Below are 72089 nucleotides of genomic sequence, written 5' to 3' on the forward strand. Positions count from 1 at the left end.
GTATTTGCTCTGAGCAGCTGCAAAGTGATGTTTTAAAAAAAATATATAAATATAAAACTGAAAAATTGCAATAATTTGTTCTCATAATGAGGTCAGCTGATCACTTCCAGTTTACCATAGTGGCCATTGCTGGTACTAGAGGCGCTTCCACAGAAGTAGCCGCGTAAAACTAAGCTATTTCTATCAGATAGTCTCAAAAAAATCTGATTGGCGCAGCACTTCATTTTACCGCACAATTGGTTTGGATGATCTCCAAAAAAAGCATGAACAGCACTGCAGAGAGCAGCACTGCGAGGAAGCATAGGTAAGTAAAAGACCTTTTTTTCTTATTCCATGCAGTTGGAGGCTGGGGGCTTAAATGGCAACAAGTCCACTATTGCATTAATAATACACATTTGTCTTCCTTACCGCTATAGTGTTCTTTTAACCCCTTCCCGACCTCGGATGTACCAGGTACGCCCGACAAAATGGTAGTTTATAACCTTGGATGTACCTGGTTAGTAACCCGATAGTAAATCGCCACTTACTTGATCGTTGGCGATGCCTCGCTGGCGATCGCGATCCTGGGGTCTGCCTGGGAGCTTAGGCAGACTCCCACTGTCTGATCAGGCCCTCCTGTGCCAGGTGATCGAGGGGTCCTTGCGATCACATGGCCGGAATAGCTGACTTGTGCAGTGCCAGTAGGGGGCCTGCTTGAGCTCTCAGGCAGTCCCCCTAATGCCTGCAGAAAAGTTTTACAAAGTTTGGGAAAACAGTATAAAAAAGGAAACAGTATAAACCGTGGCGCTGAATAAAGCTGCTAGGACACACTAAGTGGGAATAATCACAAAAAAATCCCACAGGAAAGTGGATGCAAACAATAAAAGATAGTGTGCAGCGCAAGTGTTTAATACCACAGAATAAAATGTGATGCATGCACTGTGGTGGTATATATAACCAATAGATAACAGACAAAATACCCAAGATATATAAACAGAATCATATTATTAACCAGAGATCAACTGCTGGGGGCAGGTGCAGTCTGAGGAAGACGACCTTGTTCGTCGAAACGCGTTGTGCTACTGGGTACTTACCTATGAACAGCATCATTACAACTCTCATGTAAGAACTTTTATACTTTATGAATAAATGAAAATTCTTACCTTTGTAACTGGTGTGCCTGTTCTACATTATTCATTTTGAGGAACAAGCTTCACACAGAGGAACATCTCTTGGATTTTTCCTTGCTACAACACACCACCCCCGAAAAACAGACTGTCAGAAAAGGGTTATACTATTGGAACCCCCAGCAGTTGATCTCTGGTTAATTATCTGATTCTGTTTATATATCTTGGGTATTTTGTGTGTTATCTATTGGTTATATATACCACCACAGTGCATGCATCACATTTTATTCTGTGGTATTATACACTTGTGCTGCACACTATCTTTTATTGTTTAAATAAAAGTTTAAAAAGTAAATAAAAGTACTTAGATCATATATATATGTACATATATGATCTAAGCACTTTTATTTACACATACCCATACATAAATCATTATTAAAAGTGTAGCAGTTGGCAGCTCTAAGCCAGTCAGCGGCGCCATGCTCGCAGCAATCCGTGTAGAACAGGCACACCAGATTTCATTTTCAAGCTTTGCAGCAATCAGTGCTGGAGGAGCAGAGCTTTCCAGCACTGAAAAGACTTTGGTGTGAAACTGCTCGTGGATGGTTTACCTCTAAAGGACCTCATTCATTTTGATTAAGTTGTTTTTTGCCTGGAGTGTTCCTTTAAATATTTCAGTATTTGATGTCATCATATAATTTCTTAAATTTTTTTCTTTCCCAGTAATAAAGTAAGGATAAAAAATGACATGAAAAAAACTGTCAGTTGCCCTAATGCTTCTAGATATTCGCAAACAACAATCTATAGACAACATGTTCTGTCCTATGTTCATGTGCTAGTGTTGCAATTTGTTCCTATTTACTTTAAAGCATGACGAATGTGCTATAGAACACTTAGAATACACACATGTATTAGTAAGCAGAGTTGCTTCTTGTTCCAGTTATACATGATTTGCTCTTTAAATTAAACAATACTCGATATAATATATGCATTTCATTGGTTAACATACAAGGATATTAGAAATTATCTACCAAACTATTTCACAGATTGACTGCAGATGAGAAATCTGCAAAAAAAAAAAAAAAAAAAACTAAAAAACCCAACAAAATAATTCCGAAAACTGTGCATGGGGAAGCATATTGGACCTTGTAGTATGCAGAAATCTATATAATACAATCTAGCATAACGTGATATTAAGTGTAGCTATGTAGTGTTTTTCCACTACAAAGTTTCCAAATTAACGCAGCAGTCTGTGCACTATGATCACAATTTGTTTTTGTTAATATGATGCAAAGAGTCTTTGTTTCCAATTTCCCGAATTGCTTTGCACAATTTAAGATAATGCACCAAGGCATGTAAAGTGTTACTCCGACCATCATAACCGCTACAGTGATGTTATGATGCCAGGAGTACCATGGCGCCATTCTCCAGAATTGGGCAAACAGTTTGCCAACAACGGTTTACCCTCCTATCTGGATCCGCGCTTGGTCTCCTTTTCAGAAGAATTATGACATCTGGCTTATGCAGAACTGCAGAAACCGGATGCTAATCCTGATGCTCATTCATTAACTAAGAGCATCAGCTGACCAGTCTCAGCCACTGAATGGCATTCTGTGCATAGAAATATGCACAGAATTTACATTAGCTAGCCCAGAACTCTTTGTCTGGGCTGGCTGATGACAAACCAGATACAGTGGTTTCTCTGGTAGCAAAGGGGTTAAACTTTGTATGTGCAGCATTTCATAATGAAATGCTGCATAAACAGATTTCAGCAAAAAGGTATTCTATCATTAATCATCTGTTCTACACTTGCATGATTTCTGCAGCCTAAGTTTTTCCATTTTGCCTTAGCGATTCTATTTTTGTTTCCGAACATAACACTAATATTTTGTCTTTTGGAATGAACCTCTTTTGCCATCACAAGATATCATACTGGACATTTACTATATTCTTGTTTTCTTTATGATTGTGTTTAACTGAAAAGAGGAACCGACAGGGGTTGTTGATAGACGAAGGAGGGGTGCAATGGGCATGTGGTAAAAACGTGTGTGTATGTCTTTATTTATTTTTATATGAAGTAACCCAATTATAGTATACGAAAGATTAGTCCTCAATGGATGACAACCCATGGTCCAGAAAATATAATTGTCTGGAATTAATTTTATATTGCTGATGCGTGCAAATATGGGGGAAAAAAAACAGCAAATGTTTAGATGATAAGTTGATTTAGGAAGTGTTTTAAAAATCATGAGATATGACAAGGTCCAGCCTTCCTGGGCGATGCTTGTGGTTTATGTTGTACAATTGTCTGCAATGGACTGCCACTTACCATCATTTACAAACCTCCCCTCTGATCAAGGGTGTTTTTCTCTCTGTATTAAATACTCAATAAACATTTTATCAGAATCTCTGGTCTTGAAATGTTGTTGCGGTCTGTACAAACTTGTCAACATATCCAACTGTGAATAGCACTACAAGGCTCAGAGTGTTAATAGTGATTATCAGATTATCATTGACATCCAAATTTGGGCATGTAGTTCCGAAATGCTGAAATTCAGAGCTGCAGAAGGGGAGAGTCCGTTGTTTTGTTTTTTGTTATAGTATTTGGAAATGGTTTTGCACTAAGCAGGAAGATGGCATTAAACAACTATTTGCACCAAATCTACTAAAATGAGCTATAGTAGTTATGGTGTTTAAAATGTATCTTTTACAATAATGTATTCTAAAGGAAATTAAAATATGTTTCCTTTAGTGTATTGTTTTGTGTCCTGTTGCAACATCTGTGATATTGCTCTTCTCAAATCAGCATCAATTAAAACATGTGTCAATTTCCCAGCACAGAAGTCTATGTATTAAGACATGGATATACATTTATAACTCTGGTTCAATAGATTTCCGTTTCGATGTTGTGAGCTACTAACCACCACACTTTTGAAAGTCCCTTCATGATCCCACTCACTGAGGAATTTCTGAGTGAAAATATTTATTGTAACCAATGCCCTTGTGACAGTGTTGCCACTGTTAAAAAATCAGCTCCTTTGGAAATTCCCAAGAGAATTCATCCCTTCCAAAGTGGCCATAGCATGCAGTGTTTTGGTAGATTGGCCTTTTCAAGTCAAGGTCCCTGTATTGATATAAAAAAAGAAGTAAGATTGTAGGACAAGAAACAGTTTTCTTAACTTTAGGCAAGTGCTTTGTACATATTGGTGGGATTATGTTTTCATTACGATTATATGAATACCAATATTTCATTTGAAAGCCAAATAATAAAAGCAGGACTTTCCATTAAAGTCTGTATGTTCATGGATAAATAATTACTGGAGCATCAGCTCTTGGGTAGTTGTTACAAAGCTCTACTACTGTTCAACCCTACTGTACATTTATGTGGGCCTACGTTACACTGTTTTGAAAGCAAACACACAAAGAATTTTGGAGAAACTGCAGCAACCAAATACGAATGGGAATATATTGTAGGGAGAGGGTGGGGAAACAGAAGAAGGGAAACCAAATAAAGCAGGGGATGCACTGTGGAGAAGGGACAAATAAAGGATGGCCCACTATGGGAAAGGGAATAAAGTAATGGCTGTGAGGGCTAGGAGAGTCTCAGAGAAAGAGAGAGGAAAATAATTAAGTAATTTAGATTATGTTTGGACAAGCTTTTAAAAAAATCTGTTTTTACAATTCGGATATTATTTAGTAATAGTAAAAGGGATACTATAGGCACAAAAACTATTTTAGCTTAATGAAACATTTTGGCTGTGTAGAACATGTCCCTGAAATCTCACTGCCTAATTCTCTGACATTTAGGAGTTAAATCATAGTTACATAGGTGAAAAAAGAAATGTGTCCCTTAAGTTCAGACTTTCTCACATCTACTTTGCTGTTGATCCAAAAGAAGGACAAAAAAAAAAAAACCCAAAAAAACAGAAGCACTTCCAATTTTGCAACAAACTAAGAAAGAATGTATTATCTATGGCCATGTTAATTGACTACTACAGCCTTCAGAAGCCTCTTGTGTATGATTAAAGTTCCATGAACAAAGCAGGAGATACAAATTTATAAAGTAAACACACTGTGCTGTAAAAATAATTCATGAAGGCTGTATGATTCTCAGCCAGGAAAGCTGTGGCTAAGGTGGCATAAGCAAAATGAATCAACTCCTAAATAGCAGATGATTGATCAGTGAGACTACAGGAGCCTGATTTATACAGCAAACTGCTTTGTTACGCTAAAGTTGTTTTGGTACATCCATTTTCAATTTTACAAGTAAGTGTTTATAAATGTAACTGTATATCATCTCTGCAGACTATTATAGCAACTAGGGATATACCTTTAAAAAAGTAAAAGCGATTACATACAATGTACTATGGAATGTACCTAATTACTTATCAAAATTACCTCACAATGACTCCAGGTCGTAGATCAAAATTGTGATTCACAATATCTAGTAATTCCTTTTCAGTTTTTTCAGATGTTCCATACGTAAAAAGGGAAACGGACAATGGAGCTGCCACTCCGATAGCATAAGATACCTTGCAAAACAAGTCATATATACCTTCATGAATTTCATATAAAAATTTTTACACAGTTAACATTCTTCATGTCATTTTTTTTGGTACACTATCTAGCCCGAGCACTTACAATTCATTCTAAAGTGAAATGTGTAGATTTTTGCCTAACTGTGACATAAGAATAAAGTTAGGTTCCGAAAATATGCTTAAAGGAAAACTCTGGGAACGAACACATGTTCCATTGTTATTATCGATTTTAAGACCCTCCACTAGATTTGCTGCAGCCCCACTCTGCTCAGTAGGAGATCATGACTAGCGAGGATAACTACGGATGATCTCCCAGTCAGTCCATTGTGTCTCAGAGAATAACACATTCTGCAAGCACATCTGTCATCACAATCTGTAAGCAATGCTTTGAATTGAGAAGCATAGAATCTTTATCAAATCTATTTGAGGGAGTGAGTGAGTGAGTGAGTGAGTGAGGCAAAAGTTATAGCCTCATGTTGAATGCTTTCAAAAGCATAACTGGATTGCTGCCTTGACTACCCCCACTCACCAACAGGCAGTCACAAAGAACAGTGACTGGCTGTGGGCAGGTCTCAAGTCAGCAACTCAGCTCGCACTGAACTCTCATTGGCTGAGAACATGCCTAGAGTACATCTAATAAGAAATGTTTTTTGTGAAAAGAGGAGGCGTGGCTAAAGGGGTGGGCTTACACTGCAGAAAGCTGCAATATTTTTTTAAAGCAAAATTATAGTCTGTTAGTTGGCGTTTACTGAGAAAAATAGTATGTGCTATTTTTCTCATTGGGCATCCATTGATAGGATGCCTACCATCTCAAAAACAACTAAAGTGTTACTTTAAGCCAAAATAGCTGTTTTGGAAAAAGTATGCAACTCATTTTAGCTTAGCTATTTAGCCAAAATTTATGAATTTACTTTTCAATACACAAAACTGTTAAATTTATTTAGCAGTACTGTTTAAAGCTATCAGGAACATCTACAAATCCAATAATTGTCAGTAATAAACCAGTGAATTTTAAGTCAGCTCTGTTTTTAACTCGCTATTTTCGCATAGAATGACACTGATTGATTCCTCGTAATTCACCATGCTTGTTCCCTTGCAATAGGTTGCAATGTAGTACCTGCCTTATTTACATTGAAGCAGCATCCGAAATGTTTTAAAAAGTAGTTACAGGAACTACCCTCTCAGATTTCACCTTTACACAGGGCCGTCTTTAATATTGATTGGACCCTGGACATCATTTGCTTGGGCCCCCTGCCCCCCATCCCACTGGCATGGCATTTGAATGCAAGCATGTATTTATGCATATGCAGGGGTGTGTTTATATATAATTTTGGTGTTTTTAACACAGGGGTGTGTTTATATATAATTTTGGTTTTTTTTAACACAGAGGTGTGTTTGTATGTAGTGTTAATGTTTCAATGCAGGAGTGTGTTTGAATACTGAGATGTATGCACATATACACATTGTAGCGGATGACCCTGGGCTGTCCTACAAATTTCATGTGAATAACTGTATTCGTGTACATTGCCAGTTTCTATGTGTTTTAAAAGAAGTGTATTCCTCTGATTGTTCGGTAGAATCATTCAAATAAAGTAAGGGAATGAAACTACCAAACAACCAGACCTCCCTTGTGTGAAGTGTGCCTTCAATTACCCGTGGCAACAATGTTGCAAGCGGGTAATTAACGAGCTATGCGGTAGGTCCTTTGTCTCGGGGTGGCCGCCATTCGGGAAACAAACACGTGGTGGCGGCCATTTTACAATCTACCGAACAGCGGTGTTTTACAATCGAGGGTCTGGAACCCAAATCGGACACTCGACTAGGCGAACACCGCTGAGACCTTCACCAGCCCGGTCCGTACGGTTCCAAACTACCAAATGGCCCCTCGTTCGGTGGACAGGAACAACCGAACGAGGGGATTCCTGTGAACCCTACCTAATCGCTGTACCTTTAGCCATTCGTGTAAAGTGTTCCCTTATACGGTGACCGACCGCAGGGCCCCATCGCATGGAACCCAATTCGGCTGTTACATCCAGCGCGGTCGGACTTTTTATTACCTCCATAAAAGTCCCGAACCCCTGGTCTGATCTGGGTGATTTTTAGATATGTTACTCACCCAGATCAGGGCTATCAGGGGATGTCCCATTTAAAGGGGTACCCCTAGGTTTAGGGGTACATCTAGGAACTGGAGGAATCTGAGTACAGTGTAAAGGGGATTATGATGTAAGCTGAGGGGAGGAAATGTGTGGGAGGTTATTAATCCCAGATTGGATACTGTACTAATTGTTGAAAACTCATCCCTTGCATGGGAGCATGCTTTATAAGGCACTGTGGAATAAAGATTGTCAGTTCTGCTCCTGAAACTGTGTGTCGTCCAGTTATTGGAATTGCGGCTGGGATATTGCTGTATTACTTTACCTGCTGGAAACCTTGCTTGTGGATTTACAGTTGCCTTGTTCCTGAGTCTCCCTTGGATTATAAGCGGAGATAACCTGGAGAATATTGTACCTCCGCTACACACATACACTGCCACACACACTGATACACATGCAGATATACAGACACACAACCTGAAACACACATGCAGATACACAGACATACAGATACAAACAATAACACACACTGACACATATAGATACACAGATACACACACTGACACACATACATACATATACACAAACTAACACATGCAGATACACACTGACTACATATAGATACACAAAGTGAGAACATACAGAAACACACTGACACACATACAGATGCAAGCAATGATACACAGATACACACACTGACACATGCAAATACACAGATACACACTGACCACTTTAAGATACACACAATGAGAACGTACAGATACACACACTGACACACATGCCGAAACAAAGATACACACATTGACACACATGCCGAAACAAAGATACACACACTGACTACATATAGATACATTGATACACACAATGAGAACATACAGGTACACATACTGACACACATACAGATACACAGACACACATATACTATCACTGACACACATGCAGATACACAAACAGATACAAAACAATGGCACACAGATACACATAATGAACGCATATAGATACACACATATATAAAATGCATACAGATACACACACACACGCAGATACAAAGATACATACACTGACTACATATAGATTCACACAAACAGACACACAAATACACTACCTGACACACATGCATACACACATACACACAACAAGAACATATAGATACAAACAGACTACATATAGATACACTGACACACACGCTGACGCACACAGATACACAACCTGACACACATGCAGATACACAGATACAAACACTGACATACATGCAGATACAAAGGTACACACACTGACTACATATAGATACACCGACACACACACTGACACACATACAGACACACAGATACACAACCTGACACACATGCAGATATACAGATACAAACACTGACACATACAGACACACACACTGACTATATACAGATACACACACATATATACACACTGACACATAAACACAAACAGACAACATACAGATACAGACACATACTGACAGACGTGCTGACACAGAGACACACACAGACAGCCATACTGAAACACACATAAACACAGACAGACATACTGAAACACACATACACACAGATACTGACAAACATACAGACATACTGACACACTGACAGACATACTGGCACACATACACACATACGGACAGACATACTGAAACACACATACACAAAGATACTGACAAACATACAGACATACTGACACACTGACAGACATACGGGCACACATACACACAGACGGACAGACATACTGAAACACACATACACACAGACACTGACAGACATACATACACACATACAGACAGACATTTTGACACACACAGACAGCCATACTGAAATACACACATACATACTGAACCAAACAGACACTGACAGACTCACACCCACACACACAGACATACTGACAGACATACTGGCACACTTACACACAGACAGACATACTGGCACACAGACACACAGACACACAGACATACTGAAACACACATACACACAGACAATGACAGACATACACACATACAGACATTTTGACACACACAGACAGCCATACTGAAACACACATACACACATACATACTGAACCACACAGACACTGACAGACTCACACACACACACACACACAGACATACTGACACACAGACAGACATACTGACACACTTACACACAGACAAACATATTGAAACACACATACACACAGACACACATACACACATATTGACACACACAGACACACAGACATACTGAACCACACAGACACTGACAGACACACACACACACAGACATACTGACACACTGACAGACATACTGGCACACATACACACAGACAGACAGAGATACTGAAACACACATACACTAACAGACATACACACATAGACATATCGACACACACAGACATACTGAACCACACAGACACTGACAGACACACACACACAGACACACAGACATACTGACACACTGACAGACATACTGGCACACATACACACAGACAGACAGAGATACTGAAATACACATACACTGACAGACATACACACATACAGACATATTAACACACACATACACTCAGACTCTCATGCAAAATTTGATAACCACCCTCCAGTTTCTTACCTTTTCCTGGAGGGTGGCTTCCCTGGGGTCCAGTGGGCTCGCTGGGGTGGCTGGGAGTTAAGTTCTTGCTCTCTCCCAGCCTGGCCCCCTCCGGAACAGCTGGTCCTCCTTCCTCTCGGCTCCTGTTTCTGTGGGAGGAAGTGACGCGTGGCTGTCACTTCCTCCTAGCCGGCTGCTGAAAAGCAAGGGCCCGGCCGCGCTGTGAAAGCGCCTGAGTGCATGGGCCCCGTTTGCCCTGCGTTTAACGACGGTCCTTCCTTTAGATATATTTTTACTTTGTTTCTCACAAAAGTACTTTGGTTTATTCACATCTATGAGTTTTATTTCAGTTGCTCATTCTCTATTCTATAATGATTTAAAGGGACACTATAGTCACCAGAACAACTACTTAATGTAGTTGTTCTGGTGAGTACAAGGCAGTGTTTACATTGCCCCTAGGGACACCTCCAAGTGGCCACTCCTTAGATGGCCACTGGAGGTGCTTCCTGGCTCAGTGCTGCTCTGCATGGAGACGCTGAATTTTCCTCATAGAGATGCATTTCTATGAGGAGATGCTGACTGGCCAAAACAGTGTTTGGCCCTCCCCCTTGTCAATTTTAGCCATGGGAAAGCATTGGACTGGCTAAAAATCGGCAATTCTGATAATGTCACCAAGGGGATGGGGCAAGTGCCAGCAGACCCACACGGCGCTGTAAATAAGGTGAGTTTTTCATACTTGTAAAGGAGGTAAGGGGAGGAGGGGGGAGGGGGGGGGGGGAACTACCTAAATGGAGGGTTTTTGCGCTATAGGGTCAGGAATACAAGTTTGTGTTCCTGACCCTATAGTGTTCCTTTAATTGGAAGGTGAGTTTATTCTGGTAGCAGAACTATTTATGGTACAAAAGGAACATTGCAAGCACCATAACCACTACAACTCACTTTAGTGATTATGGTGTCAGAAGTGCGATGGAGCCCCCCACAGCCAGGCTTAGCTCAGTAGAGCTAAGCGAATTTCCTGTTTAGTGACTTCCAGCATTCCTAAATTAGTAGTGGAGGCTAGGACCATCAGCTAAAGTACACCAGGCAAGAAATCAAAAGCGAGCTGTAGTGGTTATGGAAGACAATTTACAACTTATACTTGGAGGGAAAAATATTTATTTACATTTTTTTTAATGTGTTAAAGAGGATTAATATGATTAAAGTGATGATCTAAAACCACAACTTACCTGAACTAGGACACGATGACAAAGCTTGGCGTGCACTAATGATTTTGCAACCCAACGTGCAGCATAAGCAGCTGATCGATCCACCTTAGTGTAGTCTTTTCCTGAAAATGCACCTCCCCCATGGGCACCCCATCCACCATAAGTGTCCACAATAATTTTTCGCCCAGTGACACCAGCATCACCCTGTCATACAGAGAGAAAAATCTTTTTTAAACTCAATTTTTTCTTAAAATGCAGTATAACTCAATAAAACATAAATAGCACACTCTAATATTAAAAATAAATATATTTATTTTTTACGTTCTAGTGTTCCTTTTGTTGCTTACATGACTGAGCTCCTCATGTCATGCAAAAATTTGAATAAATAACATCATAAAACTTACCTGTAATCCAGCGCTGGGCCAGTCTCTTCTCTGCGTTGCTTCTCCTCCGGTGAAGTCATCACTTATGATGACTTTTAACAAAATCCATTGCTTCTCATAGCGCTTTGGGAACATAACTGCTGGACTTCACCAATTTGACGCTTCTCATAGATTAGCACCGAATCTGATTGAATCATCTTGTGTGTGATGACGAAGGTGAAGACCTTTCGAAACTCAAAGGTCTTCAATGAGGATGAGGATGTCAGTCTTGAACTTATCTAGTAGTTTAGGCAAATGTAAACATTGCCAGACAAAATGGAACAGGACCAAAATGAACTTCAATAAGTTGAAAGTGTTTTGCTGTTGAGAGTGTCCTTTTCAATACAGCTAACTACTTTGTTATAGAATTAAATCTTGGCATTTCTATATGTCTGATGTTTCATCCGTAGTATATAAATATTGATCCCATTCATTATGATGAAACAATTCTGATGCTTAGGCTGTCCTTGTAATGGAACACTTACCCATAGTAATAGTTAAAGCATTTTTAGAATAATTTGACATCTTACGTGGGGTCGACCTCCACTACTCCAGCCAGAGAACTGGAAGCTCCCGCTCAGGTGCCTCTGTTACCTCTGCTGAGCTAATGCCTCTCTGGCTGAGGTTGTGGAGGTGGACAACGTTTCCCAGCAGACCCCAGGTAAGAAGTCAAACCTTTCAAAAGCATGTACTACTTGCACCATAACCACTACAGCATTATGTAGTGGTTGTTGTGCTTGGAGTATTCCTTTAAATATGTGTATACAAAGTAAACATAAAAATCGCCATTAGTAACCACTGAACTTTTAACATACTGGATATACAACCATGGATTCCAATAAGGCCACTAATTTTTGGATTAGTTTTTACTGATTACCTTACTGCAGAAAATATTGTTGTCTTAAAGTTGTTTCTCTTCCATGCCCACAATGTTATATTCTTTCCCTTCCCTATGCCATCCCAGTGTCCACTCTCCCTCATTACAATATTTCTTGAATTGGTACGTAATCCAAATATTGTTTACCAAAAGTCAAGGTTTGGAAATGCACGGGCCGCTGGTAAAGCTTTTTCTGTGCGTTGTGAACTTCTCTACGATAATGTTGAATGACTGCCTGTGCTATAGCAGAAACCATCTCTTGCCAGAACTGCATTAAAAAAGGCCCATGCAGAAAGAAGGCTGTGTTCACAAATATTAGTAGCTATCAAGTGGCAAACAGTAAAATTTTGGCAGAGGGGAGAATACTAGAATTATATCTAAAGAGAAACTCTACTGTTAGAAATGCTAACATGTATGTTAATGTCTTAGATTTAGGGGCCCAAATTTACAATTGTAATATAGAAATAAAAATTTAAATCCCTCACAGCGAACGCCTCGGTGCCCATAGCTGAGATCATCAGTAATACTGATCTCATCAGCCAATCCAATGCTTTTCCAAAGCAAAGCATTAGGAACCCACTCCGCATGCCCAGCAATCTCCACATTTTCTTATACAAATGCACTATACTAATGCATATCTATGGTGAGTGTTCAGCTTCTGCATATTGGGCATGAGGACTGGAAGGACAAAACACAACAGACTGCAAGGATATGCTCTTTTCACCATAACCACTAAATTAATTAAACTGTAGTCGTTCTGGTGCTTAGAGTGTCCCTTTAAAGGTGTAGCACACAATTATACCCCTAAATCAATCCAGTGAGTAAAACAATGCCCACTCTCAGCAATGAAAATGTTTCTTATACTAACAGCACTGCAAACAGTTATTTGCAACAAATAGAAATACAATTTAAAAAATGTGGTGATAGAAATGAAATAAAAAAATAAAACATACCTGTGGTCCTCCAATAACAAATCGGCCACTGGGTTGCAAGTGGTAAATGGTTTTCTCATCCAAATATTTAGATGGCACTACAGCCTTTATGACTTTATCCTTTAATGCCTCGCGCATGTCGGGCAGAGAGATAGTCTCATCATGCTGCACAGATATAACAATGGTGTGCACACGTACGGGGATCACTGCTCCATTCCTTTGGATGTACTTCACAGTTACCTGTGTTAGAAGTAGAAGTGTTAGCATTTTCTTCTAACATACCATATACCATTTATTGAAAGCCATCATTTTCACATTTGATAATATAATTAATATTTCAATCAACTGATGCATTCATATAAGTTGCACTTTACTAGTAAGGGCATTAATGGATATAACCATGACAAGGAATTTGCCAATCATATCCAGGAGGCTCTGGACTTCCAATGGTCCGCTATCACAAATCACCTTGCACTGGGCATTAGTGTTTAAACCAGCCACTTCCAGCTGAATTACCTTTCTTTTCTGTAACATTTTCTATCACTAGTACAGGACAAGATAAAACATTTCCAGATATGGTTATAGCAATTAGATAAATTTAGATAACATTGCTATAGTATATATCTTTGGAAAGCATGCTTGTTTTTGTTTTCTTTCCCCCTTTGTGAAATATATGACTTGATTAAAATATTCACTTGCTGGACTTTGAGTCTTTTTTTAAAACCAATGCAGCATAAGCTTAAAGGGACAATATAGGCTCACGGACCACTTAGGCTAATTGGTGTGGTCTGGGTGCAGTGTCCCAGGTCCCTTAACCTTACAAAGGTAATTATGGCAGTTTTTAAGAAACTGCAATAAATGAGTGTGGTGGGTTAACTCCACCTCTGTTGGCTGTCTAGCAGATAGCCACTAGAAGGACTTCCAGGGTATAATTTTTGGCCTGGTGGGCATTAGGTCTCCACTTCCGGCTGACAACATTGTTTTCCTGGCTCTATAGTTTCCCTTTAATAAAATATATATCTAAGAGACCCATGTTTTTCAAATGTTTTGATGCAAAGTGTTAGTAATCCCGGTATTAATTTCAATAGAGAGATTCAAATATTTTATCACGTATATATGAAATTATGACTCAGTATTTGTCACTATAACACGGATTTGAATAATTAATGCAAAAATAGGACAAAGTTGCATGACACAAAATTTTGTGGATTTCTAACATCCTAGCACATCCCACTCATTGTTTTAGTGGTCCCTCTACAAATTGGGAGGGGGGAAGCAGGGTGCACTTTGCTCAGAGTCATGTGGTTGCCCCAAACACGTTTTAGACTTGTTTAAAGTCATGTGTAAGTACATAAATATTTGAAGTAGAGAAACACCTTTATTGAAGCACGAGTGCTTTATAATCGCATAACAAAACATTTTGTCAACTCTGTTTAAAAATTAACTAAACCAAGGAAAACACTTGAATCAAATTCCAGTAATATTGAGAAATGTGGTTGTCAATAAGATAACAACTTCCAAGTAAAACACCAGTAGGGTGAAAATTGCGCAACTTCAAACCTCCCATCTACCGGAAAACACAGAAGAGCTTTAAAAAAAAAAAAAAAAAGTATGTAAACAGTAAATATACTAAAAAATATTTAGGTTAAAAAAACAAACAAAAAAAACTAGTACTTTACTGACCCATCGAATGGACATAAAGTCAAAGCACTGTTTTTTATGCTACATCAAATTCTATGTTTTTTTTTTAACAAATCTAAATTAACTTCTGTCATAAAAATGTGAGATGGTATACAGAGAGGTATGGCACATTGTAATGGACATGTTATCTGGATTTGGCAAATGTCTTTAATAGTTGACCAGCAAATGTTGCTAAAGGAATACTTTAAATACCATAACAACTGATGTGCGCTAATGGTGGTTATGGTGCTAGGAGCATTCCTTTAAGCAAGCACAAAAATGCAAAAAAAAAAAAAAAGAAATATGCATTTATTCACAGTGTTAATAATAATAATGTGTACATCATTAGTGCAGCTTAATAAAACTAGCTGATTTACAGAGTACATCATATGTCGAAGAATTCTGGTTGTTTTTTTGTTTTTTTGTTAATACAGGTCACAAAGTACGAGGAATCAAATATCATTTTCAAAATGTGGCATGCTTGTCTTGTGAATTTAATAGCAATGATAGAAAACAAAATGTAACTGCCAATCTCTATTAAATATTGTATTAAAATTCGTGTTTTTGTGTTTGTTTACATATACACATATAAAGGTTTTTTTTAATGTGTATTTTGTAAACCTGATGTATGCTACTCCTGTGCAAAACCCCAAATTGTGTTTAGTACAATACCCCAAATGAATACATTTGCTACAGTCCTGTGAAGCTACAGTCATGTAAGAGATATTGTTTCAATTTTTTTTTACGGTCAAAATTTTGATACATGGATATGATAGGCCTGTGTCTCAATTTAGGACATTGAAGTAGCAGTTTGACTGTTCAAATAACCCCACAAAGGACCACCATTTGTTACATAGTTACATAGTTAGATAGCTGAAGTTCAGCCTTCCTCACACCTGTTTTTTGCTGTTGATCCAAAAGAAAAAAAAAAAAAAAAAAAACCCCAGTTTGAAGCACAATTTTGCAACAAGCTAGGACAAAAAATTCCTTCTTGACCCCAGAATGGCAGTCAGATTTATCCTTGAATCAAGTAAAAGAAGACAGTACAGGGAATCTCACATGCTGTATGTAATGCCCTGCAGAGCTGCCATTTTGTTTCACAATTGTAATATATTGATTTATGTGTTACAGGGTGATTGAAATAAGCCTTTTATGTATATATCTTCTTGGGTTAATGGGTTAATATACATCTATATCACCCAAACGTACTAATACGTAATCCAACGTTCTTTATAAAAAAAATATGCATTTATTCTACTCCAGAAGCAAACAATAATATACTTTGATCTTTGATGTAAGTCGTCTTTGTATCAGCAAGTCATTGATACCCCCGGAGAGAAGAGCAGAGAGTAGGAGAGAGTGGTCCTTAAATAGGCAAAATGATGTCATAACTTTTAAATTAAACTCTGGCCATTTAAGGACACTACCCATATAAGGACACTACCCCCAATCACCCTATACAGCACATTTCAGAGTCCTTATGGTACATAATAGCAAACTATCATCTGTTCTTTTTAACCCATGAGTAAATGATACCTTAATATGTATATTAATAGAAACATAAAATATGTAATATGCTACACCAATTTATGCTAACATTTGTGGTGATTTTTTTTTTTTTGCATTTTTGCTGGCCATTTTGTAAACTGATCTATGCTGCTGTAATTATTTTGTAAAACTCGATATGTGCTACTAATATTAAAATCACTACATTGTTCTCAGTTACAATGTCTGAGTACAGGCTGACCCCCACCACATAACTTTGTCAGGTTTTTGTGAAAATAAAGGCTGAAATAATAACCTGCCCACTGCATGTTTTCAAAAGAAAAAATAGCAAAGTGAAGATAGAGCTATGGTACATTTTAGTAGCTCATACATTTAATTACTCCATGAATGCATAATATTGTAGAAACCATGGGGACTTTCACATGATAAACATTGAGGTGCCATTTTTTTATTATTTCCTTTCAAAGTTTGTCATATTAATTTCAATAAGATAAGGGCATCTTTACAGCATATTCACTGTCATAAACTCTTTAGTGAAAAAAGCACTGAGGACTAACCTAATTGCATTATATGTGAGTGGTAAGTGGTGTCCTTCAGGGTTCTGTTCTGGGACCACTTCTATTCAGCATATTTATAAATGATCTTGAAATAGGCATTGAAAGCCATGTTTCAGTGTTTGCAGATGACACAAAACTCTGCAAAGTAATACACTGTGATCAGGATATTGCTTTGCTGCAGTGGGATTTACATAGATTAGGCAACTGGGCACTCAAATGGCAGATGAAATTTAATGTGGAAAAATGCAAAGTAATGCACTTTGGAGTATAGAATGCACAAGTAACTTATACCCTAAATGGTAGTGAACTAGGGATAACAACAAATGAGAAAGATTTTGGAATTATAGACAATAAACTAGACTGCAATATGCAATGTCAATCAACAGTTGCTAAGGCCAGTGAGGTAATGTCATGTATAAATAGAGGCATTATTGCTCGGAATCAAAATATAATTTTGTCTCTTAATAAATCACTGGTAATACCACACCCTGAATATGCTGTGTAATATTGGGCAACGGTTTTGGGTAACTGTTCTAAAGAAGGATATGATGACACTAGAAAAAGTGCAGAGGCGGGCTACAAAGTTGATAAAAGGAATGGAGCATTTTAGTTATGAAGAGAGGTTACCAAATTTAAATCTCTTTGGAAAAAAAGGCGGCACATGAGGGATATGATAGCATTATTCAAATATATACAAACCATTGTTCGTAAATCTATTCATAAGTAGGACTATACATAGGACAAGAGATCATGCATTTAGAGTGGAAGAAAGGAGATTTAGTCTAAGGCAAAGGAAAGGATGTTTACAGTCAGAACAATAAGGATGTGGAATTCTCTGCATGAAGAAGTGGTTTTATCAGAGTCTATGCAGATGTTTAAACAGCTACTAGATTATCAGCTGCAAAAACATAATATACAGGTATATTATTTGTTATAGTTGTTATCCAAGGAGATATCTGACTGCCATTCTGGGGTCAACAAGGAATTTTCCCATAGTTTGTTGCTCATTTGGAAGTGCTTCAGACTGGGTTTTTTGCAAGATCAACAGCACAAATCGATTGTGAGAAAGACTAAACTTGATGGATACTCATCTCCTTTGAGCTATGTAACTATGAAACTATGTAAGTTAATGATATAATTTTTACATACACGTATTTTTGCTGCACATTTTTTTAAAGCTGTGATAAAGTTCCATAAACTGTACTCAGCAACATCTTCTGAGTACAACAATCTCATATGTATCAAGCACACAACACAAAATACACAGCTACTCACTATCCATTATATTTTTTAATTTTTTCTTACATTTGAATCTCATATGAATGCCTGGATATGTATTGTAGGGTTTTTCTTTTTTGTTTGTTTGCTTGTTTCCTTGTTTTTTTGTGAAGATGGATCTATGTAGCCAACCCATTAGACTTGGCAGTATAACCCTAATGTAACAATAACTCTATCCTTTTGCAGTAACACTAACCCTAAACATGAATACCATCTAACCCTAACTTTGCCCACCCGTAAACACTAACTAATCATGAACACTGACAAAGCTGAATGCTAATCCTAACCCTATCCCTAGATTCAGCAGAAGTAGAGTGCAGAGTGTGAGGGTTTATTTCCTGCAGTTACAACATGTTAATCAGCACTAGGCAAGAAGCCAGTGATCGTGCTGTAGAGAGCTTGGAGGAAAGGCTTGATCACAATCTTCTCAGTTCCCACAGGTCTCCGTCTCGCAGAGGGAAGCCCTGATGGTGTTAGTAATGGCATCGCCAAACACTACAATGGAAGAACATGGTTATTTATCCATGGTAATTTCAAGGGCTGAGTACAGCACTCAATTTGAGTACTGAGCACAGCTGCCTTGCTGTGGCAACAGCTGACAGAGGAGTCCCAGGTGTTGATTCCCAGTACCCAGCAGGGAAATGGTCCCTGTTGGTAAATTATCTTCATGAGGGTATTATTCCATTATGGATCCTGAAGGGAGCGACAACCATAAATTAATATTTATATCCCGCTTTCTTTAGAAGTTTAAACTATAACAAAACCTCACCTTATTCCACAATCTATGTCCATTTCTAAGCCCTAACATATCCTATGAATCGCATTTATGCAAACATCCACTTCATACAGATCTTTAGAATTTTGAAACTGTGAAAGTTACATAGGAAATCTTGCAGGGTTATTAGCTATAGTGAAAATTAAAAGCGAATGCAAAGTAAATTTAAAATTTAAGGTCAATAAAGCCAAACTGGAAGTATATACTTCGAATTTGAAATTAATTTTGAATTATCTCGCGTTAGTGAAATATCTGCCCTGAAACCCACTTTTTTCTTTCTGATACAAAGGAGTTGTATCTTATATCTATTTGTCTGTTTAGAATAAAGAACATCATCATCTCAGTGCCATTGGTTCCCCAAGAAGTCATGGGTGAGGGCACTATTTGGATTTCATAATCTCGCTTGCTAAGCACAAGTTTTGGCTCCTGTGAGGAACCTTGTGTTAGGGCACTGAGCCATACCCAAGGCTGCCAGTAAAAGGTAGAAAAGGTATTATATATAATAAATGCAATACATAGAAAGACACTCACATTGTAGTAAAGGTTCTATAGCAACAGTATAACTGTTCTGGTAAACTGATACAGTATCTTACTCAGTAAAGTTTATTATTAAGCTGAGTCACATTTGCTATGGTTGGATTCACTTCAATAGAATATAACTGGTGTAATACTTGTATCAGTTTTCCCTGTAATAGCAGAAGTGTGTTAAATCAATGTTGGACCTTTCTGAACTGGTACTGTAAATAGAGCAAATCACATTGTCCCTGTTCAGTGAGAATTTCATATGATTTGCTTTTGATCTAAAAAAAAAAAATCGGGGTTAGCTTTGTGGAGGCTTATGACAAACCATACAGATTGTAGTTCCAAAGTGGCTCGGCCCTACTTCTTTGCAGCACAGTCTAATTTTTTCAGTGAAATGAGGATTGCAAAGGTACTTTATTTTCTGGGAATGTGATTTTGGAGGGTGAAAGAGCTTTCATATTCATAAACTGTACTAATTACCTCTGCCATTCATCGGCGGAGCACAGTGTTCTCATTGTCGCATCAAATATGTTTTATAGATATCCCTTTGTGTATAAAAGACAGTTTGTCTAAGCTGACATTGTTCTATACAAGTTCTTAGAAAGTAATCAAGCCAAACCACTTCCAACTGAGAAATGTTATATGAGAGCCCTTGAGGTTGTATTTGTATTATGAGAAAAAATAATATAAATGGGATATCATGTATACTGAGCATACAGTTTATGATTATCTTTCAGTGCACCATAAAAATAAAATATTGCATTTATTTTTAGAAATAACAGAAGGGAGCTATTAATTCCTGCTCCCATTCATTTATACAACATAAAAAAATACAATCAATCCAAAATAATAGTAAAAAAAAAAGATAAAATGGATACTTAACTTTTCAGCATTTGTTCTCACATTACCATCAGCTTTGCTTTCCATCACTGGCCTCGGTTCAATATATTTTTATAAGCTTCTCAAAAGATTTCATATTTTTTAATATATTTTTAAATTATTTATCTACAGAAGTTACCATTAAAGTCCATGGGAATTTTTGTAGATAAATCATTGGAAAATTATATTCAAAAATATTATTTTTCCTTTTTTATTTATATCTTTAGTTTTTATTTTTTGTCATATCAACAGTACAAGAAATATGGAAACCCAGCACCTGTCCGTAGGATCTGAGTTTCCAAGGTAAACAAACAAACGCAACGATGATAGGATTACCAATATTAAAATGTTACAGATAATTTGTATATTAACACGTAACTCCTATCTGAGACAAAGGACACAAAATCCACATTTTAAAAAAAGTAATCAAGAGTTCCCAACAAATCTCATCTCATTGCTCATTTCTATTTTTTACCTTTCTGTTACTGGTTAGATTCTTCAATGTGTTTTCCCATGTTTCCCAAAGTCTGGATATCTGGATATCCCCTTTCCATTTTTAATTGATATATCAATTGAGCATTTATTTGGGTTAGACCATAATCATTTTCGCTTTTGCAATTTCTACCAACTATTACTTTAACAGCAATCAAACATTGTAGCATTAGCAATTGGTCCATTTTGTTTAATTTAGGCAAGTATACATGTAGCAGTATTACCTCAAGCTTTATGGCCAATTCTATCCTGTATAGATCAAACAAAACTCTTTAAGCCAATATCAATATTGGAGCACTTTTCCTACAGCCACCATATGTGCAGGTAAACACCTCTTTGATCATTACATCTCCAGCAATTTTCATTTAGACTCTGTGAAAATGTAGATATTCTTGTTGCAACCATAAACCAAATATTAATCAATTCAAAATGGGTTTCAGTGAGCGAAAGCAGATGTACTTGCTTTTTCATTTTGTAGCTAGAAGAAAACCATTCTTCTTCAGTTATATCTGTACTTAAAACTTTATTCAGTGTTTTAATTGCTGGAGGGGTAATATTTTTTTTTTTATTCTTCTCTGTATATCTTCCTGTCCGCCCGCACCTCCCATGCCTCACCCTTCTGTCAGTCCCTATATTGGCTTCCTATAAAATATAGAGCTCAATTTTAAATTCTGGTTCTTGCTTTCAAATCTCTACATAATGCTGCTCCCACATATCTATCCTCCCGTATACACAAGTATGTCCCGTCTAGGCCATTACGATCCGCTGAAGACTTACGTCTATCTTCTGTCCGTACTCCCACCTCTGATGCTCGCCTTCAAGATTTCTCGAGGGCTGCACCGTTCCTATGGAACTCTCTTCCCTCCTCCGTTAGATGCTCACCCAGTCTCCACTCCTTCAAAACCCACTTCTTCATAAAAGCGTATCAATTAAACTGTTAATAGCTCCCAACTGATTCCTCTTCTGCAACTGTCACTAGTCTAATACTATCCTTACCTTTTGTGCTCATTGAGCAGGGCCCTCAACCCCTCTGTTCCTGTGTGTCCAAGTTGTCTGGTTACAACTACATGTCTGTTCGTCCACCCATTGTAAAGCGCTGCGGAATTTGACGGCGCTCTATAAATATCATAATAATAATAATAATAATAATAATAATTAAACCTGCACAATGGGAAAACAAGTGTTTTGAACTGCTACTTTGGATCTAAAGGATTTTTGAGATTACTAATTTAGTTTATTATAATATACCAGGATTCTGTTTTGATTAGATCGGGTTGCATGTTCATAATGTGATACACGACTCCATCCTCGTAGTATTTTTCTATATCTGGAAACCCTAGTCCTCCCTTTCTGGTACTATTAGATAGTAGATAGTTTGTAATTCTTGTTTTTTTCCCTTCCAGACAAAACTGGAAAAGGAAGATTAACCAGAGTCAGCCAAGGTTTTGGGATGGACAGTGGTAACATCCTGACAATGTATATCCACTTAGGGAGTACATGCGATTTCTGGATGTTTACCCTGCCACACCAGGACACCTCAAGGCGGCACCACTCCTTTAGATTTTTTATTTGTTTATATTAACAAGTCCCTAAAGTTTATTTTCATTATTCTATTCAAGTTTTTACTAATCTGAGTTTTTAACCAAACTTAGTTTGGAACCTGTTCTCTGTCTTTTTGAATGGTATTAATATAACTATAAAAATAGTTTTTGATCTATTATATTTATAATTCGATATTTTACTATAACTGTCTATTTCATTCAAAGCAGCTGGTAGTGAAGAAGTTGGATCTGACAGATATAATATTGTATCATCTGCGTATAATAAAAGTTTTGTTTCTAGATGAGATGTGGCCCCTTAGCATCACGTTGTTTCTAAGTCTAAAAGCTAATACTTCTATCATTACAATATACAGTGTGGGTGACAGGGGACACCCCTGTCTCGTTCTTTTATTTAATGAAAACCATGTGGAACATATATTTTGGCCGATTGTCCTGGCTGTTGTTTTTTTTTATACAGCGACAGGATTGCATCTAAATTCCAACCATATAATCCAAATGACTCTAGTGTTCTTCCATGAAAACCCAGTTGATCCTGTTTTAACGTCTAATGACAGGATCAGCATTGGTTCCCCCCTTTTTTCCGATACATCTATTATTAGTGTTGTCGCGAACCCGAAATTGTCGCCATAGACTTCAATGGACAGGCGAATTTTAAAACACACAGGGACTCTTTCTGGCCACAATAGTGTTGGAAAAGTTGTTTCAAGGGGACAAACACCTGGACTGTGGCATGCCGGAGGGGGATCCATGGCAAAACTCCCATGGAAAATTACATAGTTGATGCAGAGTCTGGTTTTAATCCATAAAGGGCATAAATCACCTAACATTCCTAAATTGTTTGGAATAACGTGCTTTAAAACATCAGGTATGATGTTGTATCGATCAGGTAGTGTAAGGGTTACGCCCGCTTCACAATGACAGACCAAACTCCCCGTTTAACGCACCGCAAATAGTCCTCTATATACAGAGTAAACATGGCTCCCTCTATATACAGAGTAACATGGCTCCCTCTGTATACTGTGTAAACATGGCTCCCCTCTATATACAGTGTAAACATGGCTCCCTCTATATACAGAGTAACATGGCTCCCTCTATATACAGTGTAACATGGCTCCCCTCTATATACAGAGTAACATGGCTCCCTTCTATATACAGTGTAAACATGGCTCCTCTCTATAAACAGAGTAACATGGCTCCCCTCTATATACAGAGTAACATGGCTCCCCTCTATATACAGTGTAAACATGGCTCCTCTCTATATACAGAGTAACATGGCTCCCCTCTATATACAGAGTAACATGGCTCCCCTCTATATACAGTGTAAACATGGTTCCCTCTATATACAGTGTAAACATGGCTCCTCTCTATATACAGAGTAACATGGCTCCCCTCTATACAGGGGCGTACCTGGAGCATTTGGCACCCGGGGCGGATCCTTTATTTGGCACCCCCCTCCCCAACTTTGAAATGTAAAAAACAGCTGCAATTTTTTTTAAATGTATGTTTATGCAGTGTGTGTATAGTGTGTAAAGTGTGTGTATATTGTGTGTATAGTGAGTGTGTATAGTGTGTACAGTGTGTGTATAGTGAGTGTGTATAGTGTGTGTGTATAGTGTGTATAGTGTGTGCAGTGTGTGTATAGTTAGTGCAGTGTGTGTATAGTGTATGCAGTGTGTGCAGTGTGTATGCAGTGTGTGTAGAGTGTGTATAGTGTATGCAGTGTGTGTATAGTGTGTGTATAGTGTGTGCAGTGTGTATAGTGTGTGCAGTGTGTGTATGCAGTGTGTGTAGTGTGTGTGTGCATAGTGTGTACAGTGTGTGTATAGTGTGTACAGTGTGTGTGTATATTGTGTGTATAGTGTGTGTATATTGTGTGTATAGTGAGTGTGTATAGTGAGTGTGTATAGTGAGTGTGTATAGTGTGTGCAGTGTGTGTATAGAGTGTGTATAGTGTGTGTATGCAGTGTGTGTAGTGTGTGTGTATAGTGTGTGCATAGTGTATGCAGTGTGTGCATAGTGTGTACAGTGTGTGTGTATATTGTGTGTATAGTGTGTGTAGTGTGTGTATAATGTGTGCAGTGTGTGCAGTGTGTATGTAGTGTGTGTGTATAGTGTGTGCATAGAGTATGCAGTGTGTGCATAGTGTGTACAGTGTGTGTGTGTAGTGTGTGTATAGTGTGTATAGTGTGTGCAGTGTGTGTATAGTGTGTATGCAGTGTGTGTATAGTGTGTATGCAGTGTGTGTATAGTGTATGTAGTGTGTGTATAGTGTGTGCAGTGTGTGTATAGTTAGTGCAGTGTGTGTATAGTGTATGCAGTGTGTGCAGTGTGTATGCAGTGTGTGTAGAGTGTGTATAGTGTATGCAGTGTGTGTATAGTGTGTGTATAGAGTGTGCAGTGTGTGTATAGTGTGTGCAGTGTGTATAGTGTGTGCAGTGTGTATGCAGTGTGTGTAGTGTGTGTATGCAGTGTGTGTAGTGTGTGTGTGCATAGTGTGTACAGTGTGTGTATAGTGTGTACAGTGCGTGTGTATATTGTATGTATAGTGTGTGTATAGTGTGTGTATATTGTGTGTAGTGTGTGTATAGTGTGTGCAGTGTGTGTATAGTGTGTATGCAGTGTGTGTCCCCAAGCCCCTAGTCACACAACCAAATAAAAAAGCCCCTACCTACCCCCCTCACCCTAAAAAATAGTGAAGGGGGAATAAAATTACTACCCTGTAAAGTAAAATTCAACTTACTATTCAACGTCTTCTTCTTCTAAAATCTTCATTTTTTTAGCCCCAAAAAAGGCCAAATAAAAAGCCATCATACCCGTCGAACTTAAAAATAAAATAAAAAACCCGAGCACAAAAAAAAATTAATCCATCTTCACCCATGGAGGGCTCCGTGTCAGTGTTTATCAGGGATCCTTAGGATAGGTGTCAATCCATATCTGCCAAGTGACCCTATGTAGGGGGAACAGTCCCTATTCTGCTCTGTGTCAGTGTCTGGAGGGAGTATCTGCAGTAACACAGAGTGTCTGGGGGGAGTATCTGCAGTAACACAGGGTGTCTGGAGGGAGTATCTGCAGTAACACAGAGTGTCTGGGGGTAGTATCTACTTGTAACATTTATATGCACAAAAAAAAAAAAAAAAAAATTGGAAAAAAAAAAAAAATTGTTGCAGCTTCTGAATTAATCTAAAATGGATGCTGTCCAGTAGGTGGGAGGGTCTGCTAGGGAGGGTGTGCTGCTGATTGGCTGTAATGTGTCTGCTGACTGTGAGGTACAGGGTCAAAGTTTACTCAATGATGACGAATAGGGGGCGGACCGAACACCGCATGTGTTCGCCCGCGGTGGCGGACGCGAACATGCTATGTTCGCCAGGAACTATTCGCCAGCGAACAGTTCGGTACATCACTATCTATTATATTAATCAATCTTCTTTAAATACAGCTAACCTGCCAGGTAGAAAAACCTATTTGATCTGGATAGTCAGTCTGTCTGCAATAATAGAGGAGAACAGCTTGGTGTCCATACTAATCGGTGATAGGACGGTAGTTGTTTTTACATCTGTTTGGTCTTTCCCTGGTTTTAATACAGGTAGAATATTCACTTTTAACATTTCTCCTGGGAAGTTTTTTTCCCCCCACAATCTTATTAAATGTATTAGTTAAATGAGGAGCGGAGCCTAGCCGCACACTGGAGCGGTCGCACTCACCAAGGCTCTGACAGCCTAGAGCCGAAAACAACTGATATCAGCCAACCCGTCTGTGGCAATAAGCTACAGACCGTACCTACGGGCATTCTGCCGAACCCGCAGATGCCTTTCTTCCAAAAATCGGGCACGAAACACCGCAAGAGAGTCACCGCGGCCTACAACATAGGCGCACGACCACAAGAACTCACAGGAGAGCGAGCGACGTGGCTGGAGACCGGAACACAGGTTGATACCTCAGACTTCTATACTCCCGAGGAGATGGGACAGAGATCTCAAAAACCGGCCCCACACATGCCCCAGCCACTGCGTGACATAGGCCTCATGCTCCAAACTGCACCACCAGCACGGGCCCAGACCACCCAAGAGGCCTTACCCACAAATTTAGTGGAAGAAGACTGCCCATACAGCTCGGCAACAGCCAGAATAGAAAACAAGGCCCCTGAGACCAAAATGTATATTCTTTGTTTTGAGGGTTAATGACTCTCCATATATCATATAATTCTAGCATTTTTTAGAGTACTTTTGTCTAATATAATGTTTTTACTTGTTAGTTTGTCTAAATAGGGATCTTGTGTACAATTAAAATCACCAGATATTAGATAAAGACCTGTTTTTACTTTATTTGCTCTGGTAAGCACTTTCCTCAGGAGACTCAAAGGGTTCTTATTTCGGAGATAAAGATTTACTAAAGTAAATGTTTCGGCATTAATAGTACATACCATGATAATAAATCTGCATTCCCGGTTTGTATATTTATATTTAATATTAACTTTTAATGTATTAGAAAAAAGCATTGCTTTCCCACTTTTGTCTTGGTGCACAAACTTTCAATGGTGATCTTTTGCTATTCCATCTTTTTTCATCGCCCTGGCACCAGTGAGTCTCATGGACAAATGCCAATTGAATATTCTCCTTTAGCAAATAATCTTGAAATGCCCATTGGTTTTGTGGTATATTAAGGCCCTGTATGTCAATTGTAACAAATCTAACCATTTTTAAGTCATACAAATCTATTGAGTCTTATTTCTATTGAGAATACTGGGGAACTCTCGATGACTAAATCAACATTAAAAAAGATGTAAAAAAGCAAATACATAATACATAGGCGTTGACTAAACATTTCATACTGAAGACTTTAAAAAGAGTCCTCACCTCTATCAACTTGTGTACTTACTTTGTTTACACTAACAACCTTTCAGGATGTAAGGCAGGGAGCAGACAAAAACAAGAAGAAAGAAGAAAAATCCTGGACCATCTTTATCCTTATATGTCTTTCTCTTCTCTTTCTTTTTCTTCCTCTTCTACTCTTAATTCAATGCTACCAGAACTATATTTTATTGCTTGAGCCCTTATTTAAAAATACTTAATTTTTATTTTTATTTTTCCTTTTTCTTAAATTTTTAAATGGATTTAAGAGGGGAGAGTAAAAACAAACAAAAAAACTAACAAAAAATAAAAACTATATATATTTTTCATTTAAAAATCTACATTCTGGTCTATTTTTCTTTTCCTTCACTCCATCTGTAAATGTAATAAAAGTCTCTCTCTTTCTTTTTTTTTCCCCTTTTCTTCACTTGTCCCTAACTTCTCTTTAGCAGTGTTTAGGTGCTTTAAATGCTCTAAGTAATGTCGTTCTAGAATAGTGCTTCATAAATCTTATGTGCATAGTTTTATGCGCTCTTTACGTAGCTAGTTGTCTTTAATTTTAGTGAGGAAAAAACACGATTCCAAAAATATTAAATTATTTGAAAAGCTTATGCAAAAATATAATGGAGGCCATTGTGCTTTGCTCACATTAGAAGGAAAGACGCCTCTCATTGTCATCTATGGAGTCTGAATTTTTGGAATCTAGTCCTATTGGTGTTAAAAGCAGCTAAAACACTCTCTGATTAAATTGTATTTGCAAAGATTAAATATGTGACAGATTGACAACATTTAGGAAAGCATGACATCTAGTGGCAAAGAAAAGATTTACCCATGCTTTCCTTATGGACAAAACTGGGGGATTTACTGTTGTTCTGTTCTAAAATGTGGTCTAAAGCAGTTAAATTGGGGCAGTTACCAATGACACACACAGAAGGGCTGGAATAGGAGACATTGATATGCACAGACAGAGGGGCTGTGAAAGGGGACACAGAAACGCTCAGAGGGGCTGAGGAAGGGGACAGTAGCACACAGAGGGGCTAGGAAAGGGGACAGTGATACACACTGAAAGCCTGGGGAAGAAGACAGTGACCTACACAGAGGGGCTGGGGAAGTGGACAATGAGATACAAGCAAAGGCCCCGGGGGAGAGATACAAAAATGAGCTGAGGGAGAGAAAGAGACACACAAAGGGGGACACACACAAAGGGGCTGGAGGGGAGAAAGAGAAACACAAAGGTGCTGGGGAAGAGACTCGCAGAGGGGCTGTGGTAGTAAAAAAAAGAGACATACCAAGTAGTTGGGGAAGGAAGAGACACACAAAGAGGCTGGGTGGAGAAAGACACTCAATGTTGGCAATATTGGCAACGTAGTTGGTCTTGCCAAGGCTGCACAATAGTCTAGAATCAGCCCTGTTTGTGTTATAGCAAGCACTATAACAAATACATTGATGCTCATAGGCGTGCGCACGGGGTGTGCCGGGTGTGCCTGGGCACACCCTAATCCCCGTGGCACGCCTATGTATTGAGTCCTGCAGGAACAGCGGTCCTGCACTTTTATTTGAGCAGGAACGCTGTTCCTGCGGGCACTCAGTGCCCCCAAATGCCCCCTTCTGGCCCCTATGTTCCCCCTGTCATGGCGGGGGGGGGGGGGGCGCAAGAGGTGAAGGACACCCCCTCCCAGTCGGGTGCCTGTGTCCATCTCAGACGCGGCGAGGGAGTTGTGTGCTCTCTGCTTCCTCTCGCCGCGTCATATTCCGGCTCCCAGCTACAGCAGACAGCCCGCGCGGTGAGAGGAAGCAGAGAGCACACAGCTCTCTCACCGCATCTGAGATGGACACAGGCACCCGACCCACTGGACCCCAGGGACAAGTCCACGCCAGCACTCCAGGTAGGGAGGCTGGGTGGACATTTTTTTTTTAATAAAAAAAATAAATATTTGTATGTGTGTGTGTGTCTGTGAATGTATGTGTGTGTGTCTGTGAATGTGTGTCTGTGAATGTATGTGTGTGTGTCTGTGAATGTGTGTAAGTATGTATGTGAATGTATGTGTGTGTGTCTGTAAGTGTGTCTGCGAATGTATGTGTGTGTGTGTCTGTGAATGTATGTGTGTGTGTTTGTATGTCTGTGAGTGTATGTGTGTCTGTAAGTGTGTGTCTGTGAGTATGTGTGTGTCTGTGAGTATGTGTGTGTCTGTGAGTGTGTGTGTCTGTGAGTGTATGTGAGTGTATGTGTGTCTGTGAGTGTATGTGTGTCTGTGAGTGTATGTGTGTCTGTAAGTGTATGTGTTTCTGTAAGTGTGTGTCTGTAATTATGTGTGTGTCTGAGTGTATGGGTATGTGTGTGTGTCTGTGAGTGTGTGTGTCTGTAAGTGTATGTGTGTCTGTGAATGTATGTGTGTGTCTGAGTATGTGTGTGCACGCGTATATATATATCTGTGTGTCAGTATATATATACACACACACACGTGTATAATTTTTTTTGGGGGGGTGGGAAAAGTGTTCCCACACTTTATTCCCCAGGACTTCTCTGGAGATGTCCGGATCTCCCTTGACGGCTAACGCAGAGTCGGCGCTATCTGAGTGCCGGCTCTGCTCTTAGCCTCCATGGGCTGGCGGGGAGATCAAAGATCTACCTCACCAACCCACAGCAACACGGAGGGAGGCAGGAGAGGACCCGGGGAGCTCTAGACAGCAGCTCTGCCAGGTTCCTCTCACGAGATCTGAGCATTGCCACGGCAACACTCAGATCTCGCGAGAGTTAACTCTAGCTCCGCAGGCTAGAGTTCACTCTCCACTGGACCACCAGGGATGGCACATGGCAGCAAGGATCCCCCCTCCCTACATAAGGGAGGGGGGATATTTACTAATCTGCACCCACCTCCACAATCCCTCCCAACATACAGCCCACACACACACAGCACATAGACACATACAGCACGCTCACACACACACACACACAGCACCTTTACAAACACACAACACCCTCACACACAGCACACTAACAGCATCCTCACAAACACACACACACACACACACACACACACAAACAGCACCCTCACAAATAAACGACACCCACACACATCACACAAACGGCACCATCACACAAACGCACACATCACACAATTAGCACCCTCTCACACCCAGCACCCTCACACAGCACAGTAACAGGACCCTAACAAACACACAAACACCCTCACACAGCACACTACCAGCACCCTCACACACAAACAGCACCCACACAAACACCCTCACCCACATAGCACACTACCAGCACCCTCACCCACACATCCCACTAACACCACCCTCACACCACCCTCACACAGCACACTAGCAGCACACACACACACACAGCAGTGTATGTGTATATATATATATATATATATATATATATATATATGTGTGTGTGTGTTTGTGTATATATATATATATATATATATATATATATATATATATATATATATATATATTAAAAATAGAAAAATAAAAATAGAATAAATATATACACATGCGGCGTGTTTGTGCTTTAGGGTGCACATCCTAATGCAATAGGCTGCGCACGCCTATGTTGATGCTGTAGGTGTTAAAGATGTCTCCTCTTTATACATCAATAAAATTGAACTTAATAGTTCTACTTTGTCTGGATGTAATTGACTGAGAGTGTCAGTTGTTGGAATGAAATTGATAGTAGGAATTTCTGCTTTAGCTACTACTGAAGATAAGGTCAGACTGAATGCAACCCCTGTTGAGCCGAGACAATGTCAAGATGCGGGACTAGCACCTGCCTACTGAGGTCTTTCTTGATCTCACCACCTTACTTGCAAATTATGTCAGATGTTTATAGCCATTTTATTGAACCACAAGTTGTGCTACTAAATTGTCCATAGTTTATTTCTGAAGCATGAGCATAATCATATTTCCACAGGCATAAGTCAATTTGCCCCATAATATCTGCAAACATTTTTGGTTGAAATACCTGACAGGGCTATTCTACTTTGAGAGAACGGTCAGGAATTAAAAGTGAATTTCAAATTTAAAAACAAAGTAGTTTAATTGGAAGCATAGTTGAGAAATGTTAAAATCCAGGTATTTTTTATTAAAATTATGTTTTTGTTTTTTTGTGTAAGTGCAAGGACCATCCTGGGTGAGTGCAAAGAGGTACATCTGCAAGGTGTGCAGTAATCGGTGCTGCCCGCTTATGTTAGGTCCTGCCCCCTCTCACTATGCTCCTCGCGATTCGCTGGGTAACAGAGCTGGTAGGAAAAGGTTACAAGCTGACAAGCAGTTTGAGGACAAGATGACATGTTGTACTAAAACAGCTTGTAACCTTTTCCTTTCAACTCTGCCACCTGGAGCAGATCATGAGTGCTGGGGACTATTGAGAGGGGGCGTGACCTAACATGAGGAGCGCGGAGCCCGGTGCTGCACACCTTGTCAATCTGCCTCTTTGCAATCTCCCAGGATTGGCAGGATTGGAAGTGGAATGTGAGGAATCTTTCCATTTTTATTTCCTTGCAAGTTACAACTGATTGTGTTCAACCCCTTAAGACCGCAGCCAAATGTACAAGTTTTGATCAAAACCTGGCATTTGCGCTATATGTCTGTCCAACCGTAATTCACCTCTTTCATATTAAATGCACCCACACTTATTATACAGTTGCAAGAAAAAGTATGTGAACCCTTTGGAATGATATGGATTTCTGCACAAATTGGTCATAAAATGTGATCTGATCATCATCTAAGTCACAACAATAGACAATCACAGTCTGCTTAAACTAATAACACACAAAGAATGAAATGTTGCCATGTTTTTATTGAACACACCATGTAAACATTCACAGTGCAGGTGGAAAAAGTATGTGAACCCTTGGATTTAATAACTGGTTGAACCTCCTTTGTCAGCAATAACTTCAACCAAACGTTTCCTGTAGTTGCAGATCAGATGTGCACAACGGTCAGGAGTAATTCTTGACCATTCCTCTTTACAGAACTGTTTCAGTTCAGCAATATTCTTGGGATGTCTGGTGTGAATCGCTTTCTTGAGGTTGAGGTCATCGGGTTGAGGTCAGGACTCTGACTGGGCCACTTCAGAAGGCGTATTTTCTTCTGTTCAAGCCATTCTGTTGTTGATTTACTTCTATGCTTTGGGTCATTGTCCTGTTGCAACACCCATCTTCTGTTGAGCTTCAGCTGATAGACAGATGACCTTAAGTTCTCCTGCAAAATGTGTTGATAAACTTGGGAATTAATTTTTCCTTCGATGATAGCAATCCGTCCAGGCCATGACGCAGCAAAGCAGCCCCAAACCATGATGCCCCCACCACCATACTTCACAGTTGGGATGAGGTTTTGATGTTGGTGTGCTGTGCCTATTTTTCGCCACACATAGTGTTGTGTATTTCTTCCAAACAACTCAACTTTGGTTTCATCTGTCCACAGAATATTTTGCCAGTACTGCTGTGGAACATCCAGGTGCTCTTGTGCAAACTGTAAACGTGCAGCAATGTTTTGTTTGGACAGCAGTGGCTTCCTCTGTGGTATCCTCCCATGAAATCCATTCTTGTTTAGTTTTTTACGTATTGTAGATTCGCTAACAGGGATGTTAGCATTTGCCAGTGACTTTTGTAAGTCTTTAGCTGACACTCTAGGATTCTTCTTCACCTCATTGAGCAGTCTGCGCTGTGCTCTTGCAGTCATCTTTACAGGGTGGCCACTCCTAGGGAGAGTAGCAGCAGTGCTGAACCTTCTCCATTTATAGACAATTTGTCTTACCGTGGAATGATGAACAGCAAGGCTTTTGGGGATACTTTTATAACCCTTTCCAACTTTATGCAAGTCAACAATTCTTAATCGTAGGTCTTCTGAGAGCTCTTTTGTGCGAGGCATCATTCACATCAGGCAATGCTTCTTGTGAAAAGCAAACCCAGAACTGGTGTGTGTTTTTTATAGGGCAAGGCAGCTGTAACCAACAACTCCAATCTCATCTCATTGATTGGACTCCAGTTGGCTGACATCTCACTCCAATTAGCTCTTGGAGATGTCATTAGTCTAGGGGTTCACATACTTTTTCCACCTGCACTGTGAATGTTTACATGGTGTGCTCAATACAAACATGGCAACCTTTTATACTTTGTGTGTTATTAGTTTAAGCAGACTGTGATTGTCTATTATTGTGACTTAGATGATGATCAGATCACATTGTATGACCAATTTGTGCAAAAATCCATATCATTCCAAAGGGTTCACATACTTTTTCTTGCAACTGTATATCATTTTATTCAGGGGAAACAGGGCTTTCATTTAACATCAAATATTTAGGTATGGAACATAATTTAATATGAATAAAATATAAAAAAAAGGGAGAAAATAAGATTTTTTTTAATTTTCTTAGTTCTACGTGACATTTTAATTGTGAATGTCAAAATACTGTTTGCTTTTACTGCAATAAAATACACATATTTGTATTCAGCGATGTCTCACGTGTAAAACAGTACCCCCTATGTACAGGTTTTATGGTGTTTTGGGAAGTTACAGGGTCAAATATAGCATATTACATTTTTCATTTTTTTCACATTGAAATTTGTCAGATTGGTTACGCTGCCTTTGAGACCATATAGTAGCCCAGGAATAAGAACTACCCCCATGATGGCATACCATTTGCAAAAGTAGACAACCCAAGGTATTGCAAATGGGATATGTCCAGTCTTTTTTAGTAGCCGCTTGGTCACAAACACTGGCCAAAGTTAGTGTTAATATTTGAAAATGCAAAAAACTAATTTGAATGCCAATTTTGGCCAGTGTTTGTCACTACGTGGCTACTAAAAATGACTGAACATATCCCATTTGGAATACCCTGGATTGTCTACTATTGCAAATGGTATGCCATCTTGGGGGTAATTTTCATTCCTGGGCTACCGTACGGTCTCAAAGGCTACATAACCAACCTGGGAATTTTAATGTGAAAAAACTGAAACACAAGCCTTATATTTGACTCTGTAACTTTTGAAAACAACATAAAACTTGTACATGAGGGGTACTGTTATACTCAGGAGACTTCGCTAAACACAAATATTAGTGTTTCAAAACAGTAAAACGTATCACAACAATTATATCGTCTGTGTAAGTGCCATTTATGTGTGAAAAATGCAAAAAATGTCACTGTCAGTGACGATATCGTCGTTGTAATACATTTTACTGTTTTGAAACACTAATAGTTGTGTTCAGCGAAGTCTTCCAAGTAAAACAGTACCCCCCATGTACAGGTTTTATTGTGTCTTGGAAAGTTACAGGGTTAAATATAGTGCTAGCAAATTAAATTCCCTGAACTTTCGGTCTGGGTTGTCAGGCAGGTCCTGCAAAGTGTAATTAATAAAATGACCTAATTATTTAAATATATACATAGAATTATTATATATATATACGTGTGTATATATATATATATATATATATATATATATGTGTGTGTATATATATATATATATGTATATAATTTTAAAAAAATATTTTTATTTATATATAGTTATATATAAGTGATATATACATATAAACTTTTGTATATAGATATATATATTATTTCGTTCTACATGTATTTTGGTATCAATATATATATATTCATTTTAAAATACAGTTAGAACGAAATTACACTTGTATATATATTTTTTATTTATTTATTATTTTTTTTATTTGATTTTTTTACGTATTTACATATTTATTTATTTTTTATTATATATAGATATATATATATAATGAAAATTATATATATATTTAATCAATATAATTGTAGGTGTATTTTGATATTAATATATATTTATAATTTTATATATATATATTTATATTAAAATACACGTAGACAGTGTATGTGTATTTATGTGTATTATTATTATTATTATTATTATTATTATTGCCATTTATATAGCGCCAACAGATTCCGTAGCGCTTTACAATATTAAGAGAGGGGATTTAACTATAAATAGGACAATTACAAATAAACTTACAGGAACAATAGGTTGAAGAGGACCCTGCTCAATCAAGCTTACATTCTATAGGAGGTGGGGTGTAAAACACATTAGGACAGGAATTTGCAATCAAATAAGGTGGGCTGCCCTTTAGGAGAGGACAAGTGACAGGTATGTGAGGTAGGGGTTAGTCTTGGAGGCCATAAGCTTTCCGAAAGAGATGGGTTTAAAGGCACTTCTTAAAAGATGCAAAACTAGGTGAGAGTCTGATGGTGGTAGACAGGCTATTCCATAGGAAAGGAGCCGCCCGCGAGAAGTCATGCAAGCGTGAGTTGGCCGTATGGGTGCGGACAACGGACAGGAGGTGGTCACGGGCAGAGCGGAGAGACCGAGAAGGGACATACCTATGGATCTGTGAGGAGATATAAGAGGGGCTAGAAATGTTCAGTGCTTTATAGGTGTGAGTTAGTACCTTGAATTGACTCCTATAGCATACAGGAAGCCAATGTAAGGACTGGCAGAGGGGTGAGGTGTGAGAGAAACGACTAGAGAGGAAAATCAATCTAGCAGCAGCGTTCATTACGGACTGTAGGGGTGCAGTGCGGCTATTGGGAAGACCAATCAGGAGAGGGTTACAATAATCCATGCGGGAAATTACTAGAGCATGGACAAGCTCCTTGCTAGTATCTGGTGCAAGAAAGGGGCAGATGCGGGCTATGTTTTTAAGATGGAATCTACAGGATTTGGCAACATGCTGGATGTAAGGCTCAAAGGTGAGACCAGAGTCAAGTATGACGCCAAGACAGCGCGCTTGCGAGGATGGACTGATGTTGGTACCACAAACTTGAAGGGAGAGCGAAAGAGGAGGATCAGTATTAGGAGGAGGAAAGACAAGGAGCTCAGTTTTTGAGAGATTGAGTTTCAGAAAGCAGGAGGACATCCAGTCAGAGATGGAAGAAAGGCAAGCAGTGACACGTTGCAGGACGGCAGGGGAGAGGTCTGGGGAGGAGAAATATAGCTGGGTGTCATCGGCGTACAGGTGGTAGTGGAATCCAAAAGAGGTAATAAGTTTGCCAAGAGAGGCAGTACAAAGAGAAAATAGAAGGGCACCAAGGACGGAGCCTTAGGGGACTCCAACCGAGATAGGACGTGGGGAGGAGGTATCATTAGAAAAAGAGACACTGAATGAGCGTTGGGAGAGATAAGAGGAAAACCACGAGAGGACAGAGTCAAAGAGACCAAGCGATTGAAGAGTTTGATGAAGGAGAGCATGATCAATGGTGTCAAAGGCCGCTGAAAGGTCAAGAAGAATTAGTATGGAGTAGTGGCTTTTGGATTTAGCTGCGATTAGGTCGTTAGTAACTTTGATAAGGGCAGTCTCTGTAGAGTGGAGAAGGTGGAAGCCAAATTGAAGGGGGTCAAGGAGAGAGTTGGAATTGAGGAAATGAGACACACGGGTAAAGACAAGTCTTTCCAGCAGCTTTGAGGAAAAAGGGAGCAGGGGTATGGGACGGTAGTTAGAGGGGGTGGATCGGTCGAGGGATGTTTTTTTTAGTATAGGTATTACAGTGGCATGTTTAAGGTCAGCAGGGACGATGCCAGAAGAGAGCGAGCAGTTGAAGATGTGTGTTAAAGAAGGCACGAGACAAGTGGAGAGAGATCTGATAAGGTGAGATGGGACAGGATCGAGTGGGCAAGTGGTGGGGCGAGAGGAGCAAAGAAGAGCAGCCACCTCTTGGTCAGTAGCTGGGGAGAATGTCTGAAGGGTAAGAAAAAAAATGATCTATGTGTGGTTGAGAAACAGAAAGGCAAGGAGGGGAGAATTCTTTCCTTAGTTGTTCAATCTTGTCAGTGAAATAACATGCAAAGTTATCAGCAGTAAGGTTAGTTTGGGGGGTGGCCACAGCAGGGCAAAGAAGAGAATTAAAGGTGTCAAAGAGACGCCTGGGATTGCGGGAACATGAACTAATGAGAGAGGAAAAAAAGGACTGTTTGGCAAGGGCAAAGGCTGCACTGTATGAACACAATATGAATCTATAATGGAGAAAGTCTGACTGGGTGCGAGACTTCCTCCAGGAGCGTTCAGCACAACGAGAGCATCTTTGCAGGTAGCGCGTTGATTTAGTATGCCATGGTTGGAGGCGGGTCCTCCTCGAGGTACTTGTTTGGAGTGGTGCTGCAGCGTTCAAGGCAGATGTAAGAGTAGAATTATATGTGGAGATGGCCAGTGAAGGACAGGAGAGGGAAGGGATGGACAGCAGTCGTGAATCAATGTCAGCTGACAACTGCTGGAGATCAAGAGAATTAAGGTCCCTCCTGAGTTAAGGGGGGTTAGGCTGAGGTTGTTGGGAGAGGGGGTACGCGAGAGCAAATGATAAGAGGTGGTGATCAGAGAGTGGATATGGAGTGTTGCAGATATTAGATACTGTACATGAATAAGTGAATATTAGGTCTAGGGTATTGCCAGCTACATGGGTGAGAGAATTTGCCCACTGCGATAGCCCGAGGGAGGAAGTAATTGAAAGTAGTTTAGTGGCTGCAGAGGTCAAAGGTGGGTTTATAGGAATATTGAAGTCCCTGAGAATTAGGGATGGAATGTTAGAAGAGAGGAAATAGGGTAGCCAGGCAGCAAAGTGGTCAAGGAAGAGAAGAGGGGAACCAGGGGGACGGTAAATAACAGCAATGTTAGCAGAGAAGGGTTTGAAAAGGTGAATTGGATGTATTTCAAATGACGGGAAAGAGAGGGAAGGGAGGGGGGGGGGTGGGAAGAGGTTTAAAGGAGCAGTGAGAGGAGAGGAGAAACCCAACACCACCACCTTTACATTCCGAGTTTCTTGGGTTGTGGGTAAGTTGGAGACCACCGAAGGGCAAAGATGCAGGGGTGGCAGTGTCAGAGGGGGAGAGCCAGGTTTCTGTTAAGGCTAGTAAATCTATATGTGTGTATATATATTTACATCATATAAATAATGAATATATATATGATCTAAGTATATATTATTTATTTTTACACTGATTTAACATTTATTATTTTATTTTCAGGCAGCAGGGGGAGTACCTGTCATTACAGGCAGTCCCCCTGCTGGCACTGACATGGACGGAGGGGGACTCCCTGGGCTTCCCAGGTGAGTCCCCATACCGCGATCGCCAGCGTGGGATCGCCGGCGACCGGGTAAGTACATAAGATCGCAGGGCGTTCTATGCCGCCATGCTGCGTTTAGAGCCATCAAAATTGGGACGCATAGAACGCCCTGCGGTCTTATGGGGTTAATACTATAATGCATTTTGCTTAGTCCATGGAGAGTACAAGTACAAATCAATGTTTGTATATAATCTTCCAATTAACTATTCTTTTACCAGAACATAATCTTAAAATGAGTCGCCATGGTTCAACTATCTTTAAGACAGAAGGGAGATGGCTGCCTGGATTGTGCATGCAATATGAGCATGCTGTACGCATAGCAAAGACTAAAATGAAAAATCTCCTTATCCTGCAACTGAAAGCCATTAGTCAGGCTGAGAAGAGAGATAGTGTGCAAAGTACACACCAAAACGTTTCAAGTGGCACAACGTTGTTATGGTGCTTGGAGTGACTCTTTAATGTATATAGATATAGATAGAGAGAGCATTAACAATATCTTTGAAAGATTAGGTAAGAATCTATTTAATAGGTAGAAGCAGTTTAGGAAATCAATCTCTGACTAGGTTCCAGGGGTAGTGTTGATAAAGGGAGAGGTAAATCAAATTGTAGTTAAATAGTTTTTTTAAATTGAAAATGCCTCTTTGTATTGATTACCTGAGTTTTGGAGTCTGGTCGGAGCCATGGCAGTTCCCCATTGCGCCTTAACTCTGCTAACTTTGCATTAAGTTTGTGAGCAAGCACAATAGTTAAAGGCATGCACTCCTCTGTCTCGTCTGTTGCATAACCAAACATCAAACCCTGAAAAATGAAAAAAAATGAATGAGTGGAATATATTCAATAAAGTACCGTAAGTGTTAAACAATAGACCTAAAATAGACCAAGCACTGTAAGATCTAATTGAAAATTAAACCATTTATTTTTTCATAGATGCTGTGTGAGTCAAAAGCAGGGGAGGTGTGACCAAACCCACATAAAGACAGTGAGACTGCATGGGCATGATCTATACGCCAAAACCACTTCATAAATCTCAAGTAATTGTGGTGCTTAGTGACCTTTAAAATGAGTGACCAGTGGTTCTGGCAGAGAAATTGGTTCCCATACAGGCTAATGGACTGATTTATGGACTAAATTGTGTTTTGTCAAAGTACATGAAAGCAAAATCATTTATACACTCTTCTGGAAGTGAAGGCGCTAATGTAGCTTTTAAGAGTAAGAATAATTAGATACCTGATCCCCAGCGCCTATATCCTCTTCTTTCCGATCTAAATGAACACCTTGCGCTATATCAGGAGATTGCTGTTCCAGAGCTACAAGAACATTGCATGTCTTATAGTCAAAACCTATTATAAAAAATACATGGTTAGAATCTATGAAATAAAACTGTTTGAATGTAATTCATTCATTCAAAAGGTTTCACAATTATGCACTGGTTGATATCCTGACATTTAGACAAACATATAAATGAGTAACACAGTGTTTCAGAGTAAAAATACTACATGTCATTCTGGGATTTCACTACAGTTTGCAATGCTGTTTCTCTACTTCAAACTGTTAGACCTTTCCCTTTGAGATTATATATATTCATTCAGGAAAGAAAGTCCTAGATGTGGGACTGAAACATCGATCTTTTAATGCATATCCACATATCCAATAAATTGAAGTTTTAATGGAAGACCGTGAGTGCAGCTTTTTCCCCTTCTGATATATATATGTGTGTTTTTGTTTGTTTGTTTTTTGTTTGTTTTTTGACAGAATTGATAGAAACATAGAATGTGACAGCAGATAAGAACCATTCAGCCCATCTAGTCTACCCAATATTTTGAAATACTTTTAATTAGTCCCTGGCCTTATCCTACGTCTAGGATAGCCTTATGCCTATCCCACGCATGCTTAAACTCCCTCACTGTGTTAACCTCTACCACTTCAGCTGGAAGGCTACTCCATGTATCCACTACCCTCTCAGTAAAGTAATACTTCCTGATATTATTTTTAAACCTTTGCCCCTCTAATTTAAGACGATGTCCTCTTGTTGTGGTAGTTTTTCTTCTTTTAAATATAGTCTCCTGCTTTACTGTGTTGATTCCCTTTATGTATTTAAATGTTTTTATCATATCCCCCCTGTCTTGTCTTTCCTCCAAGCTATACATGTTAAGATCCTTTAACCTTTCCTTGTAAGTTTTATCCTGCAATCCATGAACCAGCTTAGTAGCCCTTCTCTGAACTCTCTCTAAAGTATCAATATCCTTCTGAAGATACGGTCTCCAGTACTGCGTACAATACTCCAAGTGAGGTCTCACCAGTGTTCTGCACAATGGCATGAGCACTTCCCTCTTTCTCAGGCCCGTCGCTAGCCGACAGGCAAAACAAGCAACTGCTTGGGGCCACGAGCTGGCCCGGGGCCCCAAGCAGAGCCGGCAGGGGCATGCGGTCCTGGGGGGCCCGGACTGCTCAGGTCGTCCGGGCCCCACATTCAGTGGCTACATACTGGGTCGCAGGGGGCCCTGCGACCCCGGTATGTACCCACTGGGCCAGCCTCTTCTCCTGGGGGGCCCAGCAGCTGGTCACCTCAGGGCCCCCCAGAGGCTGGCCCTGCTGACACCCGGCGGGCGCGCGAGGGAGCACTCTCCCTGGCTGAGTGCTTCCTCTTCAGCTCCCTTGCACACCGTACTGATGCCGGAGCCGGAAGATGACGTCATCTTCCGGCTCCGGCATCAGTACGCGGCGCGAGGGAGCTGAAGAGGAAGCACTCAGCCAGGGAGAGTGCTCCCTCGCGCGCCCGCCGGGTGTCAGGGACTCAGGGAGGACATTTCAGTGAGTGGGGGTGGGGGAGAGGGAGGGAGGGAGGACATTTGGGGGGAGAGGAGGGAGAAAATTTTGAGTGGGGGGGAGGGAGAAAATTTTGAGTGGGGGAGGGAGAAAATTTTGAGTGGGGGGAGGGAGAAAATTTGAGTGGGGGAGGGAGAAAATTTGAGTGGGGGGAGGGAGAAAATTTGAGTGGGGGGAGGGAGAAAATTTGAGTGGGGGGAGAGGGAGAAAATTTGAGTGGGTGGGGGGGAGAGGGAGAAAATTTGAGTGGGTGGGGGGGAGAGGGAGAAAATTTGAGTGGGTGGGGGGGGAGAGGGAGGGAGGAAATTTGAGTGGGTGGGCGGGAGAGGGAGGGAGGAAATTTGAGGGAGTGGGGGGGAGAGGGAAGGAGGAAATTTGAGGGAGTGGGGTGGAGAGGGAGGGAGGAAATTTGGGGGGGAGAGGAAGGAAATTTGAGGGAGGGGGAGAGGAATGAAATTTGAGGGAGGGGGAGAGGAAGGAAATTTGAGGGGGGAGGGAGGAAGGAAACTTGAGGGGGGAGGGAGGAAGGAAATTGGAGGGGGGGAGAGGAAAGAAATTGGAGGGGGAGGAAGGAAATTGGAGGGGGAGGAAGGAAATGAGAGGGAGTGGGGGGGAGAGGGAGGGAGGAAATTTGAGGAAGTGGGGGGGGGGAGGGAGGGAGGAAATTTGGGGGGGAGAGGAAGGAAATTTGAGGGAGGGGGAGAGGAAGGAAATTTGAGGGGGGAGGGAGGAAGGAAACTTGAGGGGGAGGGAGGAAGGAAATTGGAGGGGGGAGAGGAAAGAAATTGGAGGGGGAGGAAGGAAATTGGAGGGGGAGGAAGGAAATGAGAGGGAGTGGGGGGGAGAGGGAGGGAGGAAATTTGAGGGAGTGGGGGGAGAGGGAGGGAGGAAATTTGGGGGGGAGATGAAGGAAATTTGAGGGAGGGGGAGAGGAAGGAAATTTGAGGGGGAGGGAGGAAGGAAACTTGAGGGGGGAGGGAGGAAGGAAATTGGAGGGGGGAGGGAGGAAGGAAATTGGAGGGGGGAGAGGAAAGAAATTGGAGGGGAGGAAGGAAATTGGAGGGGGGAGGAAGGAAATGAGAGGGAGTGGAAGGGAGAGGGAGGGAGTGGGGGGAGGGGGAGGAAGGAAATTTGAGGGAGTGGGGGGGAGAGGGAGGGAGGAAATTTGAGGGAGTGGGGGGGAGGGAGGAAATTTGAGGGAGTGGGGGGGAGGGAGGAAATTTGAGGGAGTGGGGGGAGAGGGAGGGAGGAAATTTGGGGGAGGGGGAGAGGAAGGAAATTTGAGGGAGGGGGAGAGGAAGGAAATTTGAGGGGGAGGGAGGAAGGAAACTTGAGGGGGGAGGGAGGAAGGAAATTGGAGGGGGAGAGGAAAGAAATTGGAGGGGGAGGAAGGAAATTGGAGGGGGGAGGAAGGAAATGAGAGGGAGGGGGAGAAGAAGGAAATTGGAGAGGGAGAAGGCAATGAGAGGGGGGAGAAGAAGGAAATTGACGGGGGTAGGGGGAGAGATTGACATCCATCACACACACAATGCACCCCTTGCACACAGAAAAACACACAATGCATTACACACATACACAAGCAATGCATCCCTTACACACAGCAACACACAATGCACCCCTTCCACACACTCAGTGCATCCCTTACAGCAGTGTTTCCCAACCCAGTCCTCAAGGCACACCTACCAGTCCGGGATTTAGGGGTGACCCAGTTGTGTCTAAGGTGTTTTTTCTTTTTTTTCTAAAAACACCTTAGACAAAACTGGGTAATCCTTAAATCCTGGACTGGTAGGTGTGGCTTGAGGACTGGGCTGGTAAACACTGCCTTACAGACACACACACTGCATCCCATACATACACAAACTCACCTTGCAGCCCTTACACATACAAACACAGATTCACACAATGCATTCCTTACACACATCAGGACATCCCCCCCCCCACACACACACACACAACCCTGTGAACAAACTCATTGGTGGAACATGAAGGTGGACCCTTGGACCCAGACCTTAAACTGTGTAAATGGCCCTCAAAAAATGGAGCTGCTTCCCGTTCTCCCAGAACATTGATTTTTGTGACCACAGTTACAAACCGCCTCCAGAGAGCCTGTTCTACACCAGACCAGTGGAGCCAGACGGCAGCTGAAGCCCATCATCATCCTCATCTGGTTGTAAGTAGGCAATCTAGTATATTATTCGTGGCACTAATCTCTAATTTACCTCACATTAAAGGGACACTATAGTCCCCAGAACCACTGTAGCTTAATGTAGTGGCTCTGGTGTCTATAGCCTGTCCCTGCAGGCCTTTTATTGTAAACACGGCAGCACTGCAGCACTGTGTTAGTTAACATGGCAGATCATATGGGTGGGGCACTGTGATGTCACATGGGGGGCGGCAAACTTTACTTTTGCCTAGGGCGGCAAAAATCCTTGCACCCGCCCTGCAGACACTGCATCCCTGTGGGCGGACTCGGGGGGGCAGGGGGGGGGGAGGGAGGGGGGACGGAGGGGGGGCGCCGGGGGGCCCAGACCTTGAGCGTGCATGTGGGGGGTGGGGGGGGTTGGAGTTTGGGGGGGCCTCCATGTCCGTTTTGCTTGGGGCCCCCAAATTCCTTCAAACGGCCCTGCTCTTTCTACTGCTAATACCTCACCCTATACAACCAAGCATTCTGCTATCTTGCACTTATCCTCATTAAATGTCAGTTGCCACAGCTCTGACCATTTTTTTTCTAGTTCACCTAAATCATTTGCCATTTGGCTTATCCCTCCTGGAACATCAACCCTGTTACATAGCTGTGTATCATCGGCAAAAAGACATACCTTACCATCAAGACCTTCTGCAATATCACTAATAAAAATATTAAAGAGAATGGGTCTACGTACAGATCCCTGATGTACCCCACTGGTAACTAGACCTTGCGTCGAATATACTCCATTGACTACAACCCTCTGTTGCCTGTCACTCAGCCACTGCTTAACCCATTCAACAATATTGGAATCCAAACTTAAAGATTGCAGTTTATTGCTGTGCCTTCTATGTGCAACAGTGTCAAAAGCCTTACTGAAATCTAGGTATCAGCACTCCAGAATTGCAGTGAGCAATATCTGGCTCTTAATGACTATCATATCGAACATTTGAGTAACACATTTGCTCTTTCTCATTACCTGTTTTCCCATTAACTCTTGTCTCCCGCTATGGGAAACTTTAATATTTAATAAAACTTCAATGACCTGTTATTATTTTAATCTGTTTAAGTTTCTAGTATGCAGATGTTTTTTTCTTTGCATATATTCTCATGTATGTTTTTTTGAGCCAAGCCCCCCCCCCCAAAAAAAACAGGATATTCCATACAAATGCCTGTGATTCTTTTAATACAAAGAAATTATTCCTCGACGACTAATTATTTACTTTAGTAAAGTCCACTCTAGATTCTATAAGCACTGCATGCAAAATTTAAGCATGTTTAGAATGTGTTAATCTTGCGATCGATGGCTCACACACAAAGAAAAAGACAAAGTCCAAAAGAAAAAGAAGGCTCAGTAAACTAGAAACGTAACCTCTCCCCCATTTATTTCAATCCACAAAATAGGATGTATAAGGTAAATATAGGGGCAGTACATGAAATAGCAAACGCTTGCATGTTTCATGCCCTTTGAACACTTTCACAGATGCTTGTAAATACGATGTCAAATGTTATATAACTGAAATACTTTGAAAACTATAAAACTTACCTTTTTCAGAATCATCATATCCAATATATTTAATAGTATCTCGAACTACTTTTTGATAATCAACAACAGCCCTTGAAGTGATTTCTCCGCAAAGTAAAACCATTCCAGTTTTGCATACAGTCTCTAGAACGAAAAACATAGAGATGTATTCCTTATATCGCCTTTAAATACTCCTATTGTAGTAAATTGTCTAAGTAAAGTAGGCTACTATTTACATGATATTTGAATTTAAATTTTTTCCAAGCACTACAAAACACTGGTATGCAAGCTGTAGTGATAGGCAAGCTGTAGTGATAGGCAAGCTGTAGTGATTGGCAAGCTGTAGTGGTATGCAAGCTGTAGTGGTGCGCAAGCTGTAGTGATAGGCAAGCTGTAGTGATAGGCAAGCTGTAGTGGTATGCAAGCCGTAGTGATAGGCAAGCTGTAGTGATAGGCACGCTGTAGTGGTATGCAAGCTGTAGTGGTGCGCAAGCTGTAGTGATAGGCAAGCTGTAGTGGTATGCAAGCTGTAGTGGTGCGCAAGCTGTAGTGGTAGGCAAGCTGTAGTGGTATGCAAGCTGTAGTGGTGCGCAAGCTGTAGTGATAGGCAAGCTGTAGTGGTACGCAAGCTGTAGTGGTATGCAAGCTACTTACCACAAGCAACTTTAGCATCTGGGTCCTGCAATATGTGGGCATCAAGAACTGCATCACTGATCTGGTCACATATTTTATCTGAAAGGCAAAAAGCATAAAACAGGTTAAAATCTGAAAATAAAATTATCTTATTTACTAGTTAAATTAAAATGAAATCACATTAGTTTATAACATTAATTAAAATACTTGAAAATTAGAAAAAAAAAAAAAACTGATCAATTTGGCAATGGACCAAAGTTACTCCAAAAAAAATTATTTAATTTTCTGTAGTAACTTTGTTTCAAAATTATAAAATAAAAGTGTCTAGAATATGGAAACTGCCGCCATTTGATTTTTACTAAATGGTGCTAAAGCGGCACTGTCACAGGGGACTTTGCAGAATTTGCAAAGACCCCCAGCGATGCCGTTGCCACTGTGGTTCCGGTGGCCAGGGAGCAGGGAAATGAGAGTTCTGCATACCTGAACCAGTTCCTTGTAGGCACGGCCATTTTCTTTGCTTCAGCACGTCACTGCTGACTCTTGCATGTGCACACAAGTACAGCATTGAGGTCTATGGAGGAACCTGCAAAATATCTCTTGACTGGATTGGAACTTCATTGAAATTCCAACACAGCCAATATGAGTATTTAATAATGATTTTATATTTATGAAATACACATATTTCAGGGGTGGCAGTGCTGCTTTAAGGCACCTTTTCTCACGCAAGGCATACATACATAAATGATGCATACATTTTATTTATATTATCAATTTATACTATAAAATAATAACTAATGTGGTGATGTAATGCAAGGTATTTGCACTTACATGGGCACACACACTCACAGACACACTCACACTCAAGGACAAAAACAGTCACACTCTCAAACACAGACACACATATATACATTCATACATATTTGTGTCCCACTCCTTGCTGTTTTACCTCTAATAGCAAAAGTGTGAGGGCTACCGATATTCGGCCTGTCATGCGAAACCCGCAATTCTTTTGCTGAGGGGGAGATGGTGGAGCTCCTCTCCCAACTTAGTTTGTGTGCAGCTCCATGATGGAGCAGCATGAGACTACTAAACAAATGCTAAACAAATAACATGTCGTGACGTGGCGACGGTGGCACATCTGGCACTGCTCTCAGAAACCATGCAATGGCATACCTAGCGCAGTGCTGAGGCATACTGGTTGCAGACCACTATTTTAGGGTTTCACAGGTGTAAAAAAAGCATTTATTTCATATATGTACTATGCATAGTGCGACCAGTTATATAGTCTTACTAGGTCAGGAGTGCCAGCACAATTAATTAACACGTTCAGTAAAACAGTGGAGTACAGTACAATATGTGGTGCTTTTACATTTCTTTGCCATATTTATAGCTGAGAGAAAGTGTAAAGAATTTAAGACTTATGCAAGGCATACCTTCAGAATTCAGCTTACGTTTGCTATTGACTACAGCTTCTTTAAGCAGCTACTTTATTCAGTAAATCAAGCTATATATTCTTAAACAAATCTACTTGAGGGTAACAGCCATAATTTGTTCTTTTTAAGAGATACTATATATGTACAAGTGATATTGGTCCAGGAAACATTGTTTCTGGCCCCTAGCTTAGAATCAGGAGCTCACTCCAGACAGCAGAGCAGATCAAAGTCAGAAGTCCATCCAAGATACAGTGTATTACTTAGATTTATTTATGAAGCAAAAAGTCATACGAAACATAAAAAGTAAATACAATGTTTTAAGTTGTTTTTGTTTATCACATTCCTAAAGAGCTATGATGTTAAACATTGAATGTTGTCTCATTGGATCATAGGTGTAGTATACAGGGTTAAGAAGGTGGAGTTTAAAGTTTACTAACATACTTCAATTTACATACACAACTAGAAAGAGTGGTGCGCATGGTAACAAGTGATTAATAGCCGATTAACTTTCCATCCATCCACCTTCTAAGACCAGGAATAGATGAAAAAACTCATGCATGCATGTTTCTATCATGAAACGGGCCATATGTGATTTTATAATACTAAATAAATGTGTGCCACACTCAGGAAACATCTTGTGGAGCCCTGTACTTCCCCACTTTAGTACAGCAATACAATATGAAGATAAAGAGATTTTGTATTAATCCCTTAAGGACAGCAGCAATTGCAAGTTCTGACCAAAATAAAACCTAGAATTTGAGCTATACGTTAGTTTAATCATAATTTTATAACAAGACACGGAGGCTCATATTGCATATCCCTTTCTTTACTTTCCACCAATAGCAGCAAAGAATACAAATATAATGAAAAAATGAAGAACATACCTTAACATAGGCCCCCCCGCGCTCAGGTCCCGGTATATTAGGCAGCACTTCCCTTCCATATCCCTCTTTCTTTGCTGCTCCGATCAAAGATAAGTACATGTCACTTCTTTCAATACTGTTCTAAATTTATTAATATTTATATTATCAGTATTAGTTGTTTTTTTTTCTGTATAACCGTTAGCTATCGTTATTATTATTGTTATTATTATTTTTATTAGTATTTTATATATTTTATTAATATTTTATTAATTTTGTATTATCATTTTTTCTATTCTGATTTACCTTCTTGCTTCTTGCTTTTATTTGTTTTTCCTCTCTACTATACTTGGTAGTTGCTATTTGTGCCCAGGGTCCAGACCCCTCTTTTTTCTCTTACTCCCCGTTTTTACTTTCTTCATTGCTTTTTCCCGCATCGGCGCCATCTTGCGCACATTTTTTCTCAAGCTGTCTTTTTCATTGTGCACACACATCGCTATCACCGTTCGGCAGTTAGGGCCATTCGGCTGTTTTGCCGCGTTCGCCTGTTTCTTGCAAACGGCCCATTCCGAATGTTTGGTTTTTACTTTTATTCACCGTACTTTATTTTACCGCGAATCGCGCGAGATTCTCAGCGGCCATTTTCTACCTCCTGTCTTCTTCCCTATTCCCTGTCAGAGTGTGCACTGGTCTGGGCCCTGGTGAGATCGCTTTTTTCTTTTGCTTGTTAGTACTTTGGGTGACTAACCCAAAAACTGTTCCTTGTCAGTTTTTCTTGAGATTTATTGATTCACTAATTATACCCACTCTATTTAAAATGCCTAAACCCAGACTAAATTCTGGTTCACCTCCCTCTGGGGAGTCTGATACCCCACTCAGCAGGGGAGAAGGCCCTGTCACCTCAGGTAATTCACCTGCTCGCTCCGACAGAACTACCCACTCAGATGGGACTCAGTTCTTAGCGCTACAGCGCTCAGTGACAGACGCCATTATGGCAGCCATGGGGTCCATGTCCTCTACTCTCTCCCACACCATTTCCCAGGCCCTCCAGCCACGTCCTTTGGACGAGCGTTACTCGGGCTCCACGATGCCTCAGCCGCGTCCTCCTGTGGACCCACCGGGAGATTTACCCAGGAAAGCTACCCACAAATCTAAAGGTCCCTCTGCCTCCAGAAACACCATTACTGGCGTACCTTCGGTCGCCCCTGAAAGCGTGTCACAACCACGCAAGAGAGCCTTTCCGCACCAGGCAGAACGGGCGCGGCTATGGAAATGTGCCAGAGCACAGGTAGAGAGCGACTCAGACTCAGAAATCGGGTCAAGTGAGGAGGCTAGGATTGAGTCTGACAGCGACTCCGAAGCGGATGCCGCTCATTCAGGTTTTGACCTCATTCCCTCTGCCCAGGCAGAGACGTCCGGAGGCGAACCAGGGACTAGGCACTCCGCGACCGCGGAGTCCGCCCTTGTGGACCCGTCGGGCGTTCCACTCTTCGACCCGGATGATTTACACCATCCGAGATCGGCAGAGTGGCTCCCGGCCGACCATGTTGCCACATATTTAGAGAAGTGGGTGCGACACCCACTTAGTAAAGCGGCACGCAACAAATTGAGGGCAGAGTGTCCAAGGCCTGTTGTGCCTAACAAAGTTTGCGACACTCCAGAGGTAGACCCCAAGATGACCCAATTCCTTACCAAGCTAGGCTGGAACCCCCGTAAAGGGCTCGAATCCGCCTTAAAATCCTGCCAGGATAAACACCTGGACATATTTGGCCCACTGGCTAAACTTTTTGATTTGGCGGAAGACGCCAGAGCGGAAAACCGCATGGTTGACCCTGAAGACCTACGTGGTTGGGTCCAGAGAGCAATCTGTATTGCAGGGAATGTTAACACCTCATTATCTATTGAGAGACGTAAGGCTATCTTATTTAAGATAGAGCCCAAATTGGCTAACCTCGCCCTAACAGAAGCCGGTAAGGACGCCCAAGGCCTCCTCTTCGGCGATTTCTTTATAAAAGACCTGGGGCGTTTTGTTGGGGCATTTACTGCCCTGGATAAGGCTCAATCCTCTATGAGGCGAGTTTTCCAGGGACGGGTCTCTACCAGGGCCGGCAGATCCAGGAGCCGTCTGTCCGGCCGGAACTATTTCCAATCCCGTGGCACGGGACGAGGCTCCTTTCACCAACGCTCCCAATACCAGGAGGCTAACACCCACCCCTCCTTCTTCCCATCTTGAGGACGCCCGTGGCGATCTAGAGGCTTCCGAGGACAACCTGGTTCGAGACGACCCTACGGTGAGTTACCTCAAGCCTCATGTTTTTTCTCATGTTTGTGTAGGGGGCAGACTCCGACATTTTTTGCCAGCTTGGTCACAAATTACCTCAGACCCCTGGGTACTGACTACCATTCGAGGGTTTCACATAGAACTGATAGACAACATCGTACACATTCCCCCTCCTCGACCGATCTGCTTTTCACTCCAGGATCGCAGACGGATCGACATGGAGCTTTCCACCCTTCTTACCAAAGGGGCTATAGAAAAAGCACCTCCCGAACCCACAGGGGTCATAAGCAATATTTTCCTAGTGGAAAAGAAAGGCGGACAATTGAGGCCTGTCATAAATCTACGCCCCCTCAATGCCATAGTCCGATACCGCCATTTCAAAATGGAAGGTATTCACCTATTACGGGACCTTCTCCTTCACGGAGACTGGCTAGCAAAGCTAGACCTCAAGGATGCATACTTGACGGTGCCAATTGCCTCGGACTCCCGAGACCTCCTACGCTTCCAATGGCAACGCGAGACTTGGCGGTTTACATGCCTACCCTTCGGCCTCTCCTCAGCACCGTGGTGCTTCACAAAGCTACTACGTCCTGTCATGGCATGGCTACGCAGCCGGGGAGTTCGTCTAATCGTATACTTAGACATACTCCTTATGGCTCAAGATCGCTCCACTCTCCTTGCCCACCTACGGCTGGCCATAGACCTCCTTTCCCGCTTGGGCTTCGTTATCAATTGGGAAAAGTCATGCCTAACCCCCGCCATGCAAATGGAATTCCTAGGATTCCTCGTGAACTCAAAGGAGGCGGCTCTGAGCCTGCCAAGGTCCAAGATTCTCGCCATACGCAAGGAGTTACGCAGAGCCCTAGTTCGGCCCCAACTCACCCTGCGACAGCTGGCACGGCTCATTGGCCTACTGGCCTCATCTATACAGGCAGTGTTCCCGGGCCCACTCCACTACCGGGCACTGCAGTGCCTGAAGATCGCACACCTGAGAACCGGTGCGTCTTACGCAGACCAAGTGTCACTGGACACCGAAACGAAAGACGAACTGCGTTGGTGGATTCTCAACCTCTCTGCATGGAACGGCAAGGCGATCTTCGGCCCGCAACCGGAATTCACAATCGATTCCGATGCAAGCCTCCACGGATGGGGGGCCCATTGCGACGGGATATCTACAGGGGGTCGTTGGTCGGCAGCCGAGTCACGGCTACACATCAACGCACTGGAACTTCTGGCAGGCTCCTTCGCCATCCGCAGCTTCGCGAGGGACAGAGCCCTAACCTGCATCCGCCTACGAATGGCCAACGTCTCGGCGGTGAGATATGTCAACCATCTGGGGGGTACACAATCAGCAGTGTTGGCCACCCTGGCGAAGGACTTTTGGTAATTCTGCCTGGAACGGAACCTGATGGTTCACGCGGAGTATCTACCTGGTCTGCACAACGTCCAAGCAGACTGGGGGTCACGTTATCTTTCAGACTCCAGCGACTGGAAGTTGGACACGGAGGTGTTCTCCAGTTTATCATTTCTCTGAAGGTCCCTTTTCTATCGACCTCTTCGCTTCCCGACTCAACACCCAGCTATCTCGATTCTTCAGCTGGAGGCCAGACCCGATGGCGGAGGCAGTAGACGCCTTCCTGCAAGACTGGAACGGGGACCTCCTATATGCCTTTCCACCGTTTTCCATGATTCCACGCTCCCTCCTTCAGACCCGCAGACACCGGGCAGAATTAGTCATGGTAACCCCATTCTGGGAAACCCAGTCTTGGTTCCCCCAGATTCTCGAGATGACGATGGACTACCCACGGTTGCTACCGCCACGCCACAATCTGCTGCTAGACCCAATGGGACGGTGTCACCCGCTCCGGTTGGACGGCTCCCTCCCACTCCTGGCATGGCGGATCTCCGGGGACCCTGGGAAATCCAAGGAGTTTCGGACACAACTAGACGCCTGTTGGCGGAAGCATGGGCCCCAGGAACTAGACGAGCCTATGGGTCAGCTTGGCGAGCTTGGACTGGCTGGTGCATGGCTAGGGACGTGGATCCCGTTTCGGCCCCTGTAACCATGGTTCTGCTATTTTTGACGTCCCTCTTCGAGGCGGGGAAGGCTTACAGGACTATCAACCTTTACAGGTCAGCCATCTCGGCAATTCATCAAGGTTTCGATGGATGCCCGGCGGGTCAACATCACTTGGTGTGCCGGCTCCTCCGGGGCTCACGATTCTCCCGACCACCCAGACCTCGCTACTCCACGTCATGGGATGTGTCCATTGTACTATCCTTTATCTCGTCGTGGCCTGCTAACTCAGCGCTCTCCCTGAAACAACTTTCTGCCAAATTGGTCTGCCTGCTCTGCCTCGTATCCTGCAAGAGAGTTTCGGACGTTAGAGCCCTGGACTTCGATGCCAAGTCATACACCCCGGACGGGGTCACGTTCAACATCAGTCGCCGGACAAAAACCTCTATCAAGTCGGTGTCCTACCCCGCTTTTCCGACCTCTCCAGCATTATGTCCCGTGACTTGCCTTCGCGAATACGAAGATCGTACCAGATGTCATCGTTCACAGGTATCCCCACAGCTGTTCCTATCCTTTCGGCCACCTTTCCGACCGGTCTCTAGCACCACATTGTCACGATGGGTGCGATGGTTATTGGATCAGGCAGGCATCGATACCGCGATCTTCGGCGCCCATTCGGTCCGGGGGGCCTCAGCATCCTCGATGATGACTGCAGGGGCTCGTCTGGAAGATATTATGAGGACAGCCGACTGGTCTAGGGAATCTACCTTCCGTGAATTTTACTTTCGCCCGGCCCCACATTCTTTTACGGCCGTAGTTAATCAGCTTTAAACTTGCAATATGAGCCTCCGTGTCTTGTTATAAAATTGCATGATTTTGCTATTACATGACAAAAAGTCATGATTTTATTAAAGACACGGAGGCGAGTATTGTCCCACCCACGTTTATTATTAATGTCTCCCCACCCCTTATTTCGTAGGTTGCAACGAGTCACATGGAATATTTGGGTACGGTAAGTGGGGCCATGTCTCAAGGATAGGTTTATGTTATGATAGGCTTACTAATCACCCTAGGATGTGGGTTTGTATTTATTTGGAATTTTCTCCTCAGTTGGTACCTGACAATAGTTGCAATTATTGATCTTAACCTTTCGGCTCCTGTCTCTTTATGTTTTCACAGCCTAATCCAACAAGATGGCATGCTGTTATCCAAGTTGAATGGACTCTTCCCGCTGATAATCTCTGGTCCTACAGCTCATCTGGTCGTGCTTCCCTGTTGTGAGAATCTCTTATTTGGACTATTGGACTCTGTTTTTTGTTCTTGTTCGGACATTGTTACTAGGTCGCATCTTCAGAAAGAGGGATATGGAAGGGAAGTGCTGCCTAATATACCGGGACCTGAGCGGGGAGGGGCCTATGTTAATGTATGTTCTTCATTTTTTCATTATATTTGTATTCTTTGCTGCTATTGGTGGACAGTAAAGAAAGGGATATGCAATACTCGCCTCCGTGTCTTTAATAAAATCATGACTTTTCGTCATGTAATAGCAAAATCATGCAATTTACCTATTTGAATTAACCCCTTCAGGATGGAGTCAATAGAGCACGTTCTGATCAAAACAAAACGTAAACAAAAACTGGAATTTGCGCTATATGTCTTTTCAACCGTAATTCAACGCTGTCACATTAAGTGCACCCACACTTATTATATATCATTTTGTTCAGGAGAAACAGGGCTTTCATTTACCATTAACTATTCATACATGGAACATAATTTATTATGAATAAAATTTAAAGAAAATAAGATTTTTTTTTTAAATTTGTCATTTAAAAAAATGACACATTTTAGCTGTGAATGTCATAATAATGTACATAATACTGCAAAAAAAATGCACATATTTGTAATCAGCGATGTCTCACGAGTACAACAGTACCCCCCATTAACAGGTTTTATGGTGTTTTGGAAAGCAGGGTCAAATATAGCACGTTCCATTTTCAAATTGAAATTTGCCAGATTAGTAATGTTACCTTTGAGACGGTGTGGTAGCCCAGGAATGAGAATTACCCCCATAATGGCATACCATTTGAAAAAGTAGACAACCCAAGGTATTGAAAGTGGGGTATGTTTAGTCTTTTTTAGTAGCCACTTAGTCACAAACACTGGCCAAAGTTAGCGTTCATATTTGTTTTTGTGTGAAAAAAGCAAAAAACGAATAGTTGGCCAGTGTTTGTGACTAAGTGACTACTAAAAATGACTGGACATACCCCATTTGCAATACCTTGGGTTGTCTACTTTTGCAAATGGTATGCCATCATGGGGGTAATTCTCATTCCTGGGCTACCATACGCTCTCAAAGGCAACATAACCAATCTGGCAAATTTCAAAAAAATGAAATCCAAGCCTTATATGTGACTCTCTAACTTTCCAAAACACCATAAAACCTGTACATGGGAGGTACTGTTATTCTTGGGAGACTTCACTAAACACAAATATTAGTGTTTTAAAACAGTAAAACATATTACAACAATAATATAGTCCATAAAAGTGCTGTTCGTTTGTAAAGAACATGCAAAAAATGTCACTTTTACTTAAAATATCATCATTGTAATACAATTTACCAGTTTGAAACACTAATATTTGAGTTCAGTGAAGTCTCCTGAGTAAAACAGTACCCCCTATGTACAGGTTTTATGGAGTCTTGGAGAGTTACAGGGTCAAATATAATGCTTGCGAATTAAATTCTCTGCACTTTCTCCCTGTGTTGTCAGGCATGTCAATCAAATTTTAATTAATCAAATCACATAATTATGTTAAAAGATTACTTAAATATACATGTAGAATTTTAATATATATGCATTTATAGGTATTTAAATTCTACGTGTATACTAATGTAATCTTTTATGTAATTATATGTATTTATCTATATCTATATATATATATATATATATATATAAATAACAAAATACAGTTAGAATGAAATGACATATGAATATATAATTTATATTAAATTTTGTTTCAATATTTTATTTAGTAATTTTATTATTTTATTTATTTATTATTGTAATTATACGTATATATATATAATATATGTGTATATATCTATTATATATATATATAATATATATAGATATTATATATATGTAACGTCATTCTAAGTGTATTTTAATACTAATATATGTACTTATATTAGTATTAAAATACACTATTTATGACGTTAAATATATATAATATGTATATATATTATATATATAAATGGATGAAAAAGCCAGGTTTTATTCCAACAGTCAACGTTTCAGTTCCAATAGAAATTGACTGTTGGAATAAAACCTGAGAAGTTTTTTTTTACAAGACCCGGAGTGCTGGCTTTTTTCATCCATCTATACATTGTGCAGTCGAGCACCAGGTAATACTTGAAGGGATAGCTGGAGTGCAAAATTGTTTGGTATTGTATTATATATATAATATATATATATATATATATATATTAATACATTTATTTTATTTTATAACATGTCTAATCATTTTTTTTTTACAGATCCCACCAGCAGGGGGACTGTCTGACAGCTCAGACAGTCCCCCTGCTGGCAGATCTACAGCCAGCTATAGGGGGCCATGTGATCGCTCTTTGAGAGCGATCGCATGGCCCCCGGGGGCTTCTTTTGCCGTGGGAGGGCTGCCTGGGCTGTGAGGCAGTCCTCCCGTAGCGGAGCGCCGGGTAGGTAAGTATCCCGGGCGCTCCAGGGCTACAAGCCGTTACGGCGTTCTATACCACCGTAACGGCTTTAAAGCCCACTAAATGCGGGATGGCATAGAACGCCCTAACGGCGTTAATGGGTTAAGTGCACCCACAGTTATTAAAAATAATTTTGTTGATCAGCTAGCCGAGCAAGTAACAAGACGTGCTGGTGTGGAGCTCCTGCAGACCACACTGATATACAGACTAAAAAGCCACGGAGAATAACCCGAAAGACAGAAATATTAATACCAGAGTACTCCAGGAGAAAAATGGGACGCAGACATCGTAAGCTGACCCACTCGGGGAGCACTAAGCAACCAGACATCCGTGCATCCTTCGAAAGGCCGCAGCAGCATGCACAGCCCAAGATGGCGCCCATGGGTCCACAAGACTCAAGCTCTGCGGAAGACTCGTCGGAGGATGACAGCAGTACACCAGCCTTGAACGGCGTGTACGGGAGTGAAGACTCCGATTCTGACACCTCACCATCCACTAAGGGGGATATTAAAAAAATATTGGTGGACTTAAGGGAGGTCTGGAAGGCTGACTTGGCTGGTGTGCACGCCAAAGTCGATAGTCTCGCTGCAAGAATCTGTGCAGCTGAAAAGAAAGAGGGAAGGAGAGAGCAGGAGTTGCTGGAGACACAGGCCCAAATGAAGACAATGTCCCAGCAAATACATGGACTAACCCGCAAAGTCACATCATTAGAGGCCAGACACCGCAGGAAAAATGTGCAGATCCACGGGGCACCCAAAAGAGTGGGCACAGAAACTATCCTTGAGTTTGCCAATGCAGCGGCAGCAGTGCTGGGAGTGAGACCCACAGCGGGAGCATTACCCATCACGACTGCTTTCCGAATACGGAAGGCCCAAACTGCCCCTGCGGATGCACCCAGGGACATCATAGATGTTACCAGAGACATATCCATTAAGTCTGCAATCTTAGCCCGAGCAAGGGGCACCCCTACCGTCGTGGTAGATGGATGCTCCATCCGCATATACGATGACTTACTATTTAATGTCCTATTAGAGAGACGGAGGTTCATCCCCGTGACGAAAGAGCTCAGGGAAAATGGGATAAGATATCGCTGGGGAGTATCGGGCGCTCTTGTGGTGCAACAGGGAGACTCGGTTTTAACCCTGTCGGCGCAGGAAGACCCAGCAGGATTCCTGAGGGCGCTACACCTGCCACTGCAGGCCTCCACTACACCGACGACAGACGCAGCCTCCACATACGAGGGGGCCAGCCTGACGAGGCGACCAGCCAACGAAGCAGGAACAGCGCATAAAAAATCACGGCTGCTGAACCTAACTCAGACCTAACTAGCTGGGGAACAACCGGCGCCGCCAGCATCCCCATGGTCTCTTTAACCCTGGCCCCGCTAACACCCTACCGGGACTATACCAACCTCTTGCCCAAAGCGGACTATAAAACGTTTACTTCAGTGGCTACTGTGGTAACCCTTAGTTCTAAGTTTTTTGTACACTTAAAGGAAATTTTATTAAGCCCGCAGGAGACAAACTGCGAAGTTACATGTTTTGATATTTCTCCGTTTTTTGATTTTACTTGATTTTATTTTTATTTTTCCATTCCTCGTTATTATTATTACTTTACTGTCTGCTATTAAGAGGTCTTTAGGGATGGCATCACCGCAGTGCGGGATAGAGGTATTACGCAGGGAAATTTCATTAATGCACCCCGGCCTGCTAAATGTTAAAATGCGCAGCCATAGACCATTTCTGACGCTTAGGCTTTATTAATATTGACACTAATGACTGTATTTTATTAACTTGAACGGTGCTTATTAAGTGTGCTTGTCACGGGAGTGGCGCGGGCATGTAACATATAGTTCTAGCTGATTTAATTAATATGGCACAGATCGAGTTAACTTACAAAGTTATTTGTTATGAGATGCACTTTTTGCATAGCTTTAGGCTGAAGGGCTGGTACAAGCAGGACTACCCCACATTAGCCACCGTTCTTGTATCAAATGTGCCTTTGAAACACATGCTACACTGCTACCGTGACAAGTTAATATAAAATATCTGACAGCACTCTCATTATGAGGTCACCCTGCCCGGGCATTATGTATATAATGAAGGTCAGATGTTTGAGCATTTAAACCGAATAAAGAGATGCCCAGAGACCCCTAACATATAAAGTAATTGAGTACCCTGGAGTCCACCTCTCCAGCTTCAGTTTATACTAGGAGGGTACGTCTTAACAGTCCAGTCTTAAGGGTAATGTTTGTGTTTTCTATTATTTCTTAATGTATTTTCTCATACTCAGTAACATGTACGATTTCTCATACCTATTATTATTGACCATACGTTTACATCTTGTATCACCAAAATGTGCGACTGTATCTTGTCATGATAATGCTCTACTCTACTACGCCTGTGCCTGCTGTTGGGGCACCGCAGGCTTGTTTGTACATCTTGTTGCACGAAAAATAAAGAATATAAAAAAAAATAATTTTGTTTAGGAGAAATTATGTTTATATATGAAACATAATTTAATATGAATTAAATATAAAAAAGTGTAAGAAATTAAATGTTATTTTCCAAGTTCTGCGTGGCATTTTTAACTGTGAATGTCATAATACTGTTACCTCTCATGTGCAGATTTACAGAGTCAAATATAGAGCTTGCCATTTTCAGTTTTTACAAATGGAAATTTGTCAGGTACTTTGCTGGGCCTTCGTTACTGTATGACAGCCCGGGAATGAGAATTCCCAATCATGGCATACCATTTGCAGAAGCAGTACACCCAGGGTATTGAAAATGGGGTGTGTCCAGTCTTTATTAGTAGCCACTTAGTCACAAACTCTGGCCAAAATTAGTGTTCATATTTGTTTTTTTGCATTTTACATCCAAAAACTGCACTCTCGCTGATATCATCACCGCTATCACTATACATGAAATACTAATATTTGTGTTCAGCAATGTTTCACAAATACAGCAGTAACCCCCATGTACAAGTGTTATATGATTTTGTAGAGTTACAGGGTCAAATATAGGACTTGCCCATTTCAGTTTTTACATATTAATAAAACCAGATTGCTTTGCTGGACATGTTGCTTTTGAGACTGTATGACTGCCCAGGAATGAAAGTTTTTTTTTTTTTTTTTAATTCTTTATTTTGGTGTGCATAGAGAGTACATACACGCAGGCATTGCCACAACAGCAGATACCTGCGATTCTAGGTTAATAGACATAGATTTAGACTGCACAATTTTTATATATATTAGTCATGCTTGGCTCATAGTTAAACGTTGATAGTTAAACGTCGATTATGTCAGTAAGCTGGCAACATAAATCATAGACAACTGGCATATAAACTGACATCAAGGGTAAGTATTTTGAAACTATAGTATACATATACATGCTCAGTTTATAGGCTATGCAAAAATAACTTCAGGTCACTGCGGTGTCAAAATGGCAGAACATGGTAACCGACTCTAAACAGGAACATTGCATATTAGGGCGCATTTACTAAAGCGTGTGACCACGTCTCCTGGGCTCTCTAGCTTACAATTATACTGCCTAGTTCTAAGGTGGTGTAGATTTAGCATTACTTCTCCCTAGGAAGAAACAAAAGTAACCGCAACATGTGAGGTAAGAGTTATGAGTGGCATACATTTGCATCTATGCAGGAGGAATTCAGGAGACCTTATTATGATACTAAAAGAGAGGGAAACATAATAAAAAAAAAAAAAAAAAAAGCAGTAATAAAGCTATAAGTCCAGGCAGAGCAGGCCAGAGTTCAAGAGGAACAAGTCGTGGAAAGCAAATACCGGGTAGTCTTAGTTCGTAGCATTGCACCTTTATGGGCGATTGCCCCATGTACCATGTGATATCCTTGTCCCCTCGCTTGTTGTAGCTCGGAGTGGTAAATTAGGGGAGCATGGGTGCGGTGCGGTTGTGTCCTAGTTCACCCGATGCCAGTCGTGGGTAGGGCTCTGATCCGCCTTGCACCTGATTTCATCGGATCGACGGGGTGTCGTGGAAGGCAGTGGAACCTGGCAGTCTTGCTGGTATGAAGCTGTGCCATTTTCCGATTGGCCTTGCAGGTCTTCCTCAGGTGTGGGATTACAGGATCCTTTCCAGAGGTGGTGTGACCGGGTCTCCTGGGTGTTTGGCGCTGCTTTTGGTGGGTAATCTTCTGCTTTTGCGGTCTATGCGGCGGGTGAGTTCCCTGCCTGGGGGTACGGTGGATGGCATATTGTGTCGCCAGGGTGAGTGTCCCGCCCGTGGGAAGTTTTCCCGCCAACCCCAGTGGGCCACTCTGCGTACCTCCTGTGTGGTGGGTGATTGTGTTTCTTGCCTGCAGCTTGTCCCAGAAGGCTTGAAAGATTGCCTCCAGCCTGAAGTCAAAGTAGTCGAGATTTGTCTCATGCATTTGGCTGGGGTTGTGAGATGTATGTATAGGGGCCTCCGCCATCTTGTGTGGTCTGGGCTCCGCCACGTGTCTGCTGTACATGGTATGCGGTGGCGGTCGGGTGGGAGCTGGGCTTCCACGGTGGACCGGGATATCCCCCACCAGTCCAAAGGGGGGGGATAGGAGACCCTCAGCGTCGATTGTTGGGTCTGGCCCTGGGAGAGCGGCCGCCTCCCCCCAGCTCCATCGCCATTAGGCTGCACGCGGCGTGCCGGCTACCCGGTTCGGACGGGCGTCTGTGAGGCATCATCTTGTTCAGTGGTGCTCCCTCAGTGTGGGTAGAGTACCCTGGTTGTGCTGTGGGTTCAGTAGCTGTCGATTTTGCCTCGAATTCCGCCCGCTCGGCATGAGCTCGCGGCATGCACGTCTGTGCAGCTCCGAGGTCAGGCTCCGCCCCCCCAGGAATGAAAGTTACCGCCATAATCGCATACCATTTACAAAAGTTGACAATCCAGGGTATTCAAAACAGGGTATGTCCAGTCTTTTTAGTAGCCATTTAGTCACAAACACTAACTAAGAAAGCTAGTGTTCATATTTTTATTTTGCATATTTCATACAAAAACTGCACTAAAGATGTCATTATCACTATACGTTTTACTGCTCTAAAACACTCATATTTGTATTCAGTGATGTCTCACGAGTACAATAGTACCAACATGTACAGGTTTTATAGGGTTTTGTAAAGTTACAGATTCATATATGAGGCTTGCCTATTTCAGTCTTCGTACCTGGAAATGTGATGAAGTGAGTTTCTGAGCGTATGCCACCTTTGAGTCAGCCCAGGAAAGAAAATTACACTTGTGATGACATATCATTTTTACAAGTAGGGAACCAAATGGCATAATTTGAGTTGTTTTGTCTAACCACTTCATCACAAATCCTGGCTCCATGTATTGGTCATATTTCTTTTTGTGTTTTTTCATACACACATGAATTCCGTCTTCACAGTAATAATCTTAATATGAGTTAGTGTAATAAAGCCTCCGTATTTTTGTTTCACATTGTCTCACAAATATAAATGTACCTCACATACCAGTTTTTCAGGTATTTTTGGTAAGATGCCCTTTTCAATTGTAAAATTGACACATTTACTTGTGCCTATGTTGCCTTTGAGACAGTATGGCAGCCCAGGAAACTTACCAAATGGCATAATTTGAGCACTTTGATCTAGCCACTTTATCACATATGCTGGTCCCATGCAGTGGTCATATTTTCTTTTGTGCTTTTTTCACACACATTCCATTTTCACAGGAAATGTTATTCTAATTTGTGCTAATATTTGTATTTAACATTGTTTCATGAATATAACAGTGCCCCCATTTATGTTTTTTTTTTAGGTTTTATTTGGTAAGTCACATGGAAAAATACATTTAAATACATGTAAAATACATGGAATATATGGAAATACGTGGAAAAATACATTTTGTGACTTGTAAAGTTGACAAAGTGATGTTCTGGGCCTATGTCAGCTTTGAGAGAACATGGCATTCTAAGAAAGAAAATTGCCCTATGATGGCATACCATTTTAACAAGTATTCTAAATGTAGCATTTTCAGTTGTTTGATGTAGCCACTTTATAATGACTGGGCTTAATGTAAACAGGGACAGGCCATGGTCAGGGGTATCCAGATGTCAGAGTAGTTGGTATAAAAATCCAATAAGTCGGCACAGGCAGCTAATAACGACTCATCAGGACAAGCTGAGGTCAGAAATCCAGAATAATTAAACAAACTGACAAAGTCTTATGCAGAGTGATTCGAAAGTTGGCAAGGAAGGGCATACTTTCTCTGTGGTGACCTTTTACAGGGTATGTGTGGGGGGGATTCGGGAAGTAATCGTCTGATTCCAAAGAGAGAATTGGAGGACTGGGTAAATAAAATATCAGACAAAAATTTCAACATAAAATCAAGAAATGGGCACGGCTTCTCTTATGGTGAAAACGCCTTTATAGATGTTATTACTCTGCTTTTATTTAATTAAAGGATTTTTTGGTAAAACTCCACTTTATACCAACTATCTTTTAAAGCTACCTGGCATTTCATATCTTTTTATTTTCTTCTCAACGCTCCTATTAACTCCAAAGAAATCTTAGGTGGGGATCATTCCAGTGATGATCATTTGGTCTGCTCTACCATTGTGAATATATCTCTTTTTATGCTACTTTTAGAAGTTTTTCCATCATACAGCGGGGACTATCTGTTGTATTTTATCTTTGCTTTTGGGTTCCCAGTATTTCCTTTACGGAGGACACCCACACCATATCCTGTAAGTGGGGAATATACCACTGCACGCTATATACGCTGGAGCTGGCTATAGCTAAATCAAACGTGAGTACCTCATCGCTATTTCTATTACCTCCTCCACTCTGTATGTATTGACATATTGCACTATTGGAGTTACTGTCGCTTTTGTCTTTTTATATCATATATGGATTTCATCACAGAACTTTGAATACCTTCTAGACAAGATTGTTCTGTTTTGACCCTCTGATTACTTGACTTTACTATACTTCTTTTATCTGAACTTTTTATTGTTGTTTATTATACACTGTAGGTGCAGCCCTCATTCCTGTTTTTTTTTTGCTTTCCCCATGTACTAAGGGTTTGAGAGGAATCCCTATAATTGTGTTGCTGCCACTTTTTGTTATCTTCCGTTGATTAGCGCTCAACCTTTTGCTTGTATGGCTTCCCTATCGCTGCTTTTTTATACAGCACATAGGAATTTAAAATTGCAACCTGGCTTAAATAGATTGCAAATTTCTTGTACCAGGATCTACTTTTTCGGTTTACCAGATAAAGCTGTATATGGTCTACTCCCACCATATACATGCTGTAGTGTATAACACACTTTTCCAGCTGATAAGTTCTTCCTCTGACATACACTGGCACTTCACTTTTGTTGTGCATTGTAGTCAGCATGTACACTTCTTTTTTATCTGTGAACCTCATCCTGGTGTAGCTTGTCAGGGTTTGGGGGAAACCTCTACTGTTGTTGTAATGCCAGGTGAATGAATAGGTGTTTTTGAAGGCACAGAGCGAAGCCAGTGCTTCAATAGCACTGGCTCTGCATGGGCCGGCAGGCGAGATGCTTTTATTTTATCACCTCCACAAGCTGGCAATGGGTGGGGGCAAGGGGATGAACAGTGATCTGTTATTTCATAAAAATGCTCCCCTGCCAGCCACCACATAATCTAACTACGCTAGCATGTTTAAATATAGATTCAACCTTTGTGCCTGAGATTGCTGTTGAGGTCAAGTTCAAAATTGGGAGTTAATATACCTCCTAGCCTCCCGATACCCACTAACACCCAGGGGCTGCACTGCTACTTAATCAGATCTGACAGGCATGAGGGGAAGCAATACAGTTGCTATACTTTGCCTTTACCTCACTTAGCTTGATACCTTACAACCTGTACTATATGCAACTACGCCTGAAGATCCGTTAGTTACCACGGTAGGACCGCTACATGTAAGTTAGCACCAAGGCCACGGCACTGTTTATACCAAACTAGTTATAGCTCCTGTGACCCGTAACCTAAACATGTCATAACTTACACCATGCATAGCGACATGCCCACCTCCTAGATATTAGCATGATAACAATGTGCAAGTCTGGTCTGTTCCCACCTGTTCTCATAGAATGTTGAAGCTTGTTTGACTATATACTATAGAAAATATGCCTAGATAGCATGATTTAAGACTGTTCATAAATATAAAAATAGTGCATTGTACTACCATACCCTAATGCTTTCCATGTTATACACTCTTTGTTTTGAAATATGCACGCGGATTGCCTTTGGGGCACCACGTGCCTGTATGTTACCACCATATGCACTGCAAAAATAAAGAATTAAAAAAAAAAAAAAAAAAAATGCTCCCCTGCCAATGCCTGCAGGGAATGAATTTTTTTTTTTATTATTATTATTATTATTATTATGTTATTTATATAGCGCCATTAAATTCCGCAGCGCTTTACAATGGGTGGACGGACAGACATGTAGTTGTAACCAGACAAGTTGGACACACAGGAACAGAGGGGTTGAGGGCCCTGCTCGATGAGCTTACATGCTAGAGGGAGTGGGGTAAAATGACACAAAAAGGTAAGGATAGTATTAGACTAGTGACAGTTGCAGAAGAGGAATCAGTCAGGAGCTATTAACAGTTTAATTGATACGCTTTTATGAAGAAGTGGGTTTTTAACGATTTTTTGGGTGCAGCATCTAACGGAGGAGGAAAGCGAGTTCCACAGGAACGGTGCAGCCCTCAAGAAATCTTGAAAGCGAGCATCAGAGGTGGGAGTACGGACAGAAGATAGACGTAAGTCTTCAGCAGATCGTAAGGGCCTAGACGGGACATACTTAAGGGAGGAGAGATAGGTGGGAGCAGCATTATGTAGCGATTTAAAAGCAAGAACTAGAATTTTAAATTGAGCTCTATATTTTATAGGAAGCCAATGAAGGGACTGACAGAAGGGTGAGGCATGGGAGGTGCGGGCGGACAGGAAGATCAGTCTCGCTGCCGCATTCATTATGGACTCTAACGGTGCAAGTTGGGAGCACGTAAGACCACTGAGAAGCGGATTACAGTAGTCAAGGCGAGAAAGGACAGTGGAATGGACCAACACCTGGCGTTAAGTAGGGGCGGATGCGCGCAATGTTTTTAAGATGGAAATGACAGGATTTGGAGATAGATTGTACATGAAGCTTGAAGGAGCCTGCGTGGTGGAGCTGATGGTAGCGCCGTTGACCATGTAGCAAGACTATATTGTTGCAATATATGAATAAGAAGGAATAACTGCAAGTGATTGAAGCCACAAGTTGTTTTATATTTTTGTACATTGTCACATTTCTCTGGACTCTTGCCTAGGAAGTGAGACTGACCACGAGGAGGACTACTTTTTAAAATAAATGGTGGAAGACCTAGTGACTATTCTAGACTCCAACCAGTTATCTGTCCACTCCCCCAATTTAAATGGACACTATAGGTACCCAGACCACTTCATCTCATCGAAGTGGTCTGGGTGCAGCCCCCTGTCTCCATAACCTTGCAATGTAAAACACTGCAATTTCTGAGAAACTGTAAAAATTACATTGCAGGGTTAACTCCACCTCTAGTTGCTGCCTTCCAGACCGCCACTAGCGGAGTTAAATTCCATGAAACGATGCAGGACACCCTCACGCTTTGCATTAGCATGTCCACCATCTTGAAAACCCCCATAGGAAAGCATTGATTCACTGATTTCCTATGGGAAAGCCCTTATGCACTAGGTTCCTCCATCCATCCCCTTAAGCATTGGGTTCCTCCATCACCGTCACATTGCAGGAGGATTAGACCAAGCCAGCACTGAGGGACACTATGGGCAAAGGGGGTTCATGGAGGCAGAGGGACACTATAGTGTTATAAATGCAGTTTTATATTCCCAAAACTATAGTATTCCTTTAAAGCACCAACCAAGACCAACATAAAGGGGCATGGGTTAATTTACTCTCTGCCCAGTCGCTAGTCTACATATATAGTGAGCAACTATAGGCTGCTCACTTTTTAGTAGATATGCCCCCACCCGCAACATGGCATGTGGAGGCATAAGGAAGGTTAAAATGGGATAATATGGGAGTTATGTTGCACCCAATTGGCTTATTATTTTTATTTTTTTTCCAGTTTTTTAATGACATGGCTGGATAACAAGTGCTGGCCAACTGACACTAGATAAAGCAGGCAAATAGCACTTCAGATTATCATTCATTTGCAAAAAGCACGTGAGCAATAATTTACAAATGGAAAAAATATTTTAAAGGGATCTGCTGCACTCTATCTAACAATAATCCAGTGCAGCCTAAAACAACTTGAAGTGTATTGTCACCCTATACACTTAGCAAAAGATTGTAGAATACCAAACCAAAAAGTGTTAAAGCGCACACAATGATTACAATTTTTTTTACCTTTTAAATAATGAAGGGGGGTCTTGCTAAATACAATCAAACAAAGGACCCTAAATGGTGCAAATATAAAAAAAGAACAACCATAGTGTGATCTGTATACATATAAATAGCAGAAAAAGGTTAAAATAGGACACTCACAATTTTCTGAGCCCTTAAAGATGGCTCTGAACTATAAAGGCATTTCATCCACCATTGGGATAGCAGGAAAACGTAGTGAGATCTTTGCTGGAACAATAATGCATCCAGAAGGAACAGGAATCAGATGATAAGTAATACAATCACTTTTTTTCCATGTATAAAAATAAGCTTTACAACAGCTAATATCCCAAGGTATCAAAAGCCGTTTTTAAAATTGAAATCAATTAGTCTACAATATTCTAGTAACATATTCAGTAGATCATATGTTATAGAACTTGCTTATATTAGCTGTTATTCATTCTTGTTACATAACCCTATTATTTCCATTGCTCTACATGATACATATTGGTGCTTTATAAATATCATGAATGGCGATGTTATATCATCCCTTGCCATAACTCAAAATGGAGTAAAAAAGCTCTCTTTCTCTCTCTCTAGTATTACTCGTGGAACATTTCTTGCAACATGACCTGTTGAAGTTGCTTCCAAGTCACTAGAGAGTCCAGTGTATTTATAAACTCTTCTTTTATTACATGGAGGCTGCTAGTGCCAGCTATTCACAAATCCCATACATAAGGTTACTCACATTGCTCCAGTGAAGGCCTTATTCAGTGACCTGTCAGCTGATGGCTGTGGACATATTTTAAAAACACTCAGCTAGTGTGGGAAAAGCGGGTGAGGGTGTACTATGACATAACCTAGCTTCACTACAGTATTTTGAAAAATATGCTTTTAAAAATTAAATCTCTATTACCAACTGTGTCTGCCTCGACCTGTTGCAGAGAGGTAGCAAACCAAATAAAGTCTGACTTAAACAAATAGCTCACTCTAGTAACATAGAATGTGGCGGCAGATAAGAACCATTTGGCACATCTAGTCTGCCCAATTTTCTAAATACTTTCATTAGTCCCTGGCCTTATCTTATAGTTAGGATAGCCTTATGCCTATCCCACGCATGCTTAAACTCCTTTACTGTGTTAACCTCTGCCACTTCAGCTGGAAGGCTATTCCATGCATCCACTACCCTCTCAGTAAAGTAATACTTCCTGAAATAATTTTTAAACCTTTGTCCCTCTAATTTAATACTATGTCCTCTTGTTGTGGTAGTTTTTCTTCTTTTAACCCTTTAAATCCGGAGGGCGTACATTTACATCCTTTTAAAAGCGGCTCTAAACGCCGCAGGACGTAAATGTACGCCCTCCGGTTTTTTTCTACTTACCCGGTCGCCGGCGGTCCCACGCCGGCGTTCGCGGTTGGGGGGACTCCCAGGGAGCCCCCCCGCGGCAGATCTTCCTCCTCCGGTCCCCCTCGGTCATGTGAGAGTGAGGTCCTTGCGAGGACCTCACAATCACATTGGCGGTATAGCTGGCTTCTGTATTGCCAGCAGGGGGACTAACTGTAATGACAGTTAGTCCCCCTGCTGGCTGAAATCAAATAATAAAAAGTTAAAATAAGTGTAAAAAAAAAATATATATACTTAGATCATATATATATATTATATATATATGATCTAAGTATATATATACACATATACACACACACACACATACACTGTCTAGGTGTATTTTAATATTTATATATATATATAATGATATATATATATATATATATATTAATATCAAATTACAGGTAGACTGATACTGATTATATATATATATAATTATTCTTATATATATATTTATAAATAATATAAAAAAATAAATATGTAAATACGTAAAAAAATAAAATAAAAAAAATAATTAAAAATAAAATATTAAAAAATATATAGATGTGTTTTATTTCGTTCTAACTGTATTGTGATATTAATATATATATATTTATATCAAAATACACGTAGAACGAAATAATATATATATCTATATACATAAATATATACGTATATATCACTATATATATATATACCTTTATATAAATAAAAATATATAAAAAAAAATTATATATATATATATATATATACGTATATATACACATATGTATATATATACATATATTAATTCTACACATATATTTATGTAATAATTTTACATAATTAGGTATCCTAATTAATTACAATTAGCGGGACCTGCCTGACAACCCATGCCGAAAGTAAAGGGAATTTAATTTGCTAGCACTATATTTAACCCTATAACTTTCCAAGACACCATAAAACCTGTACATGGGGGGTACTGTTTTACTCGGGAGACTTCGCTGAACACAAATATTAGTGTTTCAAAACAGTAAAATGTATTACACGATGATATCGCCAGTAAAAGTGACGTTTTTTGCATTTTTCACGCACAAACAGCACTTACACGGACGATATTATTGCTGCAATACTTTTTACTGTTTTGAAACACAAATATTTGTGTTCAGCGAAGTCTCCCGAGTACAAAAGTACCCCTCATGTACAGGTTTTATGGTGTTTTAAAAAATTACAGCGTCAAATATAAGGCTTGTGTTTCACTTTATTTTTTTCACTTTAAAATTCGCCAGATTGCTTACGTTGCCTTTATGACCCTATGGTAGCCCAAGAATGAAAATTACCCCTATGATCACATACTATTTGCAATAGTAGACAACCCAAGGTATTGCAAATGGGGTATGTCCAGTCTTTTTTAGTAGCCACTTAGTCACAAACACTGGCCAAAATTTGCGTTTTTTGCATTTTTCACACACAAGCAAATACTAACGCTAACTTTGGCCAGTGTTTGTGACCAAATGGCTACTAAAAAAGACTGGACATACCCCATTTGCAATACATTGGGTCGTCTACTATTGCAAATGGTATGCCATTATGGGTGTAAATTTATTTCCTGGGCTACTATACAGTCTCAAAGGCAACGTAACCAATCTGGCGAATTTCAATTTCAAATGTAACACGCTATATTTGACCCTGTAACTTCCCAAAACACCATAAAACCTGTGCATAGGGGGTACTGGTTTACACGTGAGACTTTGCTGAATACAAATATGTGTATTTTATTGCAGTAAAAGCAAACAGTATTATGACATTGACAGTTAAAATGTCATGTAGAACTAAAAAAATAAACAAAAATCTTATTTTCTCCCATTTTTTTCATATTAAATTATGTTTCATAGCTAAATATTTGATATTAAATGAAAGCCCTGTTTACCCTGAATAAAATGAAGCCCATGGAACAGTGAAACAGGGGAGTGGGCCTTGACAAGGCCAGGAAGTGGGCAGGTGGAAAGTTATGGGATGGTTTAGGGCGGGGCTAAGTAGGGGAGGAGTCAGGTAGTGTAAATAGGCGGCCATCTTAAGTGAGGAGCCAGTTAATCTGAATTGCACTGACCTGTCACTTGTGGCTGGTCGGCGGAGTTCTTTTTCTTTTTCTCCCTCTGCAGGTAATGGCGTCCCTAGAGGAGATTCTGGATGAAGTTCGGGCGGCGGTTCGTGATAGAGGGCTGGCGTGGCTGCATGAACAGATCGGGGCTGCTGCCACCCACGCGGAGGGACCGGAGAGGAGGTCGGCGCGGAGGACCAGGCCGCCACAGAGGTTGAGCCCGGGGGAGGCCCCTGCGGCCCGGCGGCGGAGGAGCCCTTCAGCGGTCGGCGGGTCGGAGGCCAGACCGAGTACAGCAGCGGAGGAGGGAATGCGGCAGGCGCCTTCGGGCTGACCCGCCGGGCAGGCGACTGCGGGCACAAAACGGAGGCCACGAGGTCAGAAGGCGCCCCGCATAATGGCGGCCGGCGGGACAGCAGGAAGCGGGAATGCTGCAACACCAGCGGACCATGCGGCTGCGGATGGCTTCACCCACGCGGCCAGTGGGCAACGGACTGAGCGTCCCGGTGAGTCAACCTCCAGCGGTATCACTGAGGGGCAAAAGGGGAATGCTAGTCGGGTTACCACAGCACAAGCGGTCCGCCAGGCATTGCGGGGAGACCAGGCCAGCAGGGGATCCGAAGGGGCGGCCGGAGGGAGGGCCAGGACTGAGCTCAGTGGAATAGGAGGAGAGGACAGCGGAGCGGGTCGGGCGGCTCAGAGGGTTTCTGGAGCTAGGAAGGCGACAGGCGGCTTATCCTTAGGGGTTCTGGCGGAGTCAGGCGGGGCGGCCGGTGGGGGGCCAGGCGCAGCGGCTGTGGGAGAGCCGGTGGTTTCAGCACGATACCGGGGAGCAAGGGGTGGCAGTATAGAGCGGGGGGGCCCATCCGGCTGCCCTCAGGTACGGCCTAGTGACAGGGATGCGGCAGTGAAGGGCCAGGGTGGCCAGCGGCGCAGCAGCAGCACCAGGTGCAGCAGTGACAGGAGCTGGTCAGGAGGACGGGAGAGCAGGGACAGGAGCCATTCGCGGCTAGGCCGCAGCGAGTCAAGGTTCAGCATCAGGGAGAGGAGAAGGAGGTCCAGGTCAGAGGAAGGGAGGCGGAGCAGGAGGCACAGTGCATCGAGATCTTCAGAGAGGAGCTTCAGGGAGCAGCGGCGGGGAGCACACAACAAGGGAGGTCGGAAGGAGCAGTGGAGAGGATCCAGGGCAGTCGGAGAAGAGCGTAGGGAGGAAGGGCGGGTAGGGAGCTACTCGGGCAGACTACCCAGGATGTCTTCTCCTTACAGGTCGCGGAGTAACTCACCAGCGGTTCCGAGGCGGGACCAGGCGGGCAGGAGTCGGCGACTATTGGGAGCTCCAGTGTCAGAAATGGCGGATGGAGGGACAGCAACCCTGCGGCCTGCGGCGGCCAGGGGCATCAGCGGTGAGTCTTCCTCTACACCACACCCGGGGACATTCATACACTGTTTGAAGTCATTCATAGATTCATGGTCAGAGGATAGGGAGCCGCTCAGGTTCGATAGGGTTTGGTCAGCAGGTGAAGGCAGAGGGTCTGGGTTGGAGGGGGTATCCTCAGGAGTGACAGGTGGTAATAGGGAGGAAACGTGGCCCACTGATAAGCCTGACGGATCATCGGTGGGGGACGGGGTACTCGACGTGACGGGTGGGGACATTGCGGAAGCAGCGCGTCAGAATGTACATGTGTCCTTCGCGGGGCCGTTAGGTTGCCATTTGAAAGGGGAGGTGAAAGAGAAGATTGCGAAAGGGGAATTCGTGGAAATATTTTCCCTTCTTCCCCTGGAGGAATTCTTAGATTTAAAAGAGGAGGACAAGAAGGACGCCAAGAAGGAAGAGGAGGAGAAAAGGCGGAGGTATCGCAAGATACCGAAGA

The 72089-nt window shown here is 41.5% G+C and overlaps 1 protein-coding gene across 1 annotated transcript; it reads right to left on the bottom strand.

Annotated features, from left to right (window-relative positions):
* Positions 1–3680: 3680 nt before the first annotated feature.
* Positions 3681–48830, bottom strand: LOC134575508 (S-adenosylmethionine synthase-like). Its single transcript, XM_063434814.1, has 9 exons — positions 48785–48830; positions 46113–46223; positions 45480–45602; positions 40150–40262; positions 39577–39720; positions 13758–13976; positions 11527–11709; positions 5505–5638; positions 3681–4230 (listed from the first exon to the last, which is right to left on the bottom strand). Exons 1-9 carry the CDS (start codon positions 48828–48830, stop codon positions 4128–4130), a joined length of 1176 nt encoding a protein of 391 aa, XP_063290884.1. The 3' UTR covers positions 3681–4127.
* Positions 48831–72089: the final 23259 nt, after the last annotated feature.

Source organism: Pelobates fuscus, chromosome 10 (genome assembly GCF_036172605.1).
Source record: "Pelobates fuscus isolate aPelFus1 chromosome 10, aPelFus1.pri, whole genome shotgun sequence".
In the NCBI taxonomy this organism is placed as follows: Eukaryota; Metazoa; Chordata; class Amphibia; order Anura; family Pelobatidae; genus Pelobates; species Pelobates fuscus.

Bases quoted from the DNA above. Each gene is read 5' to 3' on its own strand.
- LOC134575508 (XM_063434814.1), bottom strand. From the start codon at position 48,830: ATGGCGCCGATGCGGGAAAAAGCAATGAAGAAAGTAAAAACGGGGA. The intron at 46,224-48,784 runs GTAAGAGAAAAA...TTTTATTTTCAG, and splicing joins GAAGAAAGTAAAAACGGGGA to ATTTTAACCTGTTTTATGCT. The intron at 5,639-11,526 runs GTAAGTTGTGGT...TTGTTTTGCAAG, and splicing joins GTCATCGTGTCCTAGTTCAG to GTATCTTATGCTATCGGAGT.